Here is a 71,551-nt window from a genome sequence, read left to right as displayed (position 1 = left end):
AATAATGTAAAAAAAAAAATAAATGTAAAGAGATGAACACATACAGTAAGACTTTCAAAGCAATAATAATTAATCTAAATATGACAACACCTAATAGGAAATAAGAAGACAAAACAAACATCATAGAACCTTAAACCAATCATGACATACAGAAACACTGTATAGATTTATCTAGGAACTTTTTTGGAAACAGTGCACATTTGTTTTTTCTTCATTTGTGTTAATTTATAATGTAAAACCCACTATATATATTTTTTTGTCTTGCTACACAATAAGAAAAAAGTTGACAGAGTGTGAATACATTTGCACAGTATTGTAGAGTCTTAACCAAAAGCTGACCTTATTAGGGATCTGAAAGGAAAATTGTTTTATGGCCCTTGTGCTGCAGACACAGCAGAAAGAAACTAATATCCTAATATGCTGATGACTGAGAATTGGGAAGCAGATGCTCAATGACAGATATAGGTTATGAATAAAAGATCAGACACTGCTGTGAGATACATCTCCGCTCATATTGTTATGCACCGTTTGGATATTATTCCACACAAATAAAGGACCAAAGAGGTCAGCTATGGTGTCAGTATAATTCTGTGAGAAATGGGAACTGTTAGAGAATATCATCAGTGAAGTAAACACATTGCCAAAAATGGCGATTTATCTCATCAATAAGCTACCTGTTATTATCTCTACGACTATGCTCAGCCAGCAAAACACCTGTGACTCTGCATGATGGAGTTGGTAATGGGGTGGGTGGATACTGTCTAACAGATCCTCAGAATGTAATAGGTGGAAACAATCAAACAATAGGTGGAAACAATCAAACAACTCAAAATAAATTATTTGTCTTGCATTTCAAAATCTCTTGGCGAACAAGTCCACTTGTTACCCAAACTTTTATGTCATTTGAGCAGTTAAAGAAAATTATGACAAATCATACAGTTATTGACACTGAAATAATTTTCGACAGTTTTTTATTGCATTTCCCATACTGTTGTTTCATATGCTATTTTAATTGTGATTAATTATTTGTTTCTCATATAAGGTGTAAATTTATCTTATGCAAAATTTTATTTAATGCATTCCAGTAATGCATTTTCTGTGTTTGCCAATCAAGGTAGCTGTGATTTTAGAGTCCATCTAAACCAAACACATACATACACATACATACCAAGCAGTACACACACATGTACCCACATGTAAAAATGTGCTTTCACTTAGCTTATATAGGAGATCAGTACCATATGCACTACCGTATGTACCATATCACAGCATTTACATCCACACTGATATTATTGTACTGTTAAATAGTTTTCTAAACACTTTCAAAGCTAAATACATTGATATACTGTTGATTTTTCTCTTCAATGAGGTGTCAAGGTTGCATTCAGTAAGCATTTAAAGAAATACCCATATTCAATCTGCATTTTTTCTTTTCACGATTGATATTCCTCAAGATATGTATGAATTGAATGAAAGCCTGGATTTCTTTGTATAATTAAGCAAAACAAAATGTCTTACCTGACATGGTTTCCTTTCATGTTCAAGTCTGCTATGAAGCCGCCTGCATGATTAAAGTACTTTAACCAACAAAGACAAAACTGAGCTCAGCTGTAATCAGCTACTTTATCATTCCTTAAAACATGTAGATAATAGAAAACTGATTAATACTGGATAGTTTGTGGTGATATTTATTCATCTAAAAGATTTTTAATTTGCACTCATCCAATTGTTTGTAAAGTTTTGGACATTCAACTTCTAATTTCAAAAGCATGGAAGTGCATATGGGAGGAATCTTGCTCTGAAGTTTTTGGGGGAATTATAACGGGGTGTCATATCTGTAATCATGAATATCTGTGATGTGGCTGCTCTTGGTTTTTTCCCCAATGAGAGGAGAACAAAAATAGATCCTTCAGAACCCAAAGTATCAAGCAGAGGAGGAGGTTGCCTCACCCAGTTTTACAGAGAGTGGACCTGTTTGACAGCTGCAAGATAATCCAATACCGGCAAAGTTGATTAAGATATTATGGTGCACAATGTCAAAAGCTGGGGTCGTGGCTAATTAACATGGATTTCAGGCAGTGTCTGACGCAACGCAGCAGGTCCTTGGTGACCTTGACAAAGCCAATCTTAGAGCTGCGAAGGGAAAAGAAACCAGATTGAAAATTTTACAGGCTTCATTGGTATTCATAAAAGCATGAAAAAAATTAGATGAATAGAGGCTTTTTTTCTATGAAGTCTTTTTTTTATATATATAAAAGGCAGCTTGCAAATTGATCTAGAATTACTTAAAAGACAGGGATCTAAGGAATGGATTTAAGAGGGGTAGAAGTATCATCTAGGTAACTGAAGGGGAGAAGGGAATTAAGTGAACTGCAACCAGCTGTTGCAGATAAAGTGTCTGCAACAGCTGGTTGGAAAACAGCTTGAAAGTGAAATAGGGAGGTAAAGAAAAAGTACAGGTAAATTTCAAAAAGGGCAGAAGAGTTCAGGTTTCACAAATAAATATTAGTAAAATAGGGGTCAGCCAACATAAGAGGCTCATTCTTTCACAATAGTTCACATCAATATGTAATAATACAATTATAAGTTCAATATTATGTCTTAGGATTTTACAAGAAAATTTGCTCAATTGAATTTAGACTTCAGGACTTCGCAATATTCTGACACACTGATATGTGCTCACTTAAATGACACCATTGCTGTCTTTGCTGTATCTGGGATGATTTTCTGCAAGAAAGTTTTCTTCTCTGAGTTTCTTGAGAAAAGCTTCAGTATTGCATAATATTGCAGCCACCATTTTTTGAATTGTAGGCAAGGTGTAACCTGGGTGGTCTTCATTGTTACTTTTCATGTACCAATTGATGTGGACAAAAATGTCTATCTCATCCGACCTTCTTCGCTGTGTCAAATACTTGAATTGTGATAAAGTAAAACTAAGACTTATTTTGGCTTATATTTTACAATGTAGAGTGCTGAATGCTGAATGGTGTGGTACAAATGCACAGCACAGTTTTCATATTTTCATTGGGGGAAGAAAGAGAAGAAAGACAAACATCTCCCTCTTTGTTTTGGTTTACAGCATACAAGTATGATAGGATACACTAAGTTTTATGGTTATAATAAGAGAAAATGTGGAACGATTTAAAATGTGTAAATGCACTGAATTATTGCTTAAACATAGATTAGTGTCTCAGTAAACTGATATTCTGCTCATATCAGACAGAGAGATAAAATGGAGAAAAGGTTCCTCTCTTTTTTCTCTAGTAAGTATACATTGGTTATATATCAACTGGCTCACTTGCACAGCATCTGTTCTCTTTGAGGCAAAATCACTTAAGTATTGATTAGCAGTATTACATCCTCACCGCTTCCAGCAGGCAGACTTGGAGCAGGGCTGTTAGCTGATCTATATTGATTGATGAGGACAAATGCATGGAGAATACTCCACAGCACTAAATTGATGCTTCTGCCCCCCCATCCTCTTCACATTTCTTCATCAATTTGTAAAGCTTTTCAGTTAAATGGGCTTTCGGCGCATGGTGCAAAACCACATGTGCTCCAGTCGTTGTGAGCGCAACAATTTAGACGACAGGGAATGCATGTGAGCCGTTTAAATCTAGTTTCCCATTAAAGTTTTTTATACAACCTGCACTTGTTCAAGTTTTGTGACATTATCTTCCGAAATGCGAATGCATTTTGAGGATATTTTTCACACCTGATTTTGTTAACTAAAATCTAGTGCCATCAACTGCCTTTGGCTATAGAAATGTTTTAGGTAGAGCTAGGTTATAAAACAGTATTCATGATAGTCATGCAGTCTACAATTTATGAGTAAAAATGAAAGCCATTAGAAGCTCATGCTCCATTTTGTCACAAGTCATCTAGGGAACACAGCAAACATGTCAAATAAGGTCTTCCAGTCAGATGAAATCAGTGTTAAACTCTCTGGCCTGCATATGAAATGTGCATGACAGATAACTAACATCTGAACACACCAACTTTTGAGTTGAACCAGGGTACTGGCAGCGTCATTCTGTGGGGATGTCTTTTATTCCACCAGGGACAGGAAAACTGATTACAGCTGATGAAAGATGGGTGGAGCTAAATTCTGCACATACTAAGAAGAGAGGTTCACCTTCCAGCAGAACAAATACCCTAAACTGTATATATGGAATCCTGTATGGTTGCCTGAATTCTTATTTTCACAGATAATATTATTTCAGTTAATGTATTTAATGTAAGATAGGCTTATGATGTTTTTGCTTTTTTACTATTGAAATATGCTACATATAACTAGCAATTAAAAGTTGCAAAATTTCTTCAAAACACACTTTCCGGAGAAGGTCATCAGTGATTTGGGTTCAATTCAACAAAGACTTGGACGTGATAATGGTATAAACAACCTCCAAAGAAAACATGTTATTCATAAAGTGTGTCACAGGGTGCCACAATGTAATCTAAATACGGAAAGAAAAATGTAATCAAAAACAAACAAGAACTTGTTACGTGAACTTCTGTACCAAATCAAGTGTAAAAAACAAAAAGCTAATGCTTCGAGTAATTTCCCTTCTGCTGTGGCCATGTTCTCATTTTGCTGCCTGGGCTGCGTTCTCCAGCTGATGTCAGGATTAGGTAATTAACATTTATCAATCTCAGAGAGAGACCTTTCCACCATGAGAGGAGATTGATGTCTAACCTGCCATGGTCTTTACTTACCCACTGCACCGCTCCCTAGGCCATTACCAACAACAAGCAGTCGGGAAGAGAGCTGAGCTCAAGGCCCCACTGTCATCGACTGTCATTATGTGCTGCACAGCACTTAACACTGAGCGACCGGATGGACTGATGTGGTGATATGTGCCTGCAAAGTTCAAGGTCTGCATTGCAGATATTAGGTTTAATGTACACTGACCCTGTGGGTAATTGTATCTTTAAAAAATATTATCCTAAAGATAATAATGATAAAAATTACTACATCATCTTCATTCATGCATAAACCTGTAAATACCTTATTTCACATACTCGTGGTCATCAGTGAAAGAAATAAATGAACTGCATCTGATGCCCTGTGACAACCAAAGCATAAACTTGAATTGAGAAACGCTTTATATCAGGATTTAAAATACGTGTAGCATATCAGTGTTTTATTTTATGTACAATACCCATATAGGATTTTTCTTTAGTGCGGTTACAACTGTCCTAAAGAAACTTGCCTCTTTGCCCCACAATCACCTGCACACCATGTAACCTCTTAATTAAAATATTTTTAAACATTTGAAACTGGCCTTTAACAAAATTTTTATCTTTTTTCTTTATTTAATGACTAATATGAGAGGAATATGTGATGTGTGGTTCTGTATACCTAGTGTTTAATTTGAAGAATTTCAGAGCATTATAGGTACTATATCATTTAAACAGTCCAAAATTGATAGAGGTTTAATTTTCTTGTTCACTAATTTCACCCTCATGGATACATTGGAATGAGCAATGAAGCTAATATGCATCTTATCTTTGGACGGTAGGGGGAAACTAAGGTACCCGAACAAAAATGGTTAGACCGCTGCAACCGAGAGCATTCGTCTTTGTTAAATTGCAGATAAAGTGCAGATTTCTCATGCTTGTGAATGAGCATCAAAAGGTCACTCTCTTTGTCACATTGATCTGTGCAACTGGAAAAGAAAGTAGATGAGATACAGGTGGAACAAGAAGAGATCATTAAATGTAATATGCTGGAGCTCCTCTTTCTCTGAAGAAAGTACTTTATCTCTGACCTCAAACAGTATGAAAAGGGAGGGCTTCAACAGCGCTATATTATTTTTAGGGCTGTAAAACGGGGGGAGATCAGAGAGAAATGTGATAATTAGTACCACTATGCACTGTTTTCCAACAGCCTGGCCAAGTTTCCAGGGGATTTACTTTACAATAATAAAAAAGAAAATCACAAAGAAAATATATTTAATAATTACTCGAAATGAATGCAAATTAATTTAGAGCCATTAAGAACATTACTCTAACTACAAAAGTTGAACATTTGGGTGGGATGTATATGTTCCAAAAACCATATATAAGGGTTGAAATCCTGTCTCTGCACATGAAGGAACAGCATACAACAAGTAGAAATAGGAAAAGAATAGGTGAAACAAAACAAGCTTTTCTATGAGGCAGGAGGAATCCCTTTTCTGCTCTGTGACATAGCAAATAGCATTGTGTTTCTCCCCTCGGCTTCTCTAATTTCTCTGTTGGCAGCACTGCCGACCACCAGTTCCCGCTGCAGTTCTCGGCTAAGCAGGACAGACAACGCTGGATTGCCCTGCAGCCCATTTACCTCCAGTAATAAGGGGCAAAGAGAATGGCTTGGAGTCATTTAGAAGCATGACTGCGACACTGGAAATGTACTTCTAAAAGTTTTATTAATTCTCATATGCAGAGGTAATTTGCAGACATTATTTATCTCTTTACAATAACTGCATTTACCCATGCAGCTATCATTATTATATTATATTATATCATATTATATTATATTATATTATATTAGATTAGATTAGATTAGATTAGATTGGATTTTATATTATATTTCATCATATTTTTTAAATAATTTTTAGTGTGTGTTAAACTGATACTTCATGCTTATGAGTAATGAGTTTGGTATTGCTACAAAGTGGGCATGGTAAGATTCAATTTGTCTTAAGTTTAACCTAAAAAGAAAGAAAGTTTTAGATCCATCTCATGGTAAATTTGTTCTCAAATCTGAATAATGGAGTGGAATGAAAAAAAAAACATCTGACATCATCAAATATTTTAGATTGGATTTTATCTTATTGTTTTCAATCTGCATACAGTCATGGTCTGTATATAGTCTCATACCAAAACACTTTGATCAAATTACTTCATAAACTATGAAAACATATATTCACTGATACTCAATCTTTAAAGCCAGACAGGTATTTTCCATACTTAATCTGTATTCTGAAAAACTCTCTGCTTCATCTAGCCTCTCAGCAACCAGCACAGAATAGTCTAACTGCTTGGTGTGTTTCATCAGCTGAAAACCCTACTCCAATAGGGAGCATATGTTTCTGGGAGCAAGTAGCCTGTCGAGGTAAGGTGTTTATTGGTGGGGAGAAGGTGGATGTTGAGGCTGCTCTGTGAGATCCACATCAGCAGCTGTGGGATCACAGCTGCTGATGGTGTGATCCAGCCTTGACAGAATCCCAGCATGCCAAATCCAAAATCATTTTCTCATGCCAACAATACATGTGTTAGAGAATCATGCAATGACTAAATTTGCCACCATTTTGCAGTGTCTCTAAAATATTGAGAAACTCTCACGTGCTATGATGAGTAATAGAAAAACCACCAACCACTGAAATATGCACTAGAAGACCTTCTCAATACCCTGCAATTACCATTCATGTTCTGGCTGGATTTATGTTGTCGGTGTAGTCTTCAACTGAAACTCTCAGATAAAATGCAGAAGCAAAGGTTTGTCCACTGTGTATATTGTAAATACATATTTGCATTGTAGTAGAAAACTTAATCTATATTGATATTAACATAAAAAAAATAATACTTTTTGCAGAAGGATACTAAACAGCATGGATCTCACAAATACCATTCAAATGGTATTTGTAGCAGAATAATTTGATGTTAGATATTCAGTTCAATAAGAAAAAAGTGAAATAAAAGCATGGATTTTTTTTTTGCATTTCTTTCATATGTCTGGGCCAAATGAAATCAGTCTTCAAAGCTGTGCAACGACTTTCTCTTCCAAAGCATTTCTAAAATACATGAATACAAAGATATTCCCATTAAGAAATGTATATACCCTGCAGAAAATATCTTCCTAAGGGCATTTTAGAGTTTATTTTAGTAGTTACTGAATCACAAACATTAATGGACGGGAAGTGATTAATTATACTATGTTGTTCCTGAATGGGGCAAAGCTGCATGTTGGTACATATATTTACTTTAAATGTTACTTAGGAGAGTCCTTGACCATCTGGTAGTTAATGCAGTAGGATCACAATCTTCGCCTTGGGACTCCTAACTTTTCTTATTTTAATTACATGGTCATACATTGATTACAATCCAGTCACATTTGATGCATCTTAATGGATTCCGAAAATCATTTCAAGTCTGCTCACAGATGCTTTTGAGCACAAGCAGAGCGAGGCGTGGGGTGTTATTGAAAGTTTTGCTGTGCAACTGCAGCAACATCGAAGCAGCATCAACCCTTTGACTCGCAAAATCTGTCTTGAGCAGGGCTTTCAAAAGGAGATGCTACTGGGGAAAATAGTGTTGCCAAGTTTGTGTCAGAGTGTCTAGACAGGCTGATACAATGCCCACCGTCCACCACACTAATCACAACATCAAACTGTATCAGATGAAATGTCCGACCGTAGAACCAATGGCCTGCCAGCTTGTTTACCCTCCAGTCTCTTTATGTGTCAAAGTGACATATGAAAGTACTTAAATCTGTGAAAACCCAGGGAGGCAGCGGTGGCTATTCAACAGAGGACGGGAAAGGTGTACAAATGCAGGAGCAGCATATTTGTAATGAGAAGAGAACAGGGTGCACCAGAGCAGCATAAAGAAAGGAAGGGCTCTACTGCGCATTAAAGTCTGGAATGTTTTACAAGAGGTAATAAAGCCCCTGCCTAATCACACCCACCAGGAGTGCGCTATCCACCACCCAATAGCCATGTACAATCATTGAGGTTTACCTGCATAAACACCTTAGTATATATTTCAGTTTCCTCTAAGGAAAAACCAAGAGGAAGAACGTGGATTTGGATTGAGGGAGTTGATTTTCAGTATCTTTTCAAAACATAACACGCAAACCCTGTGTATTTAAGTTGGATTTTGTATTATAGCCCCTCAGAAATGATTGCATAATTGTAAAATGGAGAATGCAAGATTTTCATTTTCATTTTCAACTTAAAATCTGAAAAGTGTGGTGTGTATTTGCATTCTCCCTAATTACCCTAAAAATCCCAAAACTATGTCAGATGAACTATTTGCATTCAAAAGTCATGCAACTGAGGTGTCGCATAGCGCAGTGGTTAGAGTAGACACTGTGTTCACAGAGGCTAGACCTCAAAGCAGCAATTCCTCAGTTCCTCAGATACTTTGCAGCATGTCTTTCCTCACTTCTCTCCACCCTGTTCTTGCAGGTTTCTGTCAAATAAAGGCCATTCGTGCCAAAAAAATACTTTTTAAAATGTAACCTAAATAGTAAACTGGTTCCAGCTCTGTGTAACAGCTCAGATGTTTGTAACTCAGGATGGAAAATTTGTTGATAAAACAACTATTCACTACAAAGGTAGTCCTTACAAAAAAAGAGAAAAAAGGCAAAAACCACACAGAAAATGTCCAACATGTAGTTTGCCAGAAGCCATGGAGAAAGTTCCATACAGGACAATCCTGGAAGAAAACCTGAGACTGGGACAGAGATTTAAAATCCATCAAGATAACAAGTGTAAACAAGTGTAAAGCTTCTGATTTGGACAGCAACCTCAGCAAAAGTTAGTTCTTAAACACGCTTTCACATTGGACTACATAAAATGTTTAAACCTGAATTAAATTACACAAGTGTGAAGGCAGCTGGTGCACTGGATTTATTGTCAGTGTAAGATTAATTGTGAACATAGTTAACCTTTAACTATGCCACAAATTCAAGACTTTTGTTGGTTAAAAAATTTGAAAACCATGTTTTCTTTTTCTTCCACTTTACATTTTTATGCTATTTTATGTTGGTCTATCACAAAAAATTCACCACAAATGGATTGGCATTTGTGGCTGTAATGTGACAAAATGTGAAAAAGCTGATGGTGTGTGAATACTTTTGCAGGTTGAGATTTTATAATTTTGCTGAAATTAATACTTAAATGTGTGCTTGTTATGCAACACAGTGCATTAAACATTGTGCAAGTCAGTAAAATTGGCCAATAAACTGTTTTATCTGACAAAAATCAAATAAAAAAGTCTTAGTTACAACATTTTGCTTAGTCTGAGGAAAACTAAGATAGCTTTTTTTGTGCAGAAACTGGCTGTTTATATGAACGCCAGCTTCCATTTAAATCAAAACATCCAGTTGGATCAACAGTTGGACACTTACGGGGTGGCTAGAAATGCTCACTGCTCTAAGCCCCCCTTTGGCTCATTAGACAACAAGTTTCCTTGAAGCAACTCACCATGTCACAGTCATAAATGTGAGCCAACCCAGCCTATTGTTTAGTCAGCACAGCAGTGACAAATTCCCATAAGGGAACATTTTATGATTCATTTGGCTCTGGAGGGCTCAGGGCAATTAAGAGTTGCATTCATTACAAGGAGCATCCTGCTGAATAGTAAATACAGGCTCTGAGAGGAAGAAGATGAAACAGGTTTCCTTCGCACAACTGACACAAACACAAGAGCGAGATTTAATCAGTCCATTCAGCACGCAGTTATCTGCACTTCTAATTCTTTGGCTTTCACTCCCTAAATTCAGTTATTTACATGTCTGCTAATGCATTTATCTGCACACAAGGTTAAATTTCCCAGCTCTGCAAAGCACACTGAGTTTCAGTATATTTACAAATCCATTTGTACATAAACAAGTGTTATCAGTACGTTTTCTCATTTCTATGAACCAAAACACAGACTGACAAAAACACAGATTTTTTATGATCATTCCCAAACATATTTGTGGTTGCAAGCATGTGGACAGGTAAGATGTTGGGAGAGGTCATCATATCTGACAACAATGCACAAATACTGCATTGTTTTTATGCATTTTATACATCAGTTTTAATATAATTTGGAGCATAAAATGTTTTGATTAAAAGTAGGCTGTAATACTCAAAGTTGTAGTTGAATTTATAACAAAACACACAAGTATATATATATATATATATATATATATATATATATATATATATATATATATATATATATATATATATATATATAATATATATATATATACATTTAATCTGCAAAGATGTGAATAAGTTTGAGCTATATGTAACCACATTCTAATGGTACAGTTTTGTACCATTAGAATGCATCACAGTACAGAGCATAGTTGGTGCCACACAATGTCCGTCCTGCACAGAGATAATAGCCCTCAGCACCATTAGTATGTCTGGCCTCATTCAGAAACGTTCCAACAGAGCTGTTCAATAACATAAGTACATTTGGTGCACATAATCTTGAAGCCGTAAATAATCCACCCTGTTATCTAAGGGGCCGAGGGATAATGACTCTGCTGACCAAACCTTCTTCATTAAGCACACCGTCCTGCTCATCCTGTTCCTGCTCTGTCATCTGGTCATGTGGTTCCTCCTACATAGCAAGTTTTCTATTACTTTTTATATGTATATGGTTAAGACCCATCCATCAAAAGTTCAAAGGAAAACCCTGCAGTGTTCTTGAAGCAAGTTTCCATGTAGCAAATTTTATATCCTACTTTCCACTTTCTTAAAACACAAACAATAGCGTCTCGGTTGTCATTCAGAAGGGCAATGTCAGTTGCAAACCCTTGCATATGGCTTGTTTTAAACCAAAAGACTGAATTTCTCAAATTATTATTTCTCTATGGCATCTGAAGGGCTTTGTAGAAAATCTTTGCAAGCTTCATGTCTTCTAGGCCATTTATAAATGGGGACTTTTATAAAATCCTAAATAGATACAACAGAAAAGTGTCACAGTAGATTTAGTTTTGCTGAAAGTGACAAAACAGTACTCCTATATAAATACATAAAGAGATTGAATAAATTTAAAAGGATTGGATGACTTCAAAACTTTTATATTGATATAAAAAATGTTTGTTTCCTCCAGGTTCAATTTCAATCACCTATTGTGAATTGAAGAGGTCTCCAATGCTTTGCTTTCCTTTTGCCTTCTCATCTCATGTGTTATCATCAGAGATTTTGCCTCATCGGTAAAACTACTAGAGCAAAAATATATACTTTTAAAGCATTCATAACGGCAGAGCTATAACAGAAGGGCAGCATCTGCAGAATAATAAAGGCTTAAAATGAAGATTTTTCCTCCAGCAATTATGAAAAATCATGAGACGGCTGTGCCCTCCACCCTGTGGGGCATGTATGATTTAATTACACTGTGTGAAAAAGTTTCCACAATGTCTTACCAAAAAAAAAACTTGATGAATATTGGGTGAGCAGTGTGAATAGGAAAAAAGGAATGATAGCCAAATTGTTTACAAAATGTCTAGAAATATGCTTTTTCTATTGCAAGCTTATAAAACCTCAACATAAAAGCCACTCAAAGCAGGGAAAAGAATAAGTGTGTTGGAAAAAGCACTGTAAAAGCTTAAATGACAGGGCACCTACCTATCAGGTAGGTTGATGAGGTACAAAGGGATAAAAGAGGACATCATGGTCTCAAAGCCATTTATCTTCTTTTTTCTAACCCGAGTTTTATTCTCAGAGGTCATGTACATCATCAAGCTTAGGTATTAGACATTTTGCCAGAAGTTTAAAGGCAGGTGAAAGTTATCAGCCTGAAGCTGAAGAGGAAACTTAAGTTTTCAGAAAATAAGACAGAGAACTGAATAAACTTGTGATTAAAAATTCAAAGGGTAAGAGATCAGAACCTGGTATACAAAATGTTGCAGACAATGACCTGCATAATCTGACAAAAGAAACCATAAGCTTGAGCAAAAACTTTACATAACTTAGAGGTTGAGAACAAATGAGTGTTTTCCAGGGTGTAAACATAGCTGGATCGAGGCTGCTTCCATCGATTCCTGCTGTTAGAATTATTGGTAGGGTCAGCAGAGAAACAGAAAACAGAGATCTACCAACTTAATTGGTGATGATTTCACCTCAATTCTGCATAGGCTGGCAGAAGACAATATTTCACTCTGATTGCCTCCAAATAACCCAGATGTGTTTGGTTCTGCTCCGATAGAATAGCCAGGACCGATGTGCCAAAGCTCACTGGTGAGTTATGCAGAGCTGGCACAGACTGGGTCTCTGTGCCAGAACGAGTCTGACCTCTATCTAAGGCAAATAGGCACAACCTTTTCTCAGTAGAGATGAATTTTATTTCTTGGACAAAAACCATTTTAAAAGTTTGCAGGCATTTCAAATGTGACCTCACTGTAGGTTCAATTTTAATAGTTTCCCAAATAACTTGTAATGCATAGCTTTATTAATGACTAATAGCAAACATTAATACAGTGTTAACCCCCACCACCCATCTTTTAAAATGTTTTAAAAGGTCCAGTTTGTAATCTTAATATATTTATATTGTCAGCCAAGATTTGTGTGTGTGGTTTCCACTGTGTGCATTAATACATATTAAGGTTTATTTAATGCTTAAATTATTTAAATAGCCAGTTAAATAATTTTATAGGGTCTCAGCTTTTCAAAGGCAGCTGTAGACCCTAACTCCTGCAAATGATGGTGCCCTGTACACAAAAGGGTTCAGTTTTGCCATGCCATGTGTCAAGATCTCAAATGGATAAATTCAAACATATATCCTTTTCACTACATCTCTGTCTGACATGCTCATTTCAAACAACAGTTGCCTCACTATCAGGCAAATTGAGGCAGTATCAGTATCACATTTTGTCATTATGTGTTTTTTTTTTTCTTGTGCTTTTCATCCCCATCAGGGAAGCTGGTGTTCCAAAGAAAAACACATCCTACCTGAGGGCATGAGGAGACTGTAAAAAGATATGAATAGGATATTGTGAAATACATGGTACCTCACATGAAATTGTTTTATTTGAAGTCAAATAGGGCATTTGTATACTGGCTTAATTTGATCTTAAGTGTGTTTCAAAGAGATTAAAATCTTTCTCTTTTCATTATGCTTCAAGCACAAGTCCCACTAGTTACTCTTTCTACTGGTAGGTGGGCTCACTGTTTTTACTAAGAAATACAACTATGATTCTGATTTAGGTGCTACTAAATTCAGTTGTGAGGTTCTGCTTCTTAAAGAGCTGAAACCTATATGGTGACTTTTCTTATGCCTCGCCAGCATAAGGTTTGGCTAATTAACAGCATATTACAACTTTAATCGGAAAGCCAGCCTTATTAGCCTCAGTGAACATTAAGACTTTAGAATTGTTTTATAATCTATTTCTTTCCTATTTATTCTTGGGAGACATGGCTAATAATTACTAACATTGAAGAGAGGCAATTTAGACAATCCCTCTGACAAGGAGCATTTTATTTTTCACTTACTCTCTAGTTTTTAGTGAGATTCTCCAACTGCTGAAAGAGAAAAATGGGGAAGATGTCAGAAGCAGACAAAGCAAGTACATTCAGTTCTCTTCATCGCCCGAACAACAGAGGGCAAAGATAGGTCAGGTGAAATAGCTATTTGGAATAAAAACGGCAAATCAGAGAGCAGAGGAAAAGATATTGATCATTGAAAAGGTTTACTGTTCTCCAACTCAGCTAGAGAGTGTGATTGCCTGAGATGAATGACTTCTGTCTAAAGAGACACCACTTCTGTGAACTATGGCCAAGACCCCAACACATTTACATGAACACTGTATTCCATCCATAAATTCTCAGAGCGTCTCTCTGATTGGCCCCGAACAGTCTTCCCGTCTCTGCTGGGCCGGAGCCACCGAATCAATCATCTTTCTGTGGCTCTGATGGTGCGGCTGTCTGATCAATGATACCACTAATAATAACTGCAATGCTGTCACCTCACCTCTCATCATCCCGACTGACACAGCCGGGGGGTAGCTCTCTGCAGATTGCCTCTGCAGATTAGGACTCCATTAGAAAAAGCTATTTACCCACCTTTTCCACCCCTCAGGCTTCCCTTCATTTTGTTTGCCCACCAGAAGACCCCATGAAGGAGAAAATAACCTTTTTTTTTAAATTGAGAAATAACTACTTCATGTATATTGCTCCAAAGGTAACAGATAAAACCAGACCCTGAAACTTCTGTTCCAAGGCACCTCTTGTGAAGATCATTGGGAAGTTTAAACTCAGGGGCTTATGGTAAAAAATTGCATGCAGCATTTCCTTCTGTGAGCACCATTTATCATTTTGCAAGTACACACCACTGTGGCATCTTCAGCACCCTCAGTTAAAGGTTAGCTCATCGCACAGCCACTCCTCTCTGTTTTACATTACAATAAAAGCTGCATTCGGCTTTGCAGAACTATTAGGAGAAATATTTGAACAAATTAATCATGTTTGAACCTACCAAGCCTTCCAAAACACCCACATTTTTTGACATATTTTACACTTTTTCACCTTATAACCAAAAACTGTTGTAATTTAGTGAAATTATTTCTATGTGATAGACCAACACACAGTGAGGTATAATCATAAATACCTGAGAACTGACAGGAAAGCAAATACACAAAGTTTCCAAATTTTGATTGATATCTATAACATGCCCATTTGCATCCCCTTTGAGTCAATACTTTGTATAAACACCTTCAGCTTCAGTTCCAGGTGTAAGTCTTTTGGGGGTATTTTGAGCTTTTGACATCTAGAATCCATCCATTGTGTTAGTTTGTAAAATAATTTAAACTAATAAATGCAGAGCTTCAATGAACAGTCCTTTACAACTAGCTTGCTCTGAACCATACATTTCTAACCCATGGAAATCCTTTGATCTAACTCAGTGATTTCCAAACTTGGTCCTCAAGTCCCCCTGCCCTGCATGTTTAAGGTGTTTCCTTGCCTCCAAACATCTGACTTGCATGAATGGGTGATTGACAAACTTCTGCAGCATTTGGTAGCTGCAGAGAAGGTCATGAAATAATTTGAATCAGGTGTGGTGGAACAAAGACAATCAACCACTGATATAAACTAATTTGCTGCTGCTTTGGCTTAGTATTTTGGGTCATTTTCCTCCTTGAAAGCAGGACAACAACCAAACAAAGACATTTTGGAGAATCTAGCAGGCTTTCTTTCAGGCTTGCCAGGTACCAAACTACTCTGACCAGTGATGGAAAAATGTTGGAGGTAATGTGCAGCAGTACTTTTATACCATAATCAAAGTTCTGCACATTGACTAAAAGTTAAATGTTGGTCAAATTCTTCCTCCTGTCTGCTTTGTCTCCTGTTTGATTTGCAACGAACTGAATGGAAACAGACGTTCTAATTGTAAAAAGTGCAGTTGTCCCATTTGAGTTGCACAAGCAGTCAAGAGGTATCATGGACCTCTTGACTGCTTCTGATTACTGCTTTTCTACCTCAGCAAGCACATTAGGTAGGTAGCCATATCTTTGCAATTATTCAGTTTCATTTCCAAATGATGGATTAAGCAGTGCTCCATGAGATGCTCATAGCTTTTAAGGGATTTTGCTCTATACCCTATCCTCTGAAACCTTCTGAAATTAAATCAGACATATAGACTCCTTTTGTCCTCCTCGTGACTTCGGAAAATTTGTTTTTATTGGGGTTAGGGCATAATATGAATTTAAGCCCCACCTTTCATGTTTTCATTAGAAAATAATATTTCTTGCACTACTTTGTGTTGCTCCTACCATATGAAATACCAAAAGGTTTTTGGGTTGTAAATGTGACACCATTTGTAAAGTTTCTGGGATAATAATTCTTTCAGATGGCACAGAATATTTGCACTGAGAAATATGGTTGATATCTCTAACTCTGCCTGACTGGTTTAACAGGATAAATAAATAGCATAAATCACTGCCCTAGGCTCCCAAGCCCATTACAGAAGTCACTTAAAGCAATCATTAGTGAAAAAGACTAATTGCATTCCTGTTTCCATTCCCATCACCACTTCTGTATTAATCTTTTGTATTGTTGTAGCAGAAGTCAAAGAGAGAAAAGGTTCTCATTTACCCTCCCAAACAACAGCACAGAAATTTCTTGGCCTTTTATCTCTGTGAATAAGGTGATTTGAACCACAGAGGATTTATAAACCACAAGAATATAAAATGATGTAATATCTGAAACCTTAATTTAGGTAAGAATATATAAGCTTTTGGGAATGATGAGCACAAGCTCCCATCCGCTCTTTTAATTAGGAGCAATGAGCCTTGTAAATCCAATATTCATCCTATGTGGAATTATTTGCAGAAGAATGATTGCTGTAACACAATAGAAAAATAGGTATTTAGGCAGATACAAATGATCTATTACGATAATGTAACTCCGCTGTCTCTCAAATTTCCCAAATGGCAGCGAAAGTGTTTTGAATTTTCAATGCCAACGTGTCTGCACGAGGAGAGAGAAATTACCGGAGTGAATCTTGTCTCTGGCAGTCCTTTATCGGACCAGCTTCTCCCCAGGTAATTTTGCTGGCAAGCAAGTGCAGTCCTGATAGACAGAATGGAAAGAAAGAATGTCATATTCCCAGCAGCGCTCTTTAATTCATGAGTCCTCTGCGTTATCAAACCACTGAAGTCCTGACCTGTTTTACTTTCTGCAGGTGTCCGTTTGTGTGTGGGTGTTCTTCCCTCATAAGACTTCCGTTTTTCCCCCTCTTCAATGCTTCCTAGGCCAAGACTCCTCTCGTTTCCCTAAGGGACTGATAACACCTTACATATAGTAAATCAAGGGTATAGGATGTGATAAGGCTCATGAAATTTGGAATTGGTTTTCCCTAAATTTGATTAACATTTTATGGTGCTTAATTTTTTTTCCTGCTTTGCACAAAGAGCAAGCACTGATAGTATAGACATTCAGTATAGCTCGTATATGTGAAACCATCAATAAAAGTTGTTGGCAAAAATAATTTTTGGATATTTTATCATGCACGGCATAGCAGTGACCAACTGAGATTGCTTAGTGCAAAGGAAAGTACAGAGACAAGGAGTTTTGGGCAGCGTTTCTTACTGGCTGTAGAAATAGATTCACAGGCTCTTATAGTTATGATCAAACCCTCCATTATAAATCCTTTCACCTTGCCAAATAAGTGTGTAAATATACTTGACTTGACTAGTGGCATCAATTTTGGTTGGTTTCTGTAAATGGCTCTATATGGATGACCAGATCAGACCTTTCCAGCAGTGAACAACTGGTTTACCTCCATGGTCTTGTAGGACAAAAGTGACCAAGGTCACTTCTTTGAGTGGTGAGAGTTGGATCAGAACTGTTCTGACTCAATTGAATAAACTTAAGTGGAAAAGATGCAGAATGAGATGAAACTCATGCTGACTTCAGATAGTTGTGACAAATGGAGTGTGTTACATAATTCCTAATGAGAAATTGAATGGCATGATCATTCCCAAGTGAATATCTTTTTGTTTCCATAATAATTAAACAATAGGACACTGTTGACTCTCTCAGCAGTACTTTATGAAAGTCAAAATACTGACTGCTGGTCATTGTGCCTTTGCTACATTATATAATTGAGTCATTTTGGTCTTTAGTCAACATTTCCAGTATATAAAATAGTTATCTGCTTAGGGGGATTAATGGTCAACTTTAACAACTGAAGATTTTAATTTTTCATATTCTACTCATCGGCTACAATAAAGAAATATGGTTATTTGCAACCTATGTATTGTTTTTCTCTTCAAACAAGTGAAAGTAAAATGAGTCTGTGTTTAACTTATTTTTTTTCGTATCAGATAAAATATGATCCTGTCACCACTATTCCATTAGTTTTAGTAGTTTCCCGGCACTATTTATTCATGTATATCTATCTTCTTTACATAGTGGGAGGACTAAGTATTTTTTTCTCAAATAATAATAGATCCTAGGAAGCTATAATGATGATATTTCACGCACATGGGGAAATAATATTAAACGAGTCAGCATTCTCCTCGATAAATATATTTCTAACAAGGCAAATGGAATAATGCTCACACAAGATGTTGGTGTTATTATACCATATGTAATAATAAACCAATGCAATAAATGAGTCCATAAATTACATAATGTATGGTATATATATTAAAACAAGCCCAGGAATGTATGTATTAAATGACTTTTTCAATTTGAATAACTTCAACATGTCTCATGTATGGAAAAACTCTATAAATCAAGGTTCTGAATAATGGGTGGTTCTTCTTGCTTGGAAAACTTATTGATTTCTAAGACAGAACTGTTGCAGGTAACACCTGGTTCTGCTTGGTTTATTCTGCAATGATGTTTCAATGTCTGCATTATGGTCCCAGTGGTGCAGCATTTAAATCTTTTTGATCAAATACAACTATAGTACTTAAAAAAATAAAATAAAATTGTGGAGGGTATCAATTTGGACTAAGCCACCTGATATTAATGTAAGAAACAGAGAACATGAGTTATGGCTTTTTTGCTTCTCTATTTGTTTTGGGTTTCTATAATTATCTACTGAATAATTATAGAATAATTATATGGATATTATATGGATATCTTTTCCTTTTATGTTTGATTTACTTTCTACTTGTTAGCATCTGATGTGAATTTCGTGTCAATAGTTCCATTACCATTATAATTACTGAGAAAAAAATTATACTGATATATTCAGTTTTCATTTCCCTTACTTTCCAAACTTAATCTTTATTTCTTAAGTAGATGGAGCTTTAGGTCTAATTTGCTTATTTCTAAGAAAATCTGTGGTGTCTAGGGTTTTCTACAGCTGGTGACTAAATGAAGAATTCACACAACAGTTGGATGCTAAATAGGTGAATTTACTTAAGTGGTTATCTAACTTATGAAGAAAACTCATCATAGATTACTATAAAAACAACCAACTAACATTCTTTCAGGGAATAGCGTTAACATGCTGAAAGAGAATAAAATATGTCTTGTATGAAGAACCTGCATTTAAAGATAATGCTCCTGTCTGATTGAGGATGAACAAAATCAGAGTAGGTTAATTGCACTGCGATTGAATCCAATCAAACAAAACCAGAGCAGTTTAAACGTGATTAAAGAAAGAATTAGACTGAGGATTTAGTCAAGCCAAAGAAAGCCACAAAATTGATCAGAGATGATGCGCAAAGACACAGCTGCCAAGAAACTCTGCCAACAATTATTACATTAAAAGTCAGACTGATCACAATGTTATGCTTTTTTCTGGACACTGGAGACTTAAAATATTGTAATATCTTTTAACTTATTGGTACATTGATCCAAATGTCAAAATTAGTCAGTGAACAAGGAGAAATTTTTCTTTGGAGTGAACACACTGAATTTTTCTTTCCATTACATTACACACATTGACAAGACTTTTCCAGTTGGTTTGTGTCATTAATGCAGCTGAGATGTTGTTAGAAGAATTAAATATAACATGAATGTGTTTTTCCATCAGACATTAAAGTTATATTAATATATAAAAGATGGGAGGCAAAGCTTCTGAAACACTATCCATTTGTCTTGTTCTTCATTAGGTATTTTTCTACTTTCATTGATTGGCTACAGAGAATTAATGTGGTTAGTAAGTGAAACAAGTTGAGGAAAATGGTTTAATGACAGACTGTGAAGACTGTATGAGTATATGCTTGAAAGAAAGCACTGTGTGGTAAAAGACAAAACACAAGAAAAAGTAAGCTAAAGTTAGAACAAGCTAAAACATGTAGAGTTGAGAAAGGTTAAGAATGCCCTTGGCCCCTCGCCCAAGTGTTTCCGGTCATTGAGAGGTCAAGTCGGCCATCTCCATTAGCAAGTAAACACCAGATAGTCTCTTAAACGGCCTCGCTCCTCCTCTTGCAGCCACTAGAGAGTGATGACGGCCTTGTCTAAGAGAAAGGCTAATCCATCGGTCTGATTTGTAGCAAACGGGGCAATTTCAATACCTGTCCATAGCTTGATACACGAGGCCCCCATTTGATAAAGGGCCAATTTGCCAAAGGGCCAACAGTGGTGAAGTTCAGGAAGGTGCCTTTATTTTGTCCTCCTCACTATTTACAGTGAAATAAGTTTGAGGAGGACAGATCCACCTATGCAAACACCAAGAGTAAGAATGAAACAATAGTAAAAGTGCTTACTTTCCTCTTTTATAAATAATTAACACAGAAAAGCAAAGAGCATCTCCTAAAAGTACATATCATTAAATGATGTCTGAAATATAGACATTCTAATAATTCAAGCTTATGATAATAGATTCAGTAAGTTACTAGTTTTGATGTTTAAACTTTGAGTGGAAAGGAAATTGGTTGGACATATCTACCTAGGTTCCTCCAAGGTTCCATTCTACCTTAAACTAAATTATTTGATCACCAGCCACTGTCTAGAGTCTAGACTGAAATGAGTTCAATCCCATTCATCTTTCCATCCATGCATCTATTGGCCAACCAAGAAACATAATTCTTCTAGAAGATCCTGGATTGTCCACTTATCTCTTCAGAACACCTCACCAGTGAGGCACCTTAACTGGGTCCTGATAATGTATAGGAGAAGCAACTCTACTCGAGCCCTTCCCTGATTACTAAGCTTTTCACGCTTTCTCTAAATCAGTGGTCTCAAACAGCATTTCTCAAGGGCCAGACTCCTGCAACTTTTAGATGTTCCTCTGCTTCAGCAGACCTAGCTTCAATATGAAATTGTTAGCATATTTGTAACTACAAAGACTCTCAAATGGCTTAAAACTGCTGGATGAGAATTGTTACATCGTGGCCTAAGGAGGAGACTGCAGAAATCTATGGCACTCTCTCCTTGACCGTTTAGTAAAAGCAAAACAAAGGATGCAGGGAGGGAGTGGGGACCCCAATGGGAAGGAGCATGAAGTGGGAGGGATATCCCTGAGGTGGTCTGTGTCATATATGAAAGGTGCAAATAGGAACATCCTGCAACCTTGTGACCACACATCAACAGTTTGGCTTCAGATGAAGTATGGGAGAGGCTTAAGGGAGAGCTCTGACACCTTGCGAAGGGAACTCATTTCAGGCATTCAGAAAAACAACCAGTATAAATTAACGGCAAAAAAATCTACCAAGGAGAGGTGAAAACAGTCATGCTGCAATGTGCAAGAGGTTTACTGATGGCTACAGAAAACGTAAATTATAACGTTCCACCTTTAGATAAACAAGCAAACACTATTGCATGTCTACATTTCGTGCATGTATGCACATCAGTTTATGGATGTGTGAGTGTTGAGAGAAAATGCACCAGTAAAAAGCCCTTTAATAACTGAATATGGCTAGAAATACTCAGTATAAGTGGAGTTCATTTCTGCAAAATAAATAAATCCTATTAGTCAAAGCAAATCACATTTTAAACCTACTTTTGAGTTTGCAGCAATGAAACATAATTTATGGCATTGAACTTTTGGAAAATAACTTTTTTTCCTCAAAAGAAAAAATATCAAAAGATTAAAATAAAATTAAATTTTTCAGCTTTTTGCACATTTTTTTATTATTTTTGGTGAAGCCAAAGTCTTCTCATGAATCAGGTACATCTTATTTTCATTTGTACTTGATCTTCCATTATTGGATAGCCAGTCACTATTACCTGCTTTCACTACATAGAATTTCAGGTGCAGACTGTTCTCTTGCTGTTTAATTTTTTAGAGATTAAAAAATTATTGGAGTGTGAATTTATAGTTAAGGCCGTTCAGAGAACTCTTCTATCTTCACTATTTATGCAGCATTTTAAAGCACAAGTGTCATCATATATTGGTGTTACAAACCAAGAAGTCTTAAAAGCGACAACACATAATGAAACTTCTCAATTAATTTTTCTACAGTTTGGGAAAGGAAAGTCAAGTAAACCATGCTTGTTTGAAACATTATGAGCCTTTTGGAGGCCACATGTCATAAAATAGATTGTAGACTATTGATTTATGTTATTACAGGACAATTTTGTTTTATTGTTTTAACAAGAAAACAGTTCTCTCAACAGAAAAAGCTTTCTAACAAGAATATGTCAAATAGATACATGGCTGTTTCCTGGCAATGTAGAAAAGATCTTGCTAGGCAGAACGGTGAGCTCGGTGAAAAAGTAAAAATGTAGATTGTTGATTTCTCATTGTCCACCAAAAATGAGCTACTTAAAACTCTTTCTGTCTTTTTAATGTGTTGGAACCATTTTATATTTTAAGGACAGAAAGATTTTTAGATTGTTCAGATTTTTTTTTTTTTTGCTTTAAAACTGTGCATTTTAAAGTGTACTTTAGTATACTTATTTTTTCATACTTTATCTCATTTCTAAAGTGGCTCCGCTTTTATGTTTTCATGACTGATTAGTAAAATTAAAAACAAAATTTTCCGTGCCTCTGGCAGATTTTGGTTTATGCTGCATTTTTTTTTTTTTTTTTTTTCTAGTGAGATGATTCTCCTCTCTTCTGTTCTGGAGAGGCCTAGCCAAAATCTGACAAGGAATCTGTGAAGCAAGTTACAGATTATATACTTCATGCAACTTCAAAGACCTCAAGACCACCACCAATGATAAACAATCCAAATATCTGTGGAAATTTGCTAAATTCTCCTCTGCAATTCTAAAGTCAGATCATAATGGATGCAGTGAACAGTTTCAGGATGGTAAGTCAACTTCTTGTGTCCCGTCAGGGATTGCATGGTCTTGAGTGAGCTTTTGACCCTATGCATGGTCCTGGAAGGGTTGGACTGACCATGTGTTGGTATATTGTTTGCCTCTTTGTAAGAAACATAGTTAGTCAATAACTGGCTTATATAAGCATAGAGAAGAGATGTTAGTATATGTGGTTCAATGAAACAACAACCTTACAATAGAATGAGTATAATTCATAACATTTGCTCTTTTTGGAGATATTTGCAAGGAATAAAAGTGAAACTGATATAGATATTTTTAATACTTGAGAAAGAAATATGGATCTTTTTGTTAGGAATTCATAGCTTGAGATGACATCAAACACAGACATATTGTTAGAAGATCCAAAACTCGATTACAACAACCATTGTTCTGATTGCACCAGCTGTGTTCATCACAGTCAAGTTGTGGGGTAATGCATCAAAACCTTGTTTCACAGAGAGAGATTAGAAATTTTTTTTTTTCACTTCTAACTCTCAGTTCATAGCTTACCAAATGTACACTCTGAAACGTCAATGGTACATACACTTATGTACTAGTAACTGATTTTTACTTTTTTTGTGCATATAGAGAAATAAAACCAAAACACATCATGTGGGAATAATGATTTCCCACTCATGCAAATGCCTATTGAACTCTGCAGCAAGCACAAAATGATTTCCATGATTAACATAGATCTGCTTTAAAACACTTGATGCATGAAGACGAGGCAAGGAAAAGTCTCCCATTTAAAATCAATGCCATTTGTTCACTCACAGATCAAGGGCTCCCTACAAAACGATGCGTGACGTGACATAATCATACCTTTCTCCCGAAGTTGATTAATATTTTAAAGATCAACTCTCCTTCAGGAGGATATTAAACAAGTTTTAAATCCACCACCTCTTGCAAGACATTTGCATGCATGAACTATTCCAGTTAGATTCTCCATCATCCAGCTTGATCTAGTTTTTAAATGCTGTGATCTTATTAATCAATTCTGTTTTCTTGCACTGTGTGCATCCATGTAAGTGCATAAACAGGAGAGCTGGTGATCATTAAAAGCACACACAGCTGCCACCAACAGAGAGGAGAATCAGAAAAGCAGCTATTGCTGTCCCCAGTGCAGATTATTTCCTGTGAAAATGTCCAGTGATAGGGCAATTGGTTTTCATAAGCAAAACAGTGCATATTGCCTTGCTTTTAAATGTATTTACAGTGCCAGTTCTAAAGGTCAGCAGGTAATAAAAAAGCACATCGGAGGTCTGTTTTCCATAAAAGTATGTTTATCTAATTTAAGAGCTGCTGTGTGTTATTTTGGCTATAATTTGTTCGAAATTGAAAGGTTAAGCTCTGTTAAAGACCTGATGAGGCACCTTTATAAGGGAAAAAGAATGACTAATACTGTAGTTAATATATTTTTATATTTTTTTTGAATTTTCTCATTCAGATTTGTTTATGGTGACTTTAGTGAATAAGGCAAAATCCTCCCACAGACATAGAGTATGGTTGTGTCATCCACAAAGACAAAAATTTGATTTTATTTACAAGCCATTTATTAATCGATCCAACCAGCCCACTAATTTCCGGGCAAAGTGACTGGGCTCCAAATGTGTTTGTAAAGGATGAGCGAATTTAAATCAAAGCAGGATGTAATCAGCCACGCGGGGTTTTGAGCAACCCGCGGGGGATTTAACACTCCATTATTTAAAGCAGACCATATAAATGAGAAAATAACACGCAATGGCTGAAGATGCACGGAGCTGTCCGTGTTGAAACAAGCACAAATCAGCAGATTTGTAATGACATTAAAATAACAGGTTTGTGTCTTTTTTATTTTGAGTTAACAGAGTATTGCTGTCTTTATCCTAAAACTTTTACTTTTGATTTCAAATGGATTAGATTTAGAATAAATTCCTTATTGTCATTGTAAAAATATACAGCAACATGTGACACACGGATCTTGAACAAAATTAAAGAACCATGTTTTATTTGAAACTAAAATATATAATAAATTAAGTAATGAATACCAAATCCATAAATAATAAATGTGAAATCCAGATGTTAATGAAACTTTGTGTTTGGAGAATGTGCTTTAAGTTCAAAGTTATATAAAATGATACTCTGCAAAAGAAATTATACCCCTTGAACTTTTTCACATTTTGTCACATCATACGTACAAACTTCAATGTATTATATTGCAATTTTATGTGATAGATCTAAGTAGTCAGCAGTCGGGCTGGGAAAGAAAATGACACAAGGTTTTCATTTATTTTACAAATAGAAATTGGAGTGTATCAGCCCCCTTAAGTCAATATTTTGTGGAATCACATTTTTCTGCAACTGCAGATCTTTGGGGTATTTTCGCATCTGAAGGTAACTATTTTGGCACTTTTGTTCTCAAAGTTCCTCAAACTCAAACAGATTGGAAATTTAATATGCATTTTCAAGTCTTTCAACATATTCTTATTTCGACTAATCTCTTGACTTTGACTTGGTCATCTGTCAAATACCGTGTGCTTTAACCTGAATAAATCAATTTGAACTCTGCATTTATGCTTGAGTTCATTGCACCCCTAGAAGGTGAAACTCTGTCCCACAGTCACGTTTTTTTCACATTTTTGCCAGAATTGGCTTCTATTTAACTCAGTCTATCTTTCCCAAAAATTCTAAACTGCTTCTCGGCAACATAATGCCACCACCACTATGCTTCACAGTGGAGAAAATGTGTTAAGGGTGATGTGTAACATTCATTTTCTGCCACTCATGGTATCTTTAATGCAATTCAACATGTTTCACTTGAGTCTGAAAAGACCGGTGCAATTTTTTCCAGACTGTAAATTATATTTCTCAGTTTTCTTTCAATAATGATTATTTTCTTGTGACTTTTCCATCAGGCTGGGCGTTGTGGTATCTGTGTGTGTCCAATCAGCAGATTCTTCTGCCTGATCTGTGCTCCACAGTAAAATGGGCCTTTTAGTTGCTTCAATTAGGATGATGACGTGACCTCTGAAAGTATTTTGTTGTACTGTATTTCATTAATGGGATCAATGTAAAAAGGACTGATTGTACATGCATGCCTCACTTAACATTTTTACTAATAGGAATCAGCAATACACTGTTTCTTCTCATTCTTAATTAAATACACTTAAGTTATTGTAACATGACAAAATGTCGAAATAGTCAAGAATTATAAAAATATTTTATAAGGCAGGATACATGAAAAGTCTAAGTAGCCACTGATCCTCTGTTAGCCCTCAGTGAGTAATAAAACGTATTGCCTATTAGATTATAAAGACCCTGTTAACTCAAAACTGTTAAAAAATATTTTAGTCTTAAGTTGTAATTTTCAGACTTCTATGCGAATGTGTGTCTTCAGAGGTAGGGAACCCTTCATTCTGCAGCTGTGAATCTGCCGGAGTAGTTCCCCTGGTGAGCTTAAAAGATGCTGCACAGAGAAAGTGATGTTCTTATCTCACACATTTACTCACAGGGAATCACTTCTCGTTGCAGTTGGCTGCTCTCCGGTGTGTTTGTCTTGCAGGATTGCTCAGAAAAGTTGTCCACTCAGCAACCTCCTGTGGATACACAAACAGATAAATGAGAAAAATGTCATCGCATTCAAATAGCTCAAAGTTTTACTGTGTAATGTCAGATTCATGTGTGTGAGAATAGAGACGCTTCACGTTTAAAATATGGACCACAGTGCCACCTATTGAGCAGAATTTGCTTTATTTTTCCTCATATTCTTCTCTACAGAAATCTGAGTGGCAAATCATCAATGCTGCCCTCAGTTATAACTGAGACAGTTAAATGTGCATAAAACAGAAAAGCTGCAAATAAAAACAACTGATTTGGTGTCTACCCGTTTATTATTCATATCAAGGTATTTTGAAAGGAGTTTCTTGCTTTTGCCAAGTAAGTGGTTTCGAATAAATCCATGCAAAACTAAAAATCACAACAATGAAATTTAGTTTTTAATCTAATTTTTCAAATTAAAAATTCATACAGTTCATCTATCTGTGTTTATTTCAAGATGAAATTCACAACAAAATATGATTTAATAAAAAATATTTTATTTATTAAAATAAACAATAAAAGCAGGGCTTTTTGAATGGATACCTTAAAGCTTTGGACATGTCATGAAGCCATCAACTTCCCTAATTATGCATAGAAGAGCTGTCAAATATCCAGACAGAAATATAATCAAAATGGAGCTCCACAATTGGCAAAATTACAACTTTCATGAAAATGCAAGCATGTATCACATAAAAAAAAATTTACACAAAATTTAAAACTTAAACAAAAAATAATAATAATAAAAACGCTCCTGGAAAATAATATTTGGACAGATGAAAAATTTTAGGGGCCTTGCATAGAAAATTAACTTTCCCATGATATATTTAGTCCCTCTTCTGGATTTGTAATTCCTCTATGCCTACAGTTAACTCAGACCTTAATTATCAAAAAGGTCCAGGTAAGTAATGTTATAGTTAATAGTTTCTCTACAGTAAGTTGAAGAGAAAATTACTATTTGGTGTTAGAAAATTACTATTTGGTGTTAGGTGTGTTGGCATATTTGAACCTGTAAATAAAAGTTTGACCCGGTTTGGATTTTCAGTTCTTCATTAAGAATATGTATACATAATTGAGTATGTTGCATAATCATTCCATTCTGGAAAAACAGGTTGAAATAAATCTCTAAAACAATCAAATGAACATTCTGTGCCCAGGATAAGTATATGTAGATATCTGTCTCTACTGCAGTGCTTTCAAAAATACTTCAACCAAAAACTAAAAGCCATGTGGATGTATAATTTGTAGATTTACCAATGATGCAATCCTGAAGGATTTATGATATGCTTATTCTACGGGTACCTTAAAGTGGATTGCAGATTTTATGGGAATTGTTTTGCCTATTCAAGATGTAAAAAAAGGAAAAACAGAGGGAGGCGAGAGTATAATTTCTGATCCTTTGAGGCTTTGTTCCATTAATTACTCTACTTAGTTTAGTAAATAAAGGCGTATGAAGTTCAATAACCCCCCACAGCCACGGGGAAAGAAAATACCAGCTCTCTGAATGGTTGTGACCCTTTCCGAACAGTTGTGTTCTCAAGAGGGTTTATCATTTCCACCTACTCTCTCTGCTGCAGTAGTAATAACCTTTTTGCTAATTGCTTCATTACCATGACAGTGACTTTCCACCAACACAGGATTTACTGCACCTTAGAGACTCCAGTTACTGTGGGAATTTTTTTCTTACAGTACAATAATCTGAGCTGTTCTATAAGCATTTATTAATGAATTGAAAAGGTTACAGTTAGTATACAAAAATGCTTCTTACTAAACCTAATTCAGTTTGGGACTATATAAAAGTCATGACAAATTTCCAGCCTTTTTTTTAACCAAGATTATGCTTTTATCCCAATGCTTATGAAAACAGAATTGGCCAAGACCAGAATCATATATGAGAGATTACATTCTTAATGTGTGCTCACATAAAGCACACATTATGTGAGAGCACAAGTGTTCTCTCCTTGTGCTTTCAAGGAGAGAACCCAAGAAAGCACAGGAGAAATGCAAGCTCAACTCAAAGATTCCCACAGTATAATGCTGTCACCACCATGTTTCACTGGGGCACTATGTAATGTGCAGTGAACATTTAGCATTTTGTGAATAGAAAAAAAAAATGTTTAAACTTTGTTGTTCTGACTAAAGCACCTGTTCATGTTTGTTGTGTTACCTACATAGCTTATGGCAAACTAAGAGTTCTTTCTTTAACAATGACTTTATTTTCATGCTAATAGATCAGATTTGTGAAGTTGTCCTGTCAACATGCTCTCCTGCCAGAGCTTCAGATCTTCCAGGTTCGGGTGGCCATGTCTCTGTAGGTTTGCACAGAAAACTGCTCCATGAGATTTTATATTCCAACCCCAAAATAAACTTCTCTCCAACTTTAACACAGACCTATCTGCTCTCTTCCTTGGTCTTCATTTACTAATGTTGTCTACCAAACATCTGTGACCTATTTGTATTTATACCTAGATTAAATTACACACAGAAGGGCTTTTATATCTAGATATGTATCTCCTGTTTATCACTACTTGTCCTTAATTTTATTTGGAGATGGAACAGTAAAGAAGGCTTACCCCATATCCTTCTCTTTATTTAGCTATATCCTTTTCCTTTCACTTTATAACTGCCATACTTAAGATTGGTCTGTCAAATTACATTTAAATGAGACACTGAAGTTTGTGATTGTAAAGTTACACAATCCGAAGGGGTGAATGTAAAAATACTTTTATAAGACACTTAATGAAGCTAAATGTGCAATATATGATAAGCATGCATCTTTTTTAACTTCAGACAGAATTATGCAATGTATAATACATAAAACCAATGAAGAAGCAGACTTCACCAAAAATGGCACTATAATTCAACAGGAGAACCCTTTTGAACAAAACTTGTTTTGCAGCAGGTAAGCAATATTTCAGATGTAACAAGAGTATCCCTGCAAGTCTTTCAGAAGAAATGATGAGAGACGCACAGTTCTGTGAAGACTGCATGGACCAGGGTTTTGAGAATTTTCTGGAACCATATTGCCATCAGTGTAGAGAAGCACTTTAATCAACATGTGCTGGTCCATCTGGACTATTTTCTTAAGCAGATATGCCTACAGCTCAACTTGTAGTTGGTTGAAATCTCTTTCAACATTCAAAGATGCAGCGCTACCTGCGGAGTTCAGAGAGTCAGATGCTCCGCGAGCGTCATGAAAAAAAAAAAAAGTCTTCAGATATTTTTAACTAGCAAGGTGAAAAAGAGTCGAGAGACGACGAAAGACTGGGACCAAAAACAGATGAATATCTGATATCAAAGCACAGAAAAGTTCCTGGCCAAAATGTTGAAAGTGCTTGTGTGTCCATTTTGTCTGAGGCTTCTCTCTCTGAAATGATTTATCATCAAATAAAGGAGACATGAAAGAAAAATATTTCATCAAATCCAATTACTTTTGTTTTGTCATCAAACTTTTTGACATTTAATTTAACAATTGCCCTCAGGCTTCTACAAGTACACGGTGTCAGATTGTAAGTTGTGGGCACTTCCAAAGACCTGTTACAAAAGATCTCGACCTCAACAGAAATGGTCTCATTCACTTTGTATCTATTGCATTCTTCACTGTGGTTTTTCCCTCAGACATGTCTAATCAATGCTACATATTACCCTCTATTAACCACTGGCCTGGGCTCTCTATCTCTCTCCAGTTGGCTTTGCTGCAGTGCTTGATCACTCGTACAGACAAAAACTCATGCAGGGTTTCATTATATTAATATGCTGCATCATAGGCTAATGATACAGCATTTAATAGCATCATTAGTTCACACAAATGAGCCCAGCATACATACACAGCAAGTGTACCTCCTGTCTCATGTGAGAGGTAGGGGTATTACTCAAAGCTAAGGCTACAGTTCCCAAAAGCCCCATTACATTCAGTTATAAATTAAATGGTGCAGTATTTGCCTCCCCTGGAGCCAGAGCTTGTGTGTTTGTCTTTCTTTGCTCGAACCTTGTAAAAGATAAATGCGATGACAGGGGACTTTTTAATCTGCATTTTGCTTACAGCATCATCTGTTGTGACAATTTGTTAAAGCTTCCTTCTCTGCACATTTCACAGTTCAATGCAAACAGTGGAGTGCCAAACACACAAAGGAAAGATTCAAAATGGAACTCTAAAAGCTCACTTGAAAGTAACAAAGAAATTTTTTTAAAAAAAACGTAAAGTGACATAGGAGAGTTTAAAGTATGACTAAACTATTTTTGCAAAATGTTAATATTGCTCTTCAACCATGGGTAAAAAAAATGGTTGAATAAAATACATCAGGTTTTATTCATCAAGCATAAAATCTGATGAATAAGATGTTGTTAATAATTGCATTAATTATTGACTTTAAAATGTATTCAAATTAATTTATTGTCATAAAATAACTAAGTAGCTGTCCACATGAAAAAGACTGAAATTAAAGTTAGCTGTTTCTCAACAGCCCAGAAATAAAAATAGAATATGTGCCACACATATAGAAAACAAAGATAGCCTTTGCAATGTCCTCCACTTCTTTCAGAATGTATCTTAAGACACTTACCATATTGCTCTGCAAGTGGATGTTTGAAATTGAAAACATAGACAAGAGCCAAAGGACAATAAGAGCCAGGGCTAGATAATGGCAACTCCAGAACTGAGAACTGCAGTATACACCTTTGCATGTTCTTTATGTACATGTGTGCTGTCTCCCAAATCACTAAACATGCATTTTAGGTTATTTTGTAGCTCCAATTAACTTTTAACTTTAGTGATTTTGTGCATGAATACTGTCTCTGTAATGCACTAGTGACTTGTAAAGTTCTATCCCCTGACTGCTGACATAAGCTACAGAAAAGTGGACTAATAAGCTGGTATAAACATAATAAGAGAGCTAAAGTATTGACTGGATTTAAATTGCCAGCTTGGCCAAACATCTGCATATCAAGGTAACACTTGTGGTGCGTGAACAAAACAGCCAATCATCCAGTGGAAGCAGGATTCCTTGTTCCACCTGAACAAACATCACATATGACGATCAAGCAGAGGGATTTTTACAAATCAATTTCTTTTTTTTTTTTTACCTAGATGGAAACTGAAGTCATCCTTTGGGATGTGAGACAGCAGTGAAGATGACAGCAACATAACTCCGTGTAGCAAAAAATGTCTCCCTTAGAGGCTCGTTGATTGAAATCTTCACCCGTCTAGACTTTAGACATATAATGTCCAAAAACTTCCTGTTTAAGTGAAATTATAGAAACCTAGATAGGTTAAATTGGATATTTTGGAGTACTTAAATAATGCCCCATTAGGTTTACATTATATTCATATATTATATTACTATATATTGAATACATAGTCATATTCAATACATTAGATAGATTCTGCATCATCAGAAAGCCTTTTAACTTTTAAATTAGTATCAAGCATACTTTTCATTAAACCCACATTTCTGTATTATAAAAGTTTTTCTTTTTTTTATTGGTTTGATGTAATATCCTAAATTTTCTGCTTGCAGTTTTCATTAACTGTAAGTGGAAAATCATCATAATTAACAAAAATAAAGGCCGGAATACACCAGTCTGTGTGCTTAATCTACATAATGTGTTTCACTTAGTGATAAAGTTTCTGAAATAAATGGACTGTAAACATTGTGGGTATAAGGAAAGATAGTTTTGAACCAGCAAATGTTTAACACAGAAGAACTCACCTTTTTTAAATCACCCACCAAAGTCATTTAAATTAGTATGGACATGGTGAAGGGGAGATGAATTGAAGTGCTGCAAAATGTCAAGGGAAACACAATTCTTTATTTTAAAACTATTAAATGTATTCCTAGGTTCATGCCAGCCCATCGAATGGACAGCTGCAATGTTTACGATCATGTGTGGCACAGTAAATGTTTACAGGCTAAAGAGTTTAAACACGTATAGGAGATAGTAAACTCTAAAGGGACACAGATATAAAATATATCAAACAATAATGTGCGAAATGTGCATTGAATCACAATTGAAGCCTTGTTACCAAGTATATAGGAGGAATGTAGGACATCACATTTACAATGCATTGCTGTAAGAGAAAATGGCTTGAGAAGGTTACTGATTCTGAATACTAATGTTGCAACAAAAGCTTTTCTTAGGACCTTGAATAATGCAGAAAATTATTAAGTGGTACTGTGAAAAGTCGCCATATAAAAACCAGATATGAAAACTGAGGAAAGCAGAAATGCAGATTTTGATGTAAGTACAGTGATTGCTGATTCTTGAGCAGTGTCTCTAGGATAGAAAGTACAGTGCTATTAATATTTTTTTTTCTGATTATTCTTTTTGTCACTTAAATGCTTCAGTTGATCAAACCATTTTCAATTCAAAAATGTTAGTAAAAAAAAGTGTTTTAAAATTAGGATTGTATTTACTGAGAACCTTATCTTGCATGTTAATATAATTTCTGCTAAGCATAGCTGGTTGTGCCAACCTTGCTGGTAATAACTACTATCAGTTATTGATAACAACCTATTTGTCTCTTATTTTGCTGAAGAATTTTAATGCACAAGTCACAAGTAAGATAGTGAGAAACAGAGAAAGGTCTGGAAGCTCTACATTTCCTGTGTGAGAAATAACATTTCGGTTTTTAACCAGCTTATTTTAAGCAGCAGGTAAGCATTGTCTATGGGTGGGTCAAACAGAACAAAAAAATGGAGGAATGCCCATGTGTCAAGTAGGCCATCTTTTTTTGTTCAGTGTGGTTGTTGCTGAAGAAAAATAAATGAAGCCAAGGTGACATAATCTGTATCTATCTTTATTACCTGTGCAGAATCTTGGGTAATTAGATTAAACATAGCACATAAGAGGCAACACAATTTCAACAGATGTTGCTTAACCCTCCTTGGAGCGAAGGTTAACTTTGCTATTTTAAAATTAGTAGGGAGTTTTCACAAACACCTGCCGGCAAAGCCTCTAACTTTTTAAGTCAGCTCTAACAAGCTAAAAGGCAATATTAAGTTCAACAATTCCAAAGAAAGTTATTCTGCGACAGTAAAATACAGTCAGTCCAACCATTATGATGACTGTTAAAAAAAAATAAAAAATCAACGATCAAGCAGCAATTTCTGTTGGCCCATTTTCCATTATTTGCAGTTTTCTCCTTACAAATCCAGGTTGCTCGAGGTTCTATTGTATAAACAATTTGCGTTCTTTCTCATCTTCAGAGCCTAATAATAACCCACTGGAAGGAATTTCTGTGGATGTTGGAAGCGATTCTGACATCTATCTGAGAGAAGTGGCTGTTATTGGGCCTCAAGACACATTACTGTGGGATTTTCTTTTCACATCATTATTTCACATTCATTAGTTGAGTTGTGACTTTACCACTTCACCCAAATCTCCAGTGTGCTTGTAACACAAGCTTCTTTGTCATTTTGTGAGTTTTGTAAAGCACATTTTCTTCCTGTGACAATCCTTCATGGTCCTATAGGATTATATTTATGAAAGAAGTCTGGCACCTAGATGTACCAGAAAGTTCAACACAATACTTCAGCATTAAATGTGACTTTATTCAAGTTGCAGAAGCACAGAACACTGTGTGAAATGAATTGTATAAGAATGACTGAAAGTATCCTAAAGTACATTGTTGTGACAAAAGTAAGTCTGTCCCATTGCAGATTCTCAGGTTTTTTATTTATTTTTTATTTTTTTTTTTTTTTTTTTGCTTTAATGATAGTCAGAAGAAATACAAAAATCAGTTTTTAAATTTCTGAGGAAAAAGCTATTCCAACCATTTTGAACAACTATGAAAAAGCAACTGCTCTTTTAGGCTATCTTAAAGTCATGCCAAAGCATCTCAAAGTCCATCAGGTCTTTGGATGGAGATGTTCAACTCTGCCCAACAACAATTCTGCAAGTTTTGGTTTTGTCCTTACATCTGAATCAAACTGACTTACTAAAAGGGCTTTGGAAATCCAAATGAGCAGTGATGAGGAAATTTAATGCAAGTGTTTTGGAGGAGAGATCTGTCATCAATCCATCCATTTTCTGTACACCCGCTTGTCCCTGGTGGGAGCGGGAGAGGTGCTGGTGTCCATCACCGGCGAGACATTTGGGCGAGGGGCAGGGTACATCCTGGACAGGTCGCCAGCCTGTCGCAGAGCAACACAGAGACAGACAGAACAAACAACCATACACAAACACTCACACCCAAGGACAATTTAGAGAACCCAATTAACTTGACAGTCAGATATGTTTTTGGACTGTGGGAGGAAGCCGATGTGAGAGATTAGAACTTACAATATGCAAAACTCTTGAGGTCTGAGTTTAGGCATCTTCAATCAATGTGGCATTATGACTAGGTTTGTCTTTTTAAATATTGTTTTATAAAGAAAAGCTTAAATATTACTAACAAAATGTTACTAGCCGATTTAATTAAATACATTTCAGATCAATTGAAGCAGCTCGGTCTTGGTAATCAATAGAATTGAAGAAAAATGTGTGTAGGCCTCACCACATTTTAACACACCAGGACACATGGAAACTGCTTCTGGCAGTTTTTATGCTACTGCAGTGCAGTTGAAAAAAAAAAAAATCCTTTGATAAGATTTGTCCTTTCTTAACAGGCATCAAAGAGTGTGTCAAATCCCGATGTCCTGTGGAATTTATGCTATACCCTCTTTCATGGCAGCAGGCAGAAATATGATCATGTTTATATTCTCATCTTGCATCAACTTGGTAAGGACAAGCGTGACTAGAAAGTGAGAGAAGACCTGACTACCAATGACTACACCATGATGCTGGCCTGGTAGTCCTGTCATAAGAGTAATATGTACAAATCTTCCAGTACATATAGTCTTATCTTTGACTAGGTATACATTTCTTTAACCCATGTCTCGTACGTATTATATCATAAGTTGAGAATTTGCAGGAATCAGGATAAGAAGAGCATACATATTGTATAAAAGTCTAATATACAAGCAATTTTTTGTAAATATTGATGTATTTTAACTGCACTTATTGTCATTTACATTAATACTCAAATTAGATGGGAAACAAATGCAATATACAAAGAACTGATTTTGTTTTTCTAATGTGCCTTCAAATGTTTTCAAATACATATTATGATAGTAGGATTCCTATGAAACTTATTTTTATCATGTATAAAAATGTGTAAGAACAAATCGAAAAACAACATTACCAATCTCTCAAACTTCTTTATTGTATTACACACCGGCCTAATATGATCAACATCCAGACAAGTGAACATATAATTTTATTTTTTTACGTCAAACAGTATAAAATTTTAACAGAAAATCAAAACTTGATTTATTGCAGTCTCTGTGTCCCTTTTGGTTCACTGTCCAGGAGCAGAGAGACTTTTGTTCATGAACTGCTTCTTCACAAAGCACAGCCACCACTGAAAAAACAACAACAACAACAAAAAAACACAAAGATTAGAACAAAGACTGGCATTCTTAAATTGTAGTATTTTATTGATGGGCTAAAAATCTACACAACCTTTCAACTGAAATAGGAAACAAAGAGCTGTTTAACAAGATAACGTAAAGGACTACCTTCAGGACTGCTTACCTGCTTAGTATGGAAAAAACTGGCAAAATGATTTTATTGTACCAATTTTAATTAACATTGGCATTAAAGTTTTGATTTCAAAACTGCATTACAGACTTCAAACAGTGCTGTTTAATATAAAAAGTGATCTATATGAATTTTGTATCCTCTCAAGTATTCTCAAGTACAAAATTTCAAAGTACAAAATTTGAGTTCTCATGATGCAAAGCTGTTTACGTTTATTACAGAACTAAAACAGCTGTCTATATTTAAAATCAAAAGGGAAGTATATTGGTTTGTAAGCAGGAAAACGGCAGCATTTAAAATATCTGCTTTAGTCATTTCATCTTATGACATCATGAATTTAGAGCCAGAATAATCAGCCTCTCCTCTACACTGTGTCTAGTTTCAGGGAGAGAGCCTCACGAGCGTTTCAACAAAATGGATATTTGCTTAGCAGTATGCTTCATGTACACAGTACATAAAGTCTTATGGAAGCATTCCCAATTCCTTTTTCTATGTATTGTATTTCAAATTGCAGCCCCGCTGGAAAAAAAAAAAAGTCTACTCTTTTTTTACTCTTTGGCCCATCTCATTATGGGTGTTTTTTTTCCTAACTGAGTCCATCTCTGCTAATAATGAATAATAATAATATTTCTAATAATAATAATAATGCTATATGAAATGAAGCCTCTCATCTTGTGAAAAATCAGAAAACAATCTCAATGAGAAGTCAAAAGAAGCACTAAAACATCTTTCTTTGGTATCTGGAGAATTTGAAATTTCTTTCTGGTGTCAAAGTTTACCTCATTAAATATAAGATTCAATCTGTTGCTGCAGTGGTTGTGAAAATTGTTAAATAAATCAAAAGTATGAGACTTACCTTGCTGGGTTTGTCTGTTTGCGGGTCAAACACACGATCACATAGTCTTAAACCGGTCTCCTGGCGAAGCTGCTGCAGGTACGCCCTCATCGTCTCTGAGATAGAAGAATGCATTCATTTATTGTGTTCAAAGCTATTATTTGCAGTACTGACTTAACTTTTGGTGCTATTGTTAAGACTGTTACACAGGGACTTTTAAACTAATCAATGTGTATGCTCTCTGCCTTTAAACAGCAGCAGAACATCTCCACCACTGTTAAAATCTCCACACAAACAAGCTTATGCTTGTCACAATATCAAAGGTCTCTCTCACCGTCCTCCTGCTTGTTTCCGGGCTTGGCATACATAGCATTAAGAGGGAAGCCAGGTTCTCCAGGAATGGGAAAGTTTGTGATGCCCAGAGTGTACATCTCCTTTTCTCCTTGGCTCCTAGAGCTGCACTGCAAGATTTATACATAAACCCAAATCATCAATTTTAAGGTGTCCAAATTCATTTAAATTAGTCACTTCCTCCTTAAAGTGTGCAAGAAAAAAAAAAATACAAAGCCATGTCATGTTCTATTGAGACATAGCTACTTTAATGGAAACAATAATTAAAAATCAAGCTCCAAGAACTGATCATGCTGCACAGTAAACATTTACCTTCTGTAGCTTCTTTAGGCATTCAGAGATATAGAGTGTCACATAGATCAGTGTCCTGTCAGCCTCATTCTGAAAAAGAAATTTACGTAACTTTATTATTATTAAAAACCGATGATGAGAGCTGCACAATATATTATATTGCAATAACAGTGTGTGTGCAATGCTGCAATTGCAAGGAAGAGCTTGGATGCAGGTTTTAATATCACCTCAAACTCTTTTTGCCGATAATATATTTGGTCAATAGGAAGGATTTTCATCTGCTTTTGACAAGCATTCAACATAGATCCTGCCAACTGAGATGATCCATCCAGCTTAAGCATCTCAGTTGGCATGTGGTGATGAACAATAAAAAGTGAGGACACATGCATTATCACAACCATATTTAAGGGCTGCAAGAGCTTAATTTTCTATCTCATGCAGCCCAACAACTTACCATGCATCCCACAGAAAGAAAAAAAAATCTTTGTAAAAGAGTTTAACCTTCAGAGGCAAAAATAGACAGATGGATACTAAGTTGCAAACAGCCTCTTATTTTGGCTTTATAAAAGAGTTAAACGCTCAAAAATAAAACATTTTCTTACATGTAGAATAACAAAACTTGCAGAACCAGTGCATGAATCTGTAATATAAAGTAAGCTATTCTGGTGACAGATGTTTGGACTTCAGGATTTCAATGAATATAACTACTCAAGGGTGACAAGCATGACAGGAAAGGCTCAATGATGAGCCTTTCCTGTCATGCCTTTAAAAATTCTTTTGCCTTTAAAAATCCAAAGCAACTCCTACAAGACTGTGTTGTTACAAAGGTACAAGATAAAGCAAGCCAGGGCATGTGGAGAAACATGAAATACTCAGCTGCTGAAAGACACAGATTACCAAGGCACAAGCTGTATGCGTCACAATTGAGCTCCATTTGGTTACAATTACAAAATAAGCTTTTAAGCGTTTTTGGGAACTCTAGCTTTTTGTCTTTGTGTTTCTTAAAGTCCCTAACCTCATTGTATAGTTTTAAGAAAACAGAGAGTTAATCAACAACATTACATTGTCACAAACATACACACACATTACCTTTATGCACTCTATTAAGAGTGCATAAAGGTTCATAATTAAATTTTTTTGTGATTTCTTGATCTCTTACCTTGATTTCGTAATTCTTAAAGAAAACATTGGCCTTGAAGTAGTAGATTGCTTCATCTATGATGTCAGAATCTATGCCTGGAATAATAAAAACAAATTTTTTCATTAGACATATTAACCAATTTCTTACACAAATCTTTATTGTTTTAGTACTGAAATGACTCAATTACGTATACAGGTATCAGAACTGTGCAATTATGAGATGTATAAATCAAAATGCAGAAGTTTGAGGAAAGGTACCACTTTAGTTTGCATTCTTCAGACCATATAAGGAAGTGTAGCTCAGTCATGAATCAGGAACTCAATGCATGCAACAACAACGCACATCTCTGCAGAACGCCCAACAATATGTGGATACGTTTCTGAAAAACAATGATGAAGGAACCCTCACCGTCTCTTCTTGCTGGTCCCTTGAACTGTGTTTTGACGGGAAGCAGGGCCATGTTTCCCACCAGCCTGGTTTCAGGGACCATCAAGCTTGAGTGATAAGCCTGAAGAAAAAAAAAAGAGAAGTCCTGTCATTTTTGTCGAATACGTTTGTTAATTTATAGTCCCCCGGAATGAACGCGGCTTTTCATCGGTGGTAATAAACGTTTCACATACGTGTATATAAAATGCTAAACTCATTAAAAACAGTACAATGACAGAGATGAATGTGTGTACTGTCGCGAGTCAGCCACTAGCAGCTATGAAGCGAATGCTAAAGTAGCTAGCGTACTGTGCTAGATTTGTTTCGAGAGCTAACGTTAAAAACGGATTCAACATCTAGTAGCGTATTTCTAGAGATTCTTGACTCCTAACAGTGAGCTGAAAGCTTATATTTGTCGTCCATCGCACAGGATATACTCACCGGCATATTGAATGAAATATAAATCCAACTGCTCAGCAGGAAAAACGTACAGGCACCCCCGAAGCCTCTGCTTCCGCTTGTTCCACCCTTCAGCTTTACAGGAAGTGGCCACGTGTCGTGTTGCGTTGCAGCCACGTGGTGGCGCGCACAAGCTCTTTTTTCCCCCCCTTCACATCTGTTGTCCTCCCAGCCCCCAATTAAAAAAAACACGGTTAAGTTGTCTGTGTTGTGTATGAAATATTTTATTTTAAAAATATATATTTTACTTTTTAAATCGATAATAAATCAACCAAAGGTCAAAGATTTACACGTGTACACCACTCTAAAATAACAGAACATAAAACTGAGGTTCCTTTAAATTTTATAAGTTATTTAAAAGAAGAAACAAAATACTTTCAGGCAAGTCCAGTCAGTTTTTCACAAATATTCATGCAATGAATATCCAACAGTTGAACTTCATTTATGGCAAATCCTCAGCTGTTGACTTTGTCTTGAAAGATCTCGTCATAATTTAAGTTGGACTGCTCTTCGTCAACTTCCTGTCAATAGGGAAAGCATAAAAGTCACGATTATATAAAAATATAAACACAAACACACACAAAGCCTTCCATGATTATTCATACACCCTTGATTTTTTTTTCATATTTTATTGCATTACAACCATAAACTTGAATGTAATTTACTAAACATTTTGTTTTTAAGTATGGTAAATGCAAACCTGCATGTTCACATGAGCTGACAGTTAACCAAGCACCACTTCTTTCAGAGAACCAGCTAAAATGTATTCAGTAACACAAAGAGCCCCAATTTGAACTGTCTAGCCTAAATGCAAAATACCATGTGTGAAGGGAAGATGGATGAAGCTAAATACACGGCAAAACTTTAAGAAAACGCCTCACTTGAAAGTTTCAGAACCAGGCATTCTGTTTTTGTTCCAAATTAATATACTACTTTGCCTCAGTCTACTGCCTTTGGACAGAAATGTGAAAAGCTCAAAGGCTGTGAATTCTATATTCTTCTGGAGCAAACATTGCTGCACATTGAACTCGGTTCCAAAGCTCCACTGCAAGGAACTGTGTTATAATAATTATTCAGTTTCAGTAAGTGTCCAATGTTTTGGTTTGTCATTTTACCTTAGGCTCCTTAACCTCCAGATCCTCTCCATACTGTATGGAGAAGTCAATGTGCTGCAGAACTATGTTTATCCCCTCCTCATCTGTACGGTCAAAAGGCAGGAACCTTACCATGCTGTAGTCATCTATCTGGAGACATAAACAATCTTAGTTTTCTGAATATAAAACTACAACAATCTCATCAAACACCAAAACTAGGACTCAACTTACCAATCCACAAATTGCTTTAGTAAGCTTTTTGAACTTTTTGCTTCTGAAAGTGTCAGAGTTATCTTCCATCATGGAGTACATGTCTGGATCCAAGTACCTTGTAAATATATAACAAAATATTTTAAAACTCCATATGAAGACACGGATAAGCAAGGTTCATAACAAAGCAGATAAGGTTACTGTTGTGAATCTAACAAATAAAATGTAGCCTCATTGAAGTTGGTAAGTATTCAGTGTTTTATTCTTACTAACTTACTTTTCAATTTCCTTCTTAGCTTTTGGCGCAAGCAGGTCCATTTTTGTCATGACATTTACTTGAGGAATTTCTAGTGACACCATTGCACTGAGGGCCGCCATAACTCCAGAGATGAACTTCAATGCAAGACAACGGAAACATCAGTGCATGTTAAAAGTAAGTTAGGTTCATTTGAATATTGCTTCAGCAAAAAATAAATAAAAAATAAGGAAAGAAAAAAAAAAACAGAGAAAAAGTTACCTTAAAAGACTCGACCATAAACTGCGAGTCAACCAAAAAGACGCCGCAAACTCGAAACTCCCACTGCTGGAGCTGCTCCACCAGCTGCCTCATCACAGGGAGGTGTGTGTAAAGTTCAATCTGACCTGGTAAAGTGTGAGTAGAGCTGCATCAGTCATGAATAGCTGACACTTTTCCATAAATAACAGCCAAGGTGGATCTAAGAACTGCACAGACTCTTATTAAAACCTGCCAAGTTTTATGTATATACACATGACCAAGATCAATAGCTGGTAAAATTTTTCCAACTTTAATGTTACACATATCCTGTAAAAATTCTAATGAAATATAAACAAATCTAAAATTTCAGTTAAAAAACAGCATGTTTGTTCAAAGCATACTTTTTAAATGCCTTACTGGTTCAAGTTAGGTCTGATCAAAACATAACTCATTCTCCTACAGGTTTAGGGCAAATTTGAGTTTCTTTGGAAGAAAAGGATTCTGCCTTGCAGCTGCTTTGCTGATATATAGATTATGAAACATTGTTGTTACTCCTACAACATAAAAAGTACTTGCAAGAAATTCCAGCAGCTAGTTCAGTGTTGCTGCTTTCCTTGTCAGTTTCCATCTTTTCTTCCCATTTCACATGAACATTGATTTTAAAAACACTGTGCTTTAAAATTAAATTAGTTTTTAAAATAAACTCTAACCTAATAAAGTTTCCACATTCATTAAAACTTGACTCCGATGCAGAACATTTACCTGGGCAATCAAACAATATGTAGTCATCTTCTACGTGGCCCAGACTTTCCTCCAGCCAGTCAAAGTTGTTGGCAAAGTACTCCATACAGAAGACCAGGCCTCCATTAGGGCCAAATCTCAGAGAGTCATCTTCCATGACGTCATCCACCTGAATGAGTTCACGAATGTCTGAGAAAACAGAAACAGAACATAGCGTGTTAAATGTATTATGGCACTAACATTTTCCTAGTTTAATTTAATTCATATCTCCTTGGTAATGTGTATTCCTATTAGACATACATCTTAAAAAAAAAAAAACTTACCTGCCATAACTGGGTAATTAAAATACTCTGCAGCAGGGTCCAGGTTCACCACCTGAACTGAGCGGTTTAACGACTCTGCGTGCTGAACCATGGTGGAGCAGTAGGTACTCTGAAATAATAATAATAATAACAATAATAAAAAGCTGTATTAAAAAGACTTACATGTTTTATTTTTATGTAGAAGACAGTACAGCCTCACGCCGCATCACAACATGTTAGCCGAACAACATAGCACAACCTCTCACCACAGACCAGGAGATTTACCTTGCCGCTTCCAGCTGGGCCCATAACTAACTGTGCATAACGAGGCATTTTCTACCTCTGGAGAAGTCCGCTCAAGAGAAGTTCACCTTTTCCTGTAGTCCACGATAGATTACTACACTTTGGGTACCACTGTATTAGTGTGACTACTTATTCGTTCGAGGACACCACGCTGTAGGCACCGCTATTGCCCCCTAGTGCTTAGACTGTGAATTATCATTCTTTGAAAAAGTAAACATTTAAAGGTCCAGTTTCAATGTTATGTTTAACTGGGTAATAATGACTTCATAATTTTTGTTTCTTTTATTAAGCATATATTTATGAGGCAGGATTAATATTGGACTGACATTCCATCGGTGATCTGTAGTGAAACGAAAGCTCTCACTCCAGCACACCAGGTGGCGGTAATACATCCTAACAACAAGAATGTAACAAAGAGAATGAGGAAGCAGAGTAAGCTGCTATCAGCTGTCCATGCAATGATATGTGATATGGGCACTTGGCTAACTTACTAAAATACATAAGAAAAATGCCTGGACGGGGTGAATGGACTTGACAGGTTACGGCTGCAGAAAGATATTCGGGTAAAAATAGGCTTTATTGGTAAGTACCCTGCTCGGTGTAAGTTTAAGCTTGTAATTTATATTTTTACGTTTTGAGTTATGTTGCTTAAGTAAAACTTTGTAATTATTTGACTCTTTCACAGCTGCTGTGTAGAAATGCTTAGATAGTTTTAAACAATAACCACATTTTCTCTTCCCTTGGTGTTTAAACTCCTCTGAGCTTTCACGGCTTAACAAGCATCTTTAGTATTCTCAAGTGTTACATGGCTTTTTGCGAACGAGCCAACCCCTGTTCACTCATTTTAGTTTCGAAAAATAGAAGCTCGGCCTTGGTGTTCGGTGAGCCTGTCAATGACGCAATCACCAAAATACTTCTTAACAATCTCGCCCCCATTTTGTTTTGACATGAAACTTGGAATGGGATTAAAGTGTTGTTTGTTCCTGAAATTGCACTAAAACACAGGTGTCAAACTCCAGAGCTTACGGGCCTCTGTCCTGCCACTTTTAGATGTGCCTCTGCTTCCTGCACCACACCTGTATAGAATAATTAGGTTATTAGCAAGGCTCTGGAGAACTTATATACACAAGGAGGCGGTAATTAAGCCATTTCAGTGTTTTGTACCTGTGGCACATCTAAAACCTGCAGGACAGCGACCCTTGAGGACTGAAGTTTGACATGCCTGCTTTAAAAAGTATTGTCGTTATATTTCAATACCTTTTGTGTTAGCTCTGCTTACAATGTAAGCGATCCTTTGAGTTCATTCTTTGAATTTTAAAAAATAAAATGCATGCATTGCAACAAGAATCCATTAAAATGTGCACTTTGAGTTTGATACAAAGGTGGCTAAATGTTTTATGAAGCCATGAGCACAACTTAATTTGGGGTCCCACCCTTAGTTAAGCCTAGCAGCTGCTGGGGGAACCACTCACCTACATTTCCTTTTGTATTTTCATACTTAATCTTTGCTTTCTGCATCTTATATTCTAGCTCTAGTTGTTCTGAAAATGTAATTTTTCTGCTTGTTACAAATATGATATGATTCCTCGATCTAAATAAAAGTGTCAAAGAAAACTGTGAAGACGGTAGCCTACACTTTCCTCTTCTTTCCTGTGTTCATTGTTGCAGGCTATGAGTGTGGATAATGGAGGATGGTCGAGGTGGGGACTTGGACTACCTGATCCAAGATGAGGACACCATCATTGAGGGTGTTAGCAACCAGGTTTTGTTTGTAGTGGTCGTCAGTTTCACCTTCCTTGCAGGCATCTTCACTTTGCTCTGCAGGTAAACCACTAAGTTAGGCTGGTTAATTTAAATTGTTTTGGGAAATTTGTTAAAAAAAACCAAAAAAAAAAAAAGGTGCACAATAAGGGGTCACAGAAGTATCATTCTTGATATAAAAATTCAGCTAGGTATTTCTTTCTTACTGATTTATATTTCATAGTGTTTTGAAACCAACACATGCATATAGGTTACAAACCAGCTGTCAACAAAACAATCCCAGGTGCAGTCTCCTCATGTAATGAGAGAAATCACCTTCAATCTTCCTGTGATCTTGTTTGAATCTTGTTACTAAAAAACTTCCTTTTGTTCTTTACAGACAGGAAGAACAGAATATCCATCCAGAAAATCAGGAGCACGTACGAGCTGTCCGACAGCAGCTCCAAACTGAGCAGGTAAGGAGGAAAACGAGACTTAAATGTTTTTTAACTAAACATTTGCAATTGGAAATATAGGAAATATGAAAAAGGGAAAATACTACTTTGAAATCAGTTTGATTTCTTTCCAATAATTTTAACATGTCATAAAACTAAACTTTTGATTTTAATATATAGTGCAATAAAAGTGCTTCCCATGTTTTCGTTCCTTTTTTTTGTTTGTTTTACATAAATTTTGTTTTTATATTTATTCTTGATGATTTTACCAGGGAAGATTAGCTCTATTTAAATGTTATTTGGGTGAGGAAAAAAACTTATAATTTTTAGGTATAGCTTTGTTGAAATGCCATGATTACTATAATTTTTTTTCAATTACATCTACATATTTGTATAAAGTGCAAATGACTGAGTCATTTCTATTTTTCTTCTTCTTAGGATGAAAATCCGCAGGCAGAGGCTCGACAGCAGTATTATACAGACATGTCTTGCCCTGTGTGTTTACAACAGGCTGTGCTGCCTGTGGAGACCAACTGTGGGCACCTTTTCTGTGGTAATTATGTGGACTGTTTTACAAATTCATGTGTTTCTGGCATGGCCAGTATAGTAAGAAACAGGAAACAATGAGTTGGTAGAGTCATTAATGTCATTTTTTTCCCCTTCACATTTGTACAACATTAGTTTTCTCAATATTGCTGTTTAATGTGTTGTCTTTTTGATAGGTTCCTGCCTTATAGCTTATTGGAGGTATGGCACCTGGCTGGGTGCGATCAACTGCCCGATCTGCAGACAAATGGTGATTGATACGATGCCATACGATTACCTTATTACAATCATGCCATTGTTATGTTTTAATACCTGTAAAGTTTGTGGGAAAAACAAATCTTGTGGGTTTTACAGTTAAACCAGCAGTTGCTTCTTATGAAGACTAAGTTTTGCCTGACCTGCACAATTCTTTTGAGTTTGCCGGAAAATCTTGAATACCATTGTGAAATTAAAGTAATTATAAAAGATCTGTTACACTTGATCAGCAACTGGTTTAATTTCAGTGATTCTTAGAAATGTTTTGTGAAGTTGTGTTTTTGGATTATGTTATTTGTCTTAGACATGTATTTTGTTTGTAATTTTTTTAGGTAACACTTCTGTTCCCATTATTTCATGAGCATGCCGCTCCTCAGAGGGTTCAGGATGGCGAGGCCGAACCTCAGCTTATTTTACGAGACATCAACGATTACAACCGAAGATTTTCTGGTCAGCCAAGATCTGTGAGTCTTTTTTTTTTTTCTTATTCAGGTTGCATTTACATAAGCTATGGAGATCTTTAAAAATCTTTTTATTATATCGCAATTGAAGTATTGAAATATAATTCTCATATTACCTTTCCTCAATATATTTGTATTTCCCGTATGAAGAAAAACATGTGAAGAATATACATTTATAAGAATATACTATGTAATATATACATAGTCTTGGAGTGTCTGTCATGTTCAGTTGTGTAACCTTAAGGAAATCTATTCTTTTTTTGGAGCAACATAATCTCAATTGAAATTTTTATTTAAAAAAAAATCACCTTGTACTTTGACTGTATGTATTTATTTTATTCTTCAAGAAGAAGACAAACCCAACACTATAATGGACAACTTTAAGATAAAACTTTAATAACTTTATAGAGTCTAAGTTAATGTTAGTTGGCATGCTAATAATAGTTGCATTTATGCTAACATAATCTTTTTAGCTCATGTTAGCTATGATCTTACACTTTAGGTCAGTGAGCAGTATGTTTTGCAACATTTTTTAAAACTGATTATCTGAGGTTTTAGCATCGATTTAAAGTTGTTATCCATTTTAGGCAGACAGTTTTGCTGTGTAAGATTTGCAGACTGTTCTTTTTCTGCTGCTCTGCTTATTTCAGCAACTGTTCTGCACTTGGCTTCAAGTAGTTTTGATATTTTCAGCAGTGACTTTCAGTTTACATCATTCACACTTCATTTTTGCTAGAAATGCATATTTTCTACTTTTAGAGTTTTTCTTTTCTTCATATCTGCAGTGGATGCCAGTGAGTGTGGCCCGGGTTTACAAGACTCCTTTTCATAGTTTTATATCTTGTCTGTTTTCCTCCTGCCAGCTTATGGACAGGCTGCGGGACGTCCCCACCCTGCTCCGTCATGCCTTCAGGGAGATGTTTTCTGTGGGCGGACTCTTCTGGATGTTCCGGATTCGAATTCTTCTCTGTCTTATTGGTGCCATCACTTACCTGGCCTCGCCACTCGACATTCTCCCAGAAGCTCTTTTCGGCCTTCTGGGCTTCATGGACGACTTCTTTGTGATCCTCCTCCTGTTTGTGTACATCTCTATCATGTACAGAGAAGTGGTTACGCAGAGGCTTAATGGCTAGGCCCACAAACAGAAACAGGGATAAAAGAGAGATGAATATCTGAGATGAGTTTGTTAAAATCTTGGGTTTTCTCAGAGGGCTTCACTTTAATTAAATGGACCATGAGCGAATGACTGGACAGAGATTAGCAAAACATTGTGAATATTAGCTTTTGTTACAAAAGTTCCCATTGAAATTTACAAGGTGAAGGATTTCAGGCAAACAAGTTACAGTCAAATGAACATGTATGAACAATGTACTCCTTCAAGATTTACCAATTTTAAAAAAAATCTTTTAAGTAATGTGAATATCAACATAATATGGTCAACTGTGCAATTCAATGACGTCTTGGAAGTCTTGTATTTATGAGTTTATATGTAATGATTCCATCTTAATTTTCACTTAAAAAAACAAGTGTTGAATGATGAGAGTTCCTGTTTGAGCTTGTTGTCATTACAATAACGTGTAAGTATGCATATTTTATGATAACATGGAAAGCAGAGCTTGCTAAACCAGTTGGAAAAATTCTCTGAATAATCTTTTAAGCAACAGTTTAAATTCAGTAATCAAAGCCTGCTTCCTGCATGCATACAGGGAATGCTTAACATCTTCTTCCATAAAATTTATTTGAACAAGCCATTCTGAAAATATAAAAGGATAATCCTGGACAATTTTGAATGTAAATCTTCAAAAAATGAATGTGAAGTCATTTCTTTTAAGTTTACTTTAACATTCTGTTGTGAAAAGTAAACTTTGTTTGAGTAATGCAATCAGGTCGTCAATTCTTCAGCAGTTTGTGTCCTTTTGTATTCAGTATACTGTTGGCATTACCATGTACAATTCAAATCTTTTTTTATTATTTGTAAATAGTGTTTTCAGTGGAATAGGTGTAATTTTTTCAGATGATGAAATGAAATGTTAAATGTCTGTGTGCTACTGAAGATCACTGTGTTGCACTGTCAGTTTAAATCCACACAGACCAACTATTTTGCTTTCAAAAGTCACATTAATTGGCACTTCCTGCAAAAGTTCTTAAAATCATATTTTATTGCAATATGATGAATATTTTTAAAAAATGTAAAAAGTACATTTACTGAAAAGAAAAACGAGATGAATTTCAAGAATGTTTTAACAAATCTCTGGTGTGGACCGAAGCTGATACCTGCTTATTGAATTCTGGATAGACTTTTGCATCACCTCATTGAAAAAAGCTCATAGAGTCACAGACCCTTCACCGTATTTATCTTTGATGGCATCATTTTCAAACAACCAATTTGCATGAACAGATTTAGTCTCGACTAAAATGTTGCCTTTTGCAGGCAACATTAAGCCTTGATCATTTTTTTCCCTCCTTTTCACCTCACTGTTCATGGCGTCAAAATGAATATGTGTCCTCATCCTGCAGAGAGGACAGTTGGTCAGAGGTGTAGAGGGTACAGATAATTGAGGAGCTGGTTAATTAAAAAAAAATAAAATACATATATCTCTTAATTTTTACCCAGGCAGAAAATGATCTCCAAATATCAAAGGCCATGTTTTTCACTTTGTGTGTGCGTGAGAGATTATGCTAAGACAATGAACTATTTAGTCTATTCACACACTCCTTCCACATGCCAATACATGCACTGCATTTGTATTTTAATCTGGTGCTATTATTTCCACAAAGTCAGTCTTTCTGACGTTGCTTAACTGTAACTCCTTTTACCCGTGTTTCCACTTGGAAGAAAAATCCTTCCTTAAGTTATGAGAAAGTCAGCTGCTGTGTAAATGTCAAGTTCTGTTTACAATTTTGGCATGAACTTTAAATCTTTTTAAATCCAATAAATATTTTGCACATGCCAACATTTGGCAAACTTTTTTTTTTTTAATTGATCTCATCTACTTTGTCTCAGTGGTGTTTCAGCAACTTCCACCTTTGTTTCAACACCAACAACAAAGCTGCTTAAAGTATTATCACACCTAATTTTCTAGACCTCAGAACTGGTTTGGAGAGAGATTCATATGGGGAAACACCTCTGAGGAATCAGTTCTCGCCCTGGAATTTCACATAAATCATTAAAAAATGCTGGGTGTTAGTTTTTCTGTCAAAGGTTGTTAACTTTTATGTCAAATGTGCAGTCAGTCTTAACTGAAATATACACACATCTGTATTTTCAGGGAATTATGATAGACTTTATAAACTTTTCCCTACATAAAACAGCAGTTCAGATGACACAGCAACTACACATTGTCAAAATTAAGATTTTCCCACCACAGCAAAGTTATTTTAAATTAATCCAGTGGCTCTCTGTCATGTATTTCACAATTACTTTACAGCCATGATGCTTGTAATAGCAATGGAATGATTATATTGGTGTGTCAATGCTTACCATGACAAATCAGTGCGAGTTTCGTTATGGGCCTGGATGGGAGAAGCAGCAGTGGCTGTTTAACAAGCTTGTTCCTCACAGATCAGATTAAATGGCTTGATCAAAACATTAACTGGTTTGATGGCAATTTAAAAAAAAGACAGAAATAACTCTTCTTCGTTTTATCACATTGGAACAACAAACAAAATAGAATTTTGAAGGAAAATGAAAACAAAATCGTTGATGTACTGCTACTGGAAACTGCTTTCCTTAGTTATTAATACATTTTTATCTGATCTAAACCTATGGAATTGCACATACCATTTTCCAGAGTTACATCTTTGACAGTTGAAGTCAAGAACTAAATCCTTAAGACTTGAAAATGGATCTTAATTCTCTTTATCTGAGATGATTAAACGAGAAGTAAAAGGAGGTGCTGCAAAATACTGAGTCAGAAGAGCTGGATACAAAAGCAGCCTTTCCACTCCTTTATATTGTTGAATAAAGTAGTTTTAATTTTAAAACCACTTTAGAAAAACTAAGCTTCTTTCCACTTGACAATAATTCATACCTTCAAGTTGTCTTAAACTCTGATAACAAACTGTACTCTGGATATGATTTTTTAGAAAGTACTGTGTTGCCCTACAATATATGTGAGTTGTATAATTTCAGTAATATTTTACAACTGAAAAGTAAAGATAAGCGAGGCATGAATTTTACAAAACAAATGCTCATATTATTGGTAATGATTTTGATTGCTAAACAATCTGTCTGAAACACATATTACATACTCTATTATAATAGAAAAAACAAAACAACAGCATTAAACCTAAGAGTTTTGCTGACTTTGCCCGCCCACAGCGCCTCCGAAAGGCGCCGGCTTGGGCAAAGCAGCGAACCCGATCACTGGCCGACGGATTGGTGAGACACTGAAAAAGCAGCAGAGATCTCGGGAGTGTATGAAGCTCGCTGTTAAGTTCGGGCTCCCTTCGCCACGCAGACTCAGCCAGCCTACGTGAACTAACCATGAGTACATCAGAGTCATTGGATCGAATGGAACTCTGCGAAAGTCTCTTGACATGGGTAAATAATAAAATCGGACTGTTTTTATAATGACAGACAGCTCTCCGGCGCCGGGGCGATGCTAGCTAGCATAGGATCGCTAGCGATAGCTCCTGGAGCTAACAGAGGAAACGTTAGCTGGCTAGAGGAAAATGACACTTTGGTTACGTATGCAGGCCAGCTGTTTGCTGTGTTTAGCCACCATCCACCATCGTGTGAGCAGAATTTCGATTGCAGCACAAATCAAATATGCTGCTACTTAATGCTAGCTCAACTTTCTGGTTCTTAAATCTCAGGTGTATGTAAAAACAGTAGATCCAGACAACATCGGTGTTAAATAGGCTTTCGTTTAGCATTTCTTTGGCGAAGCCTCCTCCCTTGTAGATCGTTTAACGTGTCAGTTTTGAGGCTGAATTCCTGTCATTGTTGTCAATGTAGCATGATGCTCACTCGTCCTTCTTCATTCTTTCTACTGATCCAGCTGTCAGATACACGAAGCTTCCCTAAGCTTCCCTAATATGTGTTTTATCTGGATTCTCTCAAAATCTTGCCAAACTTGGAATTATATATCTAAACTACACGGTTGAAAAGCTGTCAGATCCTAAAGTCACGTGTTTCCTGTGGTTCATGTTTACATTGTTGGAGAAAATCTCCCAGCTCATTTTAGTCAAAGATGTAATACCTCTGCTCATGCTCACTCTGTTTGGTAAATTAGAAATGTAATGTTTGTTGATGTACATTTGATCAATGTTCTTAGAAAACATATCAAAATTGCTCTGGACACATATTTACATCTCAGGAAAGCGTGTATATTTACATTACAAATCCAGATATCTCTTATTGTCCAGGTCAAAGAAATATTTGAAATTTTAACCACTGACACTGCCTTTTACTGATTATGAAACGATGAAGGAAAAACAATCTGATTTTGAACTCTTTACTTATTGACTGATGCATGTCTGCTGTAAAACTCTTAACATTTTTTTTAAAGAACCTGCAGCTTTGTTCTTCTGTATATATGTTATGGTACTGGGGGGGCTAATAAAAGTAGCATGTGTTAAGAATCAAGATCACCAGTTCAGAACTCTCAGAAAGCAAAAAGAAAAAGCATAATTTCGTATCAACCTGGAAGTGGTTGATTGGTGCATCTATTCTTTACAAAGATATTTATTTTCACTGCAAAAGTATCTGTTTATGCAACTTAGAACCTTCTGTTGTTAATTTTTTTCTTTCATTTATTTAGACAACACTGATTATGAATTGTCAGATATGTCTTATTATGAAAACTTGTCATAAAGAACATGTCACACAAACCGCCTGCATAGATCAGTAGCCTGTGTAACAAAGACAGGCATGTGCCTGATTGAAGAGCTTGATGCATTCTTTCTTTGTTGTATCTGTATTCCTCAGCATTGTGTCATGCTGTCTGGATGCAAACTGAAGAACACATCTGATTACTGTCTGTTACTTAACCTGCAGCCTTTTGTTTCAATTCTCTTTCCTGTGGTTGAACATTTCATTTTCCCAACTGTTTCCACAAACCTATAGGTGTGGATTTCCTCTTTGACTTCACTCGACTCTTCATTTTTGTGTTTACTTCAATTTGAACATTTGTAGGCTCAGTTTCAGCAGTTTATCATAAACCTGCTGGCTTTGGTGTCCCTGTTTCTACTTGGCCTGTGTTAGCTGTGGACGATAATTTCCATTGTGAGTTAGTTGATATAATTAAAGCTTCTTTTAGCTTTTCATTTGAGCCTGTTTATTCTGCAGTGCTGGGCAGTGTGCTCGAAGCAAACTGGATGTAATCTGAAACAAGTGCACCTTTGAATTGAGCCTTTGACTGTTTCACATTACATGATGGTTAGGTTCCAGATTAGTTCAGCATATCGGTTTATGCCAATTTCAATACATCTTTATCATATCACCAAGAGGCAATTTAATAAACAGCAAATTATAAATGGTAAACATTTACATTTAGTCTTTTATCAGACTAAGATCTGCTGCTTAGTTATCAGGGAACTAAGCAGCAATCTTAATTATTGCTGTCAGTAATAGATTGGGGTTATAATGAATCCAGTACCAGAGAAATGTTCAGACAAACCATCTCAAAGTGTGTGTACTCTAGCTCTAACTGCACAGAATGCTTTATAAAAGCAACATGAGGCCCAATTCACAGCTACACAATGTGTAAAGCAAGCCACCAGCATCGCTCTCTCTGCTACGTCTATACTATTGGTTCCACATGAGCATCAAATCGCTTAAGTCCTTTATCTGGTTGTGTACCAGTTTTGTAGACATAAACTGCTAATCATGATCACTGTTTTTTAGTGCATTAAACATAGGAAAACTGGTAATTTTGTTTGTTTGTTGTTGGGTTTTTTTTTAATCTCATGTAGCTGCTAGTTTCAAATTGTCTGAATATGTCTCTGCCACAGCAGATGTTGCTCTGTTTTCGAATTTGCCTCTGAAGTTTCCAAGATTGTCAAACAAGTTATTCCCCATCTGAAAATGTTGTCATTCCTTTCGTTTCCCTGCATGCCATTAGTTTTTTAAGTGCCAGTTCATCCTTTGTTTTTCCTTCCTTCCTCACCTTTCCTGCAAAAGGAAATGATGCAGAGCAAATGTAGCTCAAAACATTTAGAACAATGTTTCTTCACGCTGCCTCTCTCTGCAGCTGCAGCTTCAGTTCTCTCCCCAGAATGAATATGGAATTCAACATCGTTTTGAGATGCACCGTTTCCCACTATTTACCATCTGTGATCTCAGTCAGCAATATCTGTTTCTCTTTATTGTACCTCAAACTGGAGAAAAATGCATAGCAAAGACATTAGAGAAGATATTGTGTACGCTTAAATGAGCAGAGGTTCTTACTTTCAGTAATTACATAGATTGATGAGGGAAGTGTAACTGCATTTTTAAAAGTAAATGATGAGAAACTAAGAACTTTTATTTTTTTTACATACTGATTATAAATATGGAACAAAAGCTCTCTAAGCATGATAGTTTTCAAGTGTTTTTCACCAGGTTTGCTGCCTTTTTGCTATTTTGCTTCTTAAATGATGCATTTGAAGATAATATTCTCACATTAGAAGTTTAGTTAGTTACTACAGAGTGTTATAATACATCAAGCTCGAGATGATGCACAAAACTACATTTACAAGCTAAGCTGAGAATTTAGATGTATTATGAGGAAGAAGGGGAAATCCAGTTTTAGCTTTGTTATAAGCTTTCAGCCAGCTGAGCAGCAGTGTGCAGCAGCAGGTGAAAGACGGGGTTCAGAAGTGGGTGACTGGCATTTCATTGACAGCTTTAACTGTAGGGAAATATGTTGGACTCTTTTTTTTTATTTTAATAGAAGAGTTAGTTCTATGCCTCATTTGAGATTTGGTAACCTAGCTCTTCAAGTACTCTGATGCCAGTTAGAGTTAGAAATTGAAACGTTCTTCCAAAAGCTGAAAAGACCCATTCATAAAAATGCATCCTGAAGCCAAAAACTGAAAATGAAATTAAACAGAGAAGCAAGTGGACTCCAGATTGTATGTTCTTAGAGAGCTTAGAGCTGCTACTTGCATTTCCTCCCAGTACGGGAAAATGAGGCAACCTAACTTAAAATCTCGTCTTTTCTCTTACTGTTTGAATTCCAGCATTCATGCAACAAGTTTTCCTCCTCCTTTGGCGCATGTTTCATTGGCATCTACACTGACAAATATAATATCCGGTACAGCTGCATATTTTCTGTCTGGACTAGCAGGAGAAAACTGCAACTATGGGGAAAAGACAGTGATGGTATGGCATGTAAGGTAGTGTGGAAAGAAAAATAGGATCCGAAAATTATTGAGGTGATGGAACAGGAAGTAAGTGGTGAAGAGAAGTAAAGTGGATTTGGACAGTGCGTGTATATACTCAGATTGTACTTTCAGTAAGTACTTTCTGAACTATCTACTTCTACTGGCAAATAAAATTAGCTTGTGTTTCTTGGCACAAAAACATGTCTTTAAATTCTCTGATGACAGATTTTTTCCACCTGCTTTCCTGTTAGGACATTAATACTCTATGTCGCGCTGCAGATATTTTGGACACAATTCTGAAAATGCATGAAGAAGCTTTCCACCCAAATTTACAGTAATATTATCAGACCTGTTAACAATGCCGATGGTGTTTTATGAACCACTAGAGGGCACAGTAAACTTTAAAAACAAGTTTTAATTCACACCCTTATTCTAAAATAAAAACTTTTTTGTTCTCTTTTTAGTTTGCATGCTACAAAGTAATCAAAATGTTGACATTCCACTGTGTTAAACAGTAACATTGGTTAATCTGATGGAAGCTTACCCTAAAAATGTGTGTGTGTGTGTGTGTGTGTGTGTGTGTGTGTGTGTGTGTGTGTGTGTGTGTGTGTGTGTGTGTGTGTGTGTGTGTGTGTGTGTGTGTGTGTGTGTGTGTGTGTGTGTGTTTGTTTGCCTACTGCTTACATAGATCCAAACATTTGGAGTGGAAGCAGCATGTAAGACAGTTGAAGATTTGACCAGTGGGGTCGTAATGGCCCAAGTCCTGCAAAAAATGTGAGCTTTTATTCATTTATTTTTCCATTTATTTGTCTATTTCACTCAGTTATGTTTTTGTCTTGACACATTTATGCTGCCGAACACTAATATTTTCTTTGATTTTTTTTTATTTTTTAAGAGATGTATCATATTTTAATGATGCTTGGATTACAAGGATCAAGCCAGAGGCCGGGGACAATTGGAGGTTAAAGGTCAGCGCTGCCCTTTCTCAACAGTAAATATATGGAGTTGTATGGTAGTAATGAAGAAATTTAACCAAGTTTGTGTTTTGACAGGTCAGCAATCTAAAGAAAATCTTGAAAGGCATACTGGACTATTACCAGGAGGTAAGAACATGCAGCTGTGCAAGTTTTGATTTAGTCTCTCTCGAGTTTAGGTGATTTTGTTATGAATAAATATTTAACGGGTTTTTTTTCAGGTCTTAGGTCAACACATTAATGATTTCACAGTACCAGATGTAAATTTGATAGGAGAGCACTCTGATGCTGCAGAACTCGGGAGAATGTTACAACTCATTCTGGGCTGTGCTGTTAACTGCGAACAGAAACAAGGTACTTATTTCACCCTCTGATAATAAAGCTGGTATAGATTATCAGCAGATGAACTGTTTCTATGCAGCATGGTCTGACTGATTTTGTTTGCTGTTTTACATCGCATAGAATATATCCAGACCATAATGGTGATGGAGGAATCAGTACAGCATGTTGTCATGACCGCCATTCAGGAGGTGGACATTTTGTTCTGACATTTATATTATTTTGACTCATTCTTTGTGTTTTTAATTTATTGTAAACAATCAATGGGTGTTTTTTTCCCCCCTGCAGCTAATGAGTAAAGAGACTGCTGTCACCCCTGGAGGAAATGACTCGTATGTAGATCTGGACAGAGAGGTATGGAAACTTTTATTGTTAACAAGATCAATTCCGTTTTGCTGGATGCCAGAAGAATGACAGCTTCTTTTATGACGGACTGAGATCAGCAGTGTACTGAGGGGTGTCGTCAGTTTGGAAGTCCAATCTGTTCTTTTCACATGATACGATCTATATTGTAAAGTGGATCTGTCCCTTCTGGAGTAAAACTTTCTCACAACACAATGGGACATGTTCTAATTGAACCATTGTCTAAAAAACGAAGCTCTTTATCACATAGTGCCTTTGCAATCTGTTATTTGACTTTTTAGTTTGCTTGTTTGACCTGATTAAAAGAAAAGTAATTTAAGACTACATAAACATCTAAATTTGCAATTAATAAAAAAAAAAATAATTGAGAAAATCAAATTTTTCTTACAAATTGATTATTATTTAACGCACCGTGTTCTGGCTGGGTTATTACTTGCCTTGCAAATTGAATATAACTTCAGTTTCTTGTATAACTTTTCTTCTGGTTAAGTTGGAAAGTGAGCTGTTATTGTTGCAGGTTAATTTTCTAAACTACAGAAAAGTTATTGTTAGGGAAGCTCAACAATAACTTTGGACTGATGTTGATATATAGTAATATTGCTGTTAGATTTACCAATGTTTTATTTTAGTTGTTTTTAGTCCTGTTACTCTATTAATCATAAGACTAATCTGTAGATTACTCAATTACTAAAATATTTGTTTACAATAGCCCTAATACGTTGTTTTTTTCCACTGTTTTTAGCTTAAGAAGACGATTGAGGAGCTGAATGATGCTTTGGCAACCAAGGAAGAGATTGCTCAGCGGTGTCGCGAGCTTGACTTGCAGGTCAGTTTAGAATGATAATAATAATAATAAAAAAATATTAAAACAATGCATTTTTTTAAACTACTAGAAGTTCGGACACCTTTTATAAAATATTAAAAACTGGGAGAGCATTTCTAATGTCTTTTTATATAATTTTTTTAATTCTTTAATATATACTCATTGTGTTATGCTTCTTAATTTAACAGATGTTATTCAGTTTCATATTAAAAAAGAATCTTTCTTTTTTTTTTGTTTTGTTTTTTCTTTACTTTTTATTTTATGTCATTAAACCTGATAGGTTTGTTCCTTGCAAGGAAAATTTATGGTGATTTTTTTTGTTTTAAATAATTTTTTTCTTTTTAGTCTCATTGTTGAAGTCTGATCTGGAAAACGTAAAAAAGCAGCTGCGGATCTAAATTTGTACTTGTTGTTCTTTGTCTTTAAGTAGGTTCCCATTTCTTTCCTGTCTGTTTCAACACTTTGTGGCTTGTTTTAAAGGCCCTCCATGCCCAAGAGGAGCGTGATAGACTGAGGTTAGACTTTAATGAGCTAGAAGAGAGGGTAAATCCAAACTTCATTTTCTCTCTTGTCTACCTTCCATCCACACTGATTGCCGTGTTAAGTAGTCCTGCTGTTGTTTTCAGCCTGCTTGCACCAGATTTTCCTTCTCCAAACTGTGTAAGCATGTGCAAACGTGAACACGTTTGTGCGCACATCTACACGTGGTGCTTTTGGAGCACACCGTCTAGAGCTGCAGTTTTGTCTGAGTGTGTCAGGTGGTGTCCTGCACTAATGATCCTGAGCGTTGCTCACCTCAGTGTGTTTCATCCTTTTTAGTAGCAACAGTAGATGGCAAGAGAAAAAGGTTGAAATGAAAGGGGGAAAAAAAAAACAGAATTTTTTCCCCCTTAAGACAGTCTGTTATTTATTGTATTTTTTATCTTGGAATTTTTGGCCTTTGTGAATGTCAAAATTTCATAAGGAATATTCTTCAAAAACCTATTTTCTTATTTTGAATATAGACATTTGTGTTATTTCTGGCTATTTTTCTACCCACCACACCTTAGTTGGAGTATATTCTTGTTGCGATCTTGGAATTTTCACAGCAATGCAACTTGTCCTAGAGGTCATTATCAGAAGCCATTTATCTCAGTATATTAAAATATCATCAAGAAACTTTGAGGTCTAATGAACTTAAATGAAACTATAAGTTCACTAGACACACAGTGACATAGTTTATGTTGGTGGTTTACAGTTTAGGACTCGTCAATACCGGACGGTTTAAAGAAGAGCGATTTTGCTGATCATTGTGTGTAGCGCTGAGTTTTTTGAAGATTAAGTTGATCTTGGTTAAATATGGGAACTGGAAAATTACATGATGGGTAATTTTTCCTTTGAACATATCAAAATATTTAAATTTCTTAAAAACATATGGTGAGTTCTTGCTTTTGCTGTTTGAAAAGGACGACAGCCAGCTTCTGCTTTGCTTCATGTGGAGTTTGATTCCTTAGTTATCAAACTGAAAAGAAAACATGTTGCCATATACAACCCTCCTGCTGTGTTGGAATTTGTTTATTTGCCTCATTGATGTGTGTTTGGTGTGTACTTACAAGAGTAATATGTTGATGCAGTGATTTGAGAAACTAATGGACTAAATTCTGTGAAAGTAAAGTGTAATCTATGTATTTTGAATATCTCAAGTTGCAAATCATTAAATGCTTTTTATGCCATTACCTTGTTCACCTCTCTGGATTCCCTGCTTTTTCCTCCTTTCATCCCACACTTTCTGTTCTTTGCCTGCATCGTCAACACCTTCACCGTATCAGGTAGCGGCTCTGCAAGAGGAGAAGAGCAGTCTGTTGGCAGAAAACCAGGTCCTGATGGAGAGACTTAACCAGTCTGACTCTATCGAGGACATAAACAGCCCTGCTGGACGTAGACATCTCCAGCTGCAGACCCAGCTTGAGCAGCTACAAGAAGAAACCTTCCGGTGAGAACTAGCTTCACAAACTAGTAGCTGAATAGACTGAAGTTGATGTTTTCTTTACAGTCGTGTTGATTTTTATACTTTCTGTTAGTCTGGAGGCGGCAAAAGACGACTACCGGATCCGTTGTGAGGAGCTTGAGAAAGAGCTCCTGGATGTGAAGTCCCAGAATGAAGAACTCACGTCTTTAGCAGATGAAGCCCAATCTCTGAAGGACGAAATGGATGTGCTTAGGTAGAATTGGGAGGCACACGAAAATTATCATAGTAAAACAAACAAAACTTGTAATAATTGAAGAAAATCATCAACCAAAAACTTCATTGTAACTTATTAGGATGTTATGTGATTGACCAGTAGATTATAAGAGAAAAGGTTTATTGTTTTCAGTTTCTTTCTTTCTTTTTGACAAATAAGTATATAAACAGAGTGACACGGTTTGTATTTACCCCTTTTCTCACACACCTTTAATTTTCTCAAATGCACCTTTATTGCAGAACAATGAATGCGTGGAAATATCTCTCTATAACTTTCATAAAAGCTGAACAGAAATCTCAGTAAAACCACATTTATTTTTATTACATGGAATGAGTATGAATACTTTTAGAAATCAAGTTAATCATTTAGTACTTTGCGTTTTCTTCTTAGACACTCATCTGACAAGGTTTCCAAACTGGAGGGCACCGTGGAACATTACAAGAAAAAACTGGAGGACATGGGGCTACTCAGGAGACAGGTACTCAGGAGACACATTGACAAATGTCTTTTATCACTTACTTGTTGGCCTAAAAAGTTGCCTGCAAAGCAGGTGTGATAAATTTGGCTAATATTGCTCTCTGTGCTCCAGATTAAGCTTCTGGAGGAGAAGAACACAGTGTTAATGCAGACTAATGTCAGCTTGGAGGAGGAGCTTCGAAAGGCCAATGCTGCCAAGGGTCAACTGGAGACCTACAAGAGACAGGTACCTGACCAGCTGGGATTTTACTGATAGAGAGCCCAGTCAAACTCTCTTGTATTTGCAGTCATGGAGCTCTTGCAAGTTTTTAAGATGGGTGATTTTTGGGAACTCCCTCATCTCTCCTCAGGTGGTCGAACTTCAGAACAGACTTTCAGAAGAATCTAAAAAGGCTGACAAGATGGAGTTTGAGTACAAACGCCTCAAAGAGAAAGTGGACTCTCTACAAAAAGAAAAAGATGTATGTAAAGTCTTTTGAATTTAGAGGGAAATTAAGCCCTCCAAAGTATACTTTCTGTTTGATGTAGCAATTTATCCCCCATTTACACGTCTTTAACTCTGTCCCTAAATAGCGTATGCGAACAGAGAGAGACTCTCTTAAGGAAACTATTGAGGAACTCCACTGCGTTCAGGCTCAAGAGGGACAATTTACATCAAGTAGAGAAAACCTTTGTGATAAAATATTAACAAACACAAGCCATTATTCTGCATCTGTTTTACAAAATTAACTGCTATTGTCTGTTTTATCAGGTTTGTTCCCACTAGGGGGCAATGAAGGCTCAGATTCCTTGGCTGCTGAGATCACCACTCCAGAAATCCGGTAAGTAAATTAGACTTTTTAGTTCCATCTTTTATTGTTTTGTCAGGAGTCTCTGGTCACTTTGTAGCAGTCAAGTTTTTTCTGATCCAACTTTAACTCTCCTGCTTTGGCTCACCATCCACTGTATAGTCAAATCAGTCAATTATTTTTATGTCAAACTATATTCAGGGCATTCCATTAAATTTAATGAACCTGTTTGGTTCACCTGAGCGATAATCATGTGCCCCTAGATACACAAAAGACTTTTTGCCTATTTTCAAAGAAAGACTTTGGAAATATTTCTTTGACCTCACCTGTTCCAAGCTGGAAATCCACAAACTTTGGGCTTCTTTATAGGAACAAATTGGCATTGTGAAAGTGGGTCTTGATTAACTCTCTGAGATTGAAAATGTGATGGCTCAGCAGTATGTCTCGATATGTGACCCCTTTTTAAAAAATTTAGCACATGCAGCATCAAAGTTCTTGTCCCCTGACTTCTTAGCTGTACTACTCGGACCATTACATAGTCATCCGAGTAATACTAAAAGGCTTTCTTTATTACTATTGCTAACTACTTTTTTAGTAATTAAAGTTTTAAATTGAATCTTTTCAATTTCAGTTCTTTAATAGGGTATAAGTAGGCCAATATTTCCCACACAGAATTTTAACCTCTTTCCTGAGTTTGAAATTGACATGGCCTCATCATTTCAGGCCCATTGACTTACATGGACAGCTAAGGGGTTTTAAATTACCTTCAGTTAGCTCTTAAATTATTTTTTTCATACTTCATTCATTCTGTCTGCTGCTGCTCTGGTTGAGGCGTTATTAGACTTCGATATGAATCTTCCAGAGGCCCTCAGCTGTTCAGTCAGTGTTCTGACTTGTCAGAGCTGTTTTGGCAGTGAAACTATCTAATTATTAGCATGTAGTTAATCACAATGTTTTGGTTGCTTAACAGAATCATCTGTTAAGCAACCTTATGTGTTTCACCACATCCTCAATAAGCCTTTTCTTCTGCTACAGTTTCTTATTTTGGGTTAATGAGATAGTTCGCTTTCAAGCTTTGTGCAACACCTTTGTACAAGTTGCATCAGCTTGCTAACAGCTTTCCAAGGGAGGTTCTTACTGTGCCTGGGTTTATGTTCTGTAGTTTTTTTTACAGCTCTTGTGAACCTAAAACAATTGGCTATTATGCAGAAAATCCTGAAATTGCAATCTTTGAAAAGCTGCTTAACCCAAATAACTCTAGCAATTAGACAAAATCCACTGAAAGGAGAATTCTCTGAGGATGTCTCATCTTGGAGGCTTTCGAAATGGAAAAAAGATTCCTCAGTTGAGATTTTTCATTAAGTATCTGTTGAGAATCCTTTTTAAATGTTTGCAATTTAGATGATATAAATGTATTTTTGAATGTGAGTTCATTAGAACACATACACCAGAGATGGACAGGTCAATCAGCTTTGACCTGCTTATTCTGATTTATAAAGTAGGAAGTTATTAGAACAGCATTGCAAATGTGTTTGTAGCAGTCCTGCTGTGAGCTGTTAAGACTTTAGGAGCAGAGTTGAAGTCATATTGTGTACATAAAGTGGCAGTTTATGTTTTAAACTCTTAAGCATCTTATGTTAGCCGTTTTCACAGTAAACATCAGCATCTGTGTGTATTCCCTGGTGAATGTAGAGTCTCACCATCTTGTATGTTCCAGAGATTAAAAGTTAAAAAAAAGATAAACTAGAATAACTTTGTTGAACTGTGTTCTTCCTGTGCTCCCCTTGCAATGGAACTGACGCCCCACACATTGTGAACCACTGCCCTAAGTTAATTAGAGATTACTGCTAATAATTTTGATTCTGAGCTAATTGATCCTTGCGGTGCTTTTCCACAGGGAACATCTGATTCGCCTTCAGCATGAAAACAAAATGCTGAAGCTGGCCCAGGAGGGATCAGACAACGAGAAGATTGCTTTGCTGCAGAGCCTGCTGGAAGATGCCAACAGAAGAAAAAGTGAACTGGAGACAGAAAACAGGTTTGTGCAGAAAACTGTCCAAAAAACAAACAAACTCTAATTTGTTTCCCATGGTTTAAAGTTTATTTGAATTCAAGATGGAATAGGCATGAATTTTCTCTCATTTTGATCGGTTGATCTCATGAGACCTGTATATTTTTGTAAGACGTGTAATATTTTATATACTTCTGTGAAGTTTTCAGTATTCTCATTCCAGTGTTCAAGACATTGTTGTCATATTAGTTTTACATACATTTTCATTTAGATTAATCAATCAGCGGTTGATGGAGGAGCAGAGTCAGGTGGAAGAGCTCCAAAAGACGGTGCAGGAACAGGGTTCAAAAGCAGATGATGTGAGTGAGCTGAATGCTCTTGTTTTTAATTTGACTTTTGCATAGTAGGTCTTTACACTGATGATAAATACCACATATCTCTAACTTCCAGGTCCTAATAAAAATAAAAGTTTTACCACAGGTTTAAATGTATGACTGTGTATTAATGATTGATTTAATTCTGTTTCTGTTGTAAAACATTTTTCATTTGTTTCTGTTTCAGTCATCAGTTCTGAAGAAGAAATATAATGAACATGTGTAAGTTACATTTAAATAGAGCAGTCATGTGTAACTCAGATTGTTTTAAGGGCTTACTACAAACCTTCTGACCTAATTTGGCCAAAATCTCACTTTTTATGAATCTTATTTTTTTTTTCTTGTTTCAGGGAGAAGTTGCAAGAAGTGAACAACGAGTTACTGAAGAAAAATGCTATCATCGATGAAATGGAGCCTAAATACAATGCCAGCTGTGAGTTTGGTCTAACTGCTGAAATGTTTGAAGCCTTATTTTCACTTTCATTTCCCTGCCAAGGCAAGAGCTGTGGAGGAGGAATGTGATCACTGCCGTTTGTCAGCAGAAATACAAAAAAGAAAAAAAAATCGCCGCAAAGCAAAATTTCAGGAAACTTTGGAAAACTGTAGCATTAGCAGAAACAAAGATCTGCAACTCAGATTGGGATCTTTTTTTATTAAATACATTTCAAAACACAGCATTGTCTGCACTGGTAGACATGTCTTCCAGCAGCTCACCCTGGCATCTTTATGTGCTTATGTAAAACTGAGTAACTTTATGTGGGATATGTCGAAAACTTAAAGATATTTTCATACCAGCCCAACGAGTGGATGAGCTTGAAGAAGCTCTGAAGAAAAAAGATGAAGAGATGAAACAGATGGAGGAGAGATACAAGAAATATCTTGAAAAAGCAAAAAGTGTAAGTGAAGTAAAAAACTTCTTTATATTTCTATATTTACACACATCGAGCATCTGTGACACGGGTTCTAAATTTTACTCTTGCAGGTTATTCGGACGCTGGACCCGAAACAGAACCAAGGCTCCGGTCCGGAAGTTCAGGCCCTGAAAAACCAGCTGCAGGAGAAGGAGAGGATGTTGATCTCACTAGAGGTAAATGAGCCCATAATGTTACATAAACATCATTTATTAAATGTAACTTTAATGTTTTGTGCTTATTTTAAACAGAAAGAAATGGACAAGACAAAAAGCCAGCGAGATCACGAGGAGAAACTGATTGTTTCAGCCTGGTACAACATGGTAAGAGATGAAGTCAAGTTTATTTGTGTACCACTTTTCTGTAACAAGGCAGTTCAAAGGGCTTTACATCATAAAAACATGATGCAGGTCATTATTATGAAACGAGCAATAAATATTACATTTTGTCTAATGCCATCATTACAACCATCAAGCAAATAGACATCAAATGTGTGGATTAATGTTCCAGTTAAGATCAATCAAAGGCAACTGTAAACAGGTGGGTTTTTAGCCTTGCTTTATAAGAAGTAAGGGGTTTCAGCTGTTTCACAGATCATTATTTTTTATGTTGCGTTACAGTGGCACAGTCCTTCATTTTTAAAAATAATTGAATGAAAAGTAACAGTAGAGGGCAGCAAAACTGTGCTTTAGAAACTAGAAACAGGTGAGCACTGGTGTGAGAGCATGTGCTTCTTTTAAGGGAAGTATCCTGTCTACTCTATATCTGCATCTACATTTATATGTTGCTATAACACATTACTAAATTAGCTCAATTATTCTATGCAAACTAAATTGCTGTTTCCTGTGTGTTGATTACATTTTTCACACTTTGTCTTGTTACTACTACAGCCTTCAATGTAATTTTGTAGGGATTTAATATGCCTGTGTTTACTCACTCTTTGTGGAATAGCTGGAGCTCTGATTACATTTAGGATGGTACAGAATTAGGTCTTCTTCTTTGTGTCCTACCAGGGCATGTCTCTGCAGAAGAAGGCGGCTGAAGACCGACTTGCCAACACCGGCTCTGGTCAGTCCTTCCTGGCCAGACAGAGACAAGCAACCAGCACACGTCGCTCCTACCCAGGCCACGTCCAGCCAGCTACCGCAAGGTAGATGGCCCCAGGGCACTAAAAAAATAGCTGCTCTTTAAATTCTCTGAACTTGCTTTTAACTGGCAAACTTGCATTGAGGCACAGCATTTCCATTTATCTCTAATGGATTCTGCCTTTGATTTTCTGTTTTTTTTTTTTTTTTTTTTCCTTCTCAATCAGATCCATGAGGTAAAGATTCAGGGCAAGGAGGCCCAAATCTTGCACCCTTTTTTTTTTCTTCCTGCCAAATCCTATTTTAACCTTGACTCCCATCCAGTGATGCAAGACTTCTTCTACCTTATTTGAACCCCAGCATAATTTTTTATATTGAGTAATCACTCCAAACACCCTTCCATCTGACCTCTTGCTGAACTTGTTTTGTGTGAAAAACTTTACCACTCATCTAATCTGGACCCAGGTGCTCAGAAGACTTGCATCTTTTTGAAAAGTTATCTTTTTTTGATGAGGAACAGCTCTACCTTTTCATGCAGTATTTATGCACTTCTCTACCTGTGACATTCACTTTTATAGGAGAATGACTGTCCTGCTTGAGGTTTACCTGGCAGCAAGGTCTAATGTTTAAGTTTTATTTAACATACCTTTTTACAGTTGGTCTTAATTAACTGATTCATAGGAAGATTTATGCTATTTTTATTTTTTCTGTAAATGTCTGAATAAGGTGATAATGGTTTTTAGATTGACTAGGCTACAGTTGGAAAAACGAAAGCAATAATTGGGAATTTTTATTTTTTCAAAACAGGGGTTTGAAGATGCTTCAGAAGGTGAATGTCATAATGAGCTGCAGTGCTGGTCAAAAGTTTTATCAATTTATTTCATTTTGGTTTATTTGGAATGTTTCTTCTTTTTGTTTGCAAGGAGTATTTAAATAGCAAACAAACGGAAGTAATTTTTTCAACATATTTTTAAAATATTTTTTCCTATTCATATCATGTTCAAAAATATTTGGATATATTTAGAAATTGAGAAAATTGCTGTGGTATTAACTGACATTTTTCATGAAGCTTTTCCTTCTTCATTGCAAAAAGCCCCCACTATACATGAGCGTCAGCATTTCAGCTGCTACTAATGTAGTTTAAATGTGTCATGGGAGTTAGACTGCTTTCAGTTGTCCGCCTGACACTTGGAATATAGTAAACTACTAAATATTGCAGTTTTTTACAGTTACAATGTGGCACACAGGTATTTTGGTAATGATTGCAATTCCCTAGTCTCTCATCATCCCAACAATGAGGACATGTAAACTTCTGACCTGCACTGTAGATTGTTAAATGTTCCTGTGTGGTAGGATTTTGGTTAACTTGTTTAGTAAATAATAGGATTCTGAAGCGAAACCACTGGATCTGGTTTTTAGCTTTACCAGCATGTTCTGGTTTGTGTTGAACGTTTGTGTGCCATAGATTTTTACTGTCTGTTATTCTCAACAAACCATTTTGCAGGACTTTTCTCCAAGATAAAATACTTCAGAGGTTTTTAGCCATGCCATTGTTTCAAAGTTTGAATCACGTTGTTATGGGGAAAACTCTGAAGTATTCAGAATTGAAAAAGATGATCTACGTTTCCATATAAGAATTGTAGATGCTCCTTTCGCAGGGGTTGCACAAATTGTTTTGCGTCAGATTCCTTTTCCATTCTCTCTTTGACCCAAATATTTCATGACAGGTCTTCTATTAACTTCAATTTTAAACTGACATGGTGCTTTTTATGCTAACCAGCTCTTCCATCTGATCATAACATCTCTCTCTCCTCCTTCTACAGCAATATCACTGCATGACTGGTATGCCAATGAGCTACTCCTAGCCTTGTGCGGCTGGGCCCGGCCTTGTCCCCCTGTGGCCTGCCCTGACCTCGGGCTGGGCTAGGCTGAGGCACCTGATGCATGAACCTGCCTGCCTACTGTTTGCATGACCCCTCTGTGTTATTTCAAGCCTTCAAAATAACCCGTCCCTCTATCGGCTGCAGCAGCATGAGCACTAACAACCCTTCCGCATTGTTATGCATCATAATCTCCAGGCAAGTCTGATGAAGGATTTGGGATCTGCAAAGAAAAAATCTCCGATTCTTTTTTTCCACCTTCCATGCCAGTAGTCTGATGTTAATGTCCCTGTCCTCCCTCCTTCATACCTTCTAACTCCACTGTTACACCTGATGGACACATCCACTAGTGCTTTCACATGCAACAAGTCTGTTACAATGCAGTGTGTGTTTCAAACATCCCAGAAGGGATCAGAGTACACCAGTATTTCCTGTCCATCAACCTGTTTAGTATTTATGAAGATCTTGTCTTCGGCTGGCTGTGTCAGAATACCTCAGTGACATATTTCCACAGATCCATTTCAGTCTGCATGACTGAGAGGATTAATGTGTTATTTAAGAGGTACAGCCTGCAAAATGGTCTTATTTAGAGTTTTCTCCCCTTTAAACTGTTGCGTCACGTCTGAGCTGTAATTTTTTGGATTGGATCTTAAAGAGTTTTTTGTTTTTTTCTTATTATTTTAATTTAATCCAGGTGTAGACCACAGCAAGTTTTGAACAAAGCAAAAGCTTTTGGGGGCTTTCCTCTGTTGCCTTGTTTTTATGAGCTGAAGGTGGTAAATAATGTGTGCTATATTGACAGTGTTGTTACAGATTAGTTTTTATTTGAGTTGAAAGTCCTCATTAAGCCTAATCTCATCTCTTTCCAGCCCTTTTTCTACATTAGAATTTTTTTCATCTTACTTTTTAATTTATTTTTGGAGTGTAGGCCACAATTTTAGCGGGGATTGTAATTATACCAAAAAGCTTATCTCTTTTTTTTTATATTCATAATTTAAAATTACAATATTAGATTAAAAGTGCATTTGCATTGGTAACCCAATGGGCAGTCTGTTCACTTTAGGGCCTAAAGTAAACCTCATGTTTAGGCTGAGTAGTAATCAGTTAAATGATGTGGAATGGCAGAAAAAGGTTGCAGTAATTATAACTTCCTTTAAGGAAATCATCAAACCAGCAAAGATAGAAGAATCTTCCTTTCAGGTCTGGTTTTCAGTATTATCAGAGCTAAAAGACTTGCAGTATCAAAGTATGTTGGCATTTTTTGATCATGGAATAAGATGCAGTTCACTCACTTTTAAGCAAATTCAGATGTTTCTGTCAGCTATGTGTGTATGATTTCCGGTTTTGTATTAGTAAATGTTTTATTTAATTTTTATTTTCCAGAGTTCATTAAAAATCTGATCCAGAATCTGACAGTATGGACAAGTTGCAAGTGTTAAACCCTAAAAGCGAAAGATGGTTTAATCCTCCAGTTGAGTGCCTTTTGTTTATGATTTATCAAAAGGTTTTGAAATTTGGATTCAATAAGTTACAAGGTTTATTGAGTATTTACACCAAAAAAAAAACTCAGTTTGTCTTTATCTTGACAGTAACTTAACTCTTAAGTTTGGCTTAATGGGAGATTTTCTCCCCAATGTTTTACTCATACTTCTTCTATTGTGTAATCATAGTTTAATCCATTTGCATTTTAATCCAATGCATTTTAACCTAATGGCTTATTTATTATTTTTTGCTTGTACAGCAGTGTTAACATTTATTTTTTATTAGTAGTATTATTATATTATCATTTATACTGTTACAATGGATGTAATTGAGATCAAAATACTGTTAAATAACATATGCAACTAAAGGAAAAGGTTTCTAGTATTAAAGCATTTATCTCCAAGTATAAACTAGAGGAGTGAAAGTTGCGGTTCTTGTACCGACAGTGTTTACAGAAAAAAGAATTCCTTTTCATTTTAAACACTGCGCAAATAAATTTGCACTTGTAATTGAGTATGATGCTTTCCTTTTGAACAAAAGACGCAAAGCTACATTTTAATTCTCACATCAACTAGATTTGCAGCACTCATACAAATGACCTTTTGAATTTATGAACGATTGACGTGAGATTGGTATATTGGTAGCAAAAATGATCATCAAATAAAACTATTTTTTAAAACGGTGTTGAAATAACATTTAAGAACACGGATGACTAATGTTTCCAGTATTTTTTTGTTTTCTATTTGAATCATATTTTTGTAAATTATGCGACATTAACTCTTTTTCTGTTTGTATTTACAAGTAATGTTACACAGACTTCTTTTGACCGTCCATCCTCAGAACATGGTTTGTATATTTTGCAAACGCATCCACATTGTGGTTGACCTGTTGACATTTACGTCAGGAATTTGGGCAAACCTTCATTATGAACACTCATGTAAAAAGAAAAAGAAGCAGGTTTTCTGGTTTCCTCCTTGCATCCCTATCAAACCACCCACTGTAATTTTGCCTTTGCATACCTCCATTACCTGATTACAGGTGGGGCCAATTTGTTGTCCTTTTCAATGCACATTTCTTGGCAATAAAGAAGGGGTTAAAAACCTGGTCTGCTGCTCTAACTAAAACGTTGAAACTCACTTCAGTGTTCAAAGAACAAGTATTTTTCATAAATATGCTGAAACCCATTGAAAACTATCATGTCTGTATTTTTACATGCCTCGTATTCCCTAGAGTTTTTTTTTCATTTGGCTGGTAATATCACTAAGGCTCTGACAAATGAATTAGAAAGCTGAAATGAACAACAAGGGGCCTTGTCTGGTTATTGTTCCATGAATCCCAAAGTAGCAAATAATGTCCTATTTGCCAATATTTTATATTGCTTGTATAGAAAGACAAATTGTACATAACATTTGTGGTAGTGTCGTAGAGCTGTTTAAATATTTGCGATTGAGGAAATCAGAAGATCATGTCTAGTAAGGTGGATTTCATCTCACATTTATCCAACAAGGATTACGCTGGTGAAAATGTGCTTCCGACACCATGAAACTTAGAAACCACGTTGTAAATAAAGCTTGTATAAAACATGTTGTTTTGTCCCATTTATTCTGATTTTTTTTCACCCTTCTTTTTCCAAAAAAAATGATTTTTGGACAATTGTTGGTTAATTCCTCTATAGTGATAATAACAAATAAATGTCATCCCATATGGTCCAGTTGTATAAAATTTAATTTGACCCACTAGAACCAAACTTTGTATAAACACTTATCTCCAGATTTGCTAGTGGTTTTGATTAAAGGGAAGAGAGAAATAAAAACACAACAGACAACAGCCCCTATGGGGGGTGTTGTCTGTGGTAAGAGGGTACAAAAGATTACTGGTAGCAGTAGCTCCATCAGTTACCCTTTGCTACTTTAAAAAGTAGAAAATGCCTGACGTGATGGCAGCAGTAAGTTTTTGTCTACAGAAATAGATTAACAAAGTTACCCCTTTCAGAAATAAAACGCTGCTGAATGGAGGGACTGGTACAGAAAAATAGGTTATAGTTGCAATTATTGTATGAACTGGGAACTAAAAATCTAAAGTTTGACAGCAAAGTGCTGTGTTGGGAAAATATGAAACTATTTAAATCCTGTAATATTACACAGCTTGATCTTTCACGGCTTTTTTTTTTTTAATGGAGGAAAAAAAATTGGATTTAAATAGCTGAAAACATGGAGTTGGTATTTGAGAAAAGTACATTGTTCGATCAAAATATATTGGCAGTACTACTTGATGATGACATGCAGCTATTGTACATACAATTAACACTCTTAGATACCAAAAACTATGAAATACAACTTAGTGTTTGGAAAATAAAGCAGTACAGTATTACAAACAGATTGTTTTAAAACTGGCCTATCATTCTTGAATGTATCCTCAGTTCAGAATTAGAGTAGGGCTGTACAGTGTTATGTTTACCTTTCCTAGCATTCCATCTCTAATCTTACAAATAATTCTGCCTGTTATGTTATTCTCTGTAAGCAATGGAAAGAAATCTGTTAGTTCAGACTTTGAACTGCTCCTCTTGTCTGCTGACACAAACTGGGCTCAGCCTGGGAAATGGAGCCTGAATGCCCCTCGAGGCTGCGGACACCGGAACATCCCTGTATCAGTGTCCTATTCTTCATTCCGGAGAGCTCCTTTTTCTCCTCTCTCTAACCTCAGCCTCTGGGTGCTTCCTGACACAAGTCCCAGCAGAGGTCCAGAGTCAATATAAATACACTTCTCTGGTTACGCCCTAACTTCTGTCTTTGACATTCTAAGTGAAAAGAGGGGAACTGATGGTTACAGTTCAATGTGGTAATATCAAATTCCATTTCAGGATGAAATAAAGACTTTTA

At 36.1% G+C, this 71,551-nt stretch overlaps 4 protein-coding genes across 7 annotated transcripts; 2 read left to right on the top strand and 2 right to left on the bottom strand.

Annotated features, from left to right (window-relative positions):
• Positions 1-36,125: 36,125 nt before the first annotated feature.
• Positions 36,126-40,130, bottom strand: arpc3 (actin related protein 2/3 complex, subunit 3). The gene is made up of 7 exons (XM_055040680.1): positions 40,013-40,130; positions 39,554-39,653; positions 39,164-39,240; positions 38,026-38,094; positions 37,697-37,823; positions 37,384-37,478; positions 36,126-36,348 (listed from the first exon to the last, which is right to left on the bottom strand). Exons 1-7 carry the CDS (start codon positions 40,016-40,018, stop codon positions 36,286-36,288), a joined length of 537 nt encoding a protein of 178 aa, XP_054896655.1. The 5' UTR covers positions 40,019-40,130; the 3' UTR covers positions 36,126-36,285.
• A 97-nt stretch (positions 40,131-40,227) lies between these two features.
• Positions 40,228-43,313, bottom strand: gpn3 (GPN-loop GTPase 3). Its single transcript, XM_055040679.1, has 8 exons — positions 43,159-43,313; positions 42,895-43,003; positions 42,593-42,760; positions 41,852-41,976; positions 41,612-41,727; positions 41,356-41,452; positions 41,146-41,274; positions 40,228-40,551 (listed from the first exon to the last, which is right to left on the bottom strand). Exons 1-8 carry the CDS (start codon positions 43,204-43,206, stop codon positions 40,486-40,488), a joined length of 858 nt encoding a protein of 285 aa, XP_054896654.1. The 5' UTR covers positions 43,207-43,313; the 3' UTR covers positions 40,228-40,485.
• Positions 43,314-43,608: 295 nt separating this feature from the next.
• Positions 43,609-48,672, top strand: rnf170 (ring finger protein 170). Its single transcript, XM_055040757.1, has 7 exons — positions 43,609-43,758; positions 44,845-45,000; positions 45,317-45,392; positions 45,810-45,924; positions 46,094-46,167; positions 46,505-46,636; positions 47,497-48,672. The coding sequence occupies exons 2-7, from the start codon at positions 44,861-44,863 to the stop codon at positions 47,764-47,766; spliced, it is 807 nt and encodes a 268-aa protein (XP_054896732.1). The 5' UTR covers positions 43,609-43,758; positions 44,845-44,860; the 3' UTR covers positions 47,767-48,672.
• Positions 48,673-51,020: 2,348 nt separating this feature from the next.
• On the top strand, positions 51,021-70,255 carry hook3 (hook microtubule-tethering protein 3). Of its 4 annotated transcripts, none has more exons than XM_055040044.1 (25): positions 51,021-51,176; positions 55,632-55,717; positions 55,839-55,911; positions 55,996-56,046; positions 56,139-56,271; positions 56,380-56,447; positions 56,545-56,610; positions 57,362-57,445; positions 57,923-57,985; positions 59,251-59,414; positions 59,503-59,643; positions 60,055-60,142; positions 60,254-60,367; positions 60,492-60,602; positions 60,715-60,799; positions 60,893-60,962; positions 62,827-62,967; positions 63,212-63,299; positions 63,502-63,536; positions 63,665-63,747; positions 64,110-64,210; positions 64,297-64,401; positions 64,477-64,548; positions 65,239-65,375; positions 67,134-70,255. In XM_055040044.1, exons 1-25 carry the CDS (start codon positions 51,120-51,122, stop codon positions 67,147-67,149), a joined length of 2,232 nt encoding a protein of 743 aa, XP_054896019.1. In that variant the 5' UTR covers positions 51,021-51,119; the 3' UTR covers positions 67,150-70,255. The 4 variants fall into 4 exon arrangements, with proteins under 4 accessions (XP_054896019.1, XP_054896021.1, XP_054896022.1 ...); XM_055040046.1 differs by having other exon boundaries at positions 65,538-70,255; XM_055040047.1 differs by lacking the exon at positions 57,923-57,985.
• Positions 70,256-71,551: the final 1,296 nt, after the last annotated feature.

The sequence above is a fragment of the Poeciliopsis prolifica genome, unplaced genomic scaffold (assembly GCF_027474105.1).
Source record: "Poeciliopsis prolifica strain line A6 unplaced genomic scaffold, Auburn_PproV2 SCAFFOLD015, whole genome shotgun sequence".
Classification (NCBI taxonomy): domain Eukaryota; kingdom Metazoa; phylum Chordata; class Actinopteri; order Cyprinodontiformes; family Poeciliidae; genus Poeciliopsis; species Poeciliopsis prolifica.
This window is presented reverse-complemented; position numbering and strand designations above follow the sequence as displayed.

What these genes read in the sequence shown, in the direction of transcription:
- hook3 (XM_055040044.1), top strand. Translation starts at nt 51,120, where the DNA reads ATGAGTACATCAGAGTCATTGGATCGAATGGAACTCTGCGAAAGTCTC. An exon ending in TCATGACCGCCATTCAGGAG is followed by an intron (nt 56,448 to 56,544) that starts GTGGACATTTTG and finishes TCCCCCCTGCAG; the next exon opens with CTAATGAGTAAAGAGACTGC. An exon ending in TGGAGACCTACAAGAGACAG is followed by an intron (nt 60,368 to 60,491) that starts GTACCTGACCAG and finishes ATCTCTCCTCAG; the next exon opens with GTGGTCGAACTTCAGAACAG.
- gpn3 (XM_055040679.1), bottom strand. Translation starts at nt 43,206, where the DNA reads ATGCCTCGTTATGCACAGTTAGTTATGGGCCCAGCTGGAAGCGGCAAG. An exon ending in TTATGGTCGAGTCTTTTAAG is followed by an intron (nt 41,728 to 41,851) that starts GTAACTTTTTCT and finishes CTTGCATTGAAG; the next exon opens with TTCATCTCTGGAGTTATGGC. An exon ending in TGGAGGTTAAGGAGCCTAAG is followed by an intron (nt 40,552 to 41,145) that starts GTAAAATGACAA and finishes CCCTATTGACAG; the next exon opens with GAAGTTGACGAAGAGCAGTC.
- rnf170 (XM_055040757.1), top strand. Translation starts at nt 44,861, where the DNA reads ATGGAGGATGGTCGAGGTGGGGACTTGGACTACCTGATCCAAGATGAG. An exon ending in ATCTTCACTTTGCTCTGCAG is followed by an intron (nt 45,001 to 45,316) that starts GTAAACCACTAA and finishes TGTTCTTTACAG; the next exon opens with ACAGGAAGAACAGAATATCC. An exon ending in TTTCTGGTCAGCCAAGATCT is followed by an intron (nt 46,637 to 47,496) that starts GTGAGTCTTTTT and finishes TCCTCCTGCCAG; the next exon opens with CTTATGGACAGGCTGCGGGA.
- arpc3 (XM_055040680.1), bottom strand. An exon ending in GCCTAAAGAAGCTACAGAAG is followed by an intron (nt 37,824 to 38,025) that starts GTAAATGTTTAC and finishes TAAATCTTGCAG; the next exon opens with TGCAGCTCTAGGAGCCAAGG. An exon ending in AAACAGACAAACCCAGCAAG is followed by an intron (nt 36,349 to 37,383) that starts GTAAGTCTCATA and finishes TTGTTTTTTCAG; the next exon opens with TGGTGGCTGTGCTTTGTGAA.